Consider the following 67,170-nt stretch of genomic DNA (forward strand, 5'->3'; position numbering starts at 1 on the left):
GGCAGGGGCTTTGCTTCTTGCGAACACCGTAGTCCCGCCCATTCCGACAGACGGACAGCTTCTTCAGCCTCCTATAGGTCTCCTTGTAGCCCATGACACACCCGTTGGTCTCTGGATCCCCACCGGGAGTAGAGTGAGACAACCATTCCTCATAGTCCCTGCTGTTACCTAGACAATTAAATGTGGACCAATGAGAAAACGCTTCAGAAACAATAAAAACAATAAAAACACAACCACAATAACGACAAAACAGATAAATTCAAACTGTTTGCAAACTATGTCCATAAAAAAAAGCTACGCTTGTACTGATCATATTCTTTTCAATAGGTCAAGAGACTGGTTATGTTGCAATTTGAGGTGAGTCAAACTATACACAGCTTGCAGTTAGTTAGTTGCGTAATTGCGTGATTGTGTGATATAAAGAAATACAAATCCTCTTATATTAACAATTAATGCAAGCTTCCATTTAACTGTTAACATCAACTGGTGTGCATGTCTGGATCTACCCGTGTTTACTTTAGCATGTTCACCTTAGTTAGTCAAAAATGAGGTGCCAAGCGATAGCATGGTGTCCTACACTGTCAGCTAATCAGTCAGTCAACATTAGTAAGCTAGCGCTGGCCACCCATTTCACCTACAGTAAGCTAACATTAGTTAGCAAGTGTTAGCATCACAACCTACACTGTCTGTTGAGAATGCCCTTGGGAGTCGATGGTGACGGCCACACAAGTTAACTTTAGTGAGCTAACATTAGCTCCATTAGCATCAGGACCTACACTGTCGGCTGAGGATGCCGGTGGAGTCGATGGTGACGGCCACACTTAGCTCAGTATGCTAAGCTAACATTAGCTCCATTAGCATCAGGACCTACACTGTCGGCTGAGGATGCTGGTGAAGTCGATGGTGACAGCGACCCACATGGGCTGCCCGTCGTCCTCGGGCCGGTAGCCCCACACGCTGATGTTCATGGCCTTGGTGCCCGGCTCCGACGTCAGGCCGGCGAAGAACAGCGGGTGGTCTGTGAAGTTGTACGCCTTCCAGCACTGCCCCTCGTCCGTGGAGAACCTGGAGAGCATAGGGCCTAATTCTGAAAAGAATCATAGCAATGTGGGAACATAGGGCTGTGGGATCATAGGCACGCTCCCAGGAGCATTTACAATAAGCACTTGTTTGATATTGTTGATATTGTTGTTTCATATTGTTTGAGCTGCGGGAATGCCTGGCGTGTTCCAAAACACTGGGCGTTTGTTCTGTGTGTTCATTTGCATTTGCTCAGGTACAATGAAGCAGTGTAATGTCTGAGTCAACAGGCGCAGACACGGCCCAACCCTCTTTAAGTGTCTAGTTGAGAGACAACTCATCACTTCCTTAACTGCACTGGTATTAAATATTACAATTAGTAATGCGATAATAGCAGCAGAAGCATTAGCATGAACGCTACAATATTTTCGGCACAAATAATATAATGATGAAACCGTTATAACGTTGGACTACAATAATAACAAATCCACTGAAGACCTCAATATGTCTCCTCGTTTTTTTTGCTGGCTGATATAGATTGATAGATAGACAGACAGACAGACAGACAGACGGAGAGAGAGAGAGAGAGAGAGAGAGAGAGAGAGATAGATAGATAGACACAGACAGACAGACGGAGAGAGAGAGAGAGAGATAGATAGATAGATACAACTTCATTGTTTGTGTTTGTCGCAGCAGCCCAGCAGCAGTGGAAAAACACAGGATAAAAATACAATACAATAAGAATAATAAATAAAGTACAGACAAGACAAGACAAACAGAACAAACAACAACAAACAAAACAGACTGTACAAACAATATCAATTATCAATTATAAAGTGAACAATTATAAATAGGACGCTGTACTTGATGGTCTTGACCTGGCCCTCACGCTGGGCCTCTACGGCCACCACCAGGCCCCCAGAGTCCAGGATGCTGTAGTGGTGCGGGCCCTCCAGGGCCCCCCGCCACCGGTACCCCCCGTCTGAGGAGATGAACACGTCAGCGGGCTGGGTGGACGAGAGAGAGTCCCCCACACCACCTGGGAGAGAGAGAGAGGGGGGGGGGGGAGAGAGAGAGCGAGAGAGAGAGAGACGGAGAGAGGGAGAGGGAGAGGGAGAGAGAGCGAGCGAGAGAGAGCGAGCGAGAGAGAGCGGGCGAGAGAGAGCGAGAGGGAGAGAGAGTGTGGGGAGATGGAGAGAGAGAGAGAGAGAGGGAATGAGAGAGAGGGAGAGAGAGAGAGGGGGAGAGGGAGAGAGAGAGAGGGAATGAGAGAGGGAGAGAGAGAGAGTCAGAGAGAAATGTATTAATACTGTCACATTATAAATAATGTCATAAATGCAATTTTAAATAAAATAGCACAATTAACTGTAGTTACTATGAATCGCACTACTATATTACTTCATTAAAGAATGTAAAAAGACATTGCGACTAGCCATTGCCATTTAAACAGAATCACACGTGAACTGCTCCAACTGCCATTACCGTGGGCGATGAGCAGACCAATGGCAGAGGGCTCTGACAGGGGCAGCATGGGAACTATATGATTGTAGCGGCTGTGTTCTCCATGGATGTGGAGGTTACACTGAAAAGAGCACACACAAACACACACACACGCACACACACACACACACACACACAGTTCACACACTGAGACATAGACAGCGATGATGATTCTATTGCCAATAATATGAACCTCAGCGGTAGGGATTAGCCGACACGTTACGTACATTTCGGACGTCTCCGCAGTCCACGTTCTCAGGCTTTCCCATTAGCCCCCACTGGCCTCCTCTGTTGAAGGAGATGACCGTTCTGATCCGGCCGTCTGTGGGCAACAGAGAGACTCAAAGGTTGAGGCAATAAAGCAGTGGACTGGATGGTGGGTGGGTGGATGGATGGATGAAGAAATGGATGGTTCTGATGGACGGATGGATGCATGGATGATCTAGATGTTAATAAATGGAGGGAGGGGTGAATCAATGATAGAAATAGATTGGTAAATGAATGGATGGATCTAAACAACGGGTGGATAGATGGTCGTATTGATAGATAGATGCGCGGGTGAATGATAGAGCTATAAATGGGTGGATTGATGGATGGACGATCAAATGGATGGAACGATGTCTGATGGAGGCATGACCTGATGGGTGGATGTGATGAATGGATGAGTAGTGAGCGGAGGGGTGAGCGTACCCTCCTCCAGTTTGTTGGTGAGGTACACCCCTCTGAGCGAGGTGATGTTGGTGAAGTCGCTCTTGCGCTGACCCCCAAACAGGTGGCGCTCCAGGGACCGCGAGTACAGGGTACCGCGGTCGTCCGACGTGTACATGGTCCCGAAGTTAGTGTCTGGGGAGCAACAGAGACAAGGTGTGGCGCAAACATTAAAGGTGACATATTCTACCACCAGGTGGGCGTGTCCACCTATATGCATGGCGGACAGATGACCAACGTCTGCTACGGTCCACTGGGCAAGCTGGTAGACTGATCTATCCGTCGTACATCTAGGTGGACACGCCGACTTGTGATGTCAGAAGAGGCAGATTTTCAAAACGGCTTGTAACGGCTAATCGCACTCACACCTGGTGGTATAATATGTCCCCTTTAACCGAAATACAAGCTCTGTGCGCTTTGGTTTTAGAGTTACGGAATGAAGAAGAGAGTCGTGAAAACCATCCACTGGGAACAAGGTCAATGCCTGCACCACGCACTGATATCCATAATACTGAGCACGAGAGAGAAGGCGGGGTTATGTTGGCATCGGGGCCTCTCAGTGTCAGCAGAAAGGGGCAGGTCCTCATCAATCATTTGTCTGTGTTGCGCTCATGCAAGTTTTGCATTTCCTAGAAAAAATTGCTTTGCTCAGGTTGTGATTAACATGATAAGTAAACAGAGTGGTGTGTGTGTGTGTGTGTGTGTGTGTGTGTGTGTGTGTGTGTTTGTGTGTTTGTGTGTTTTTGTGTGTGTGTGTGTGTGTGTGTGTGTGTGCGCTACGTCTACCCTGATCCTGAGTTCTGTTTTGCGTTTCAGCTTTTGCTGTTAATCTATGTGGTGGTCCGTCCAGTCGGCACAGATAAGGACCGCTCATCCCACATGGCCTCTATTATGTCTTGGGGAGAGGCCCCCAGAGCCAGGGGCCAATATAAATGGCTGACTGCAAAGAGGAAAATATGCATCCATGTGTGACTGTCTGAACTGGAATCTGAATGCAGGGTGAATGAAAAGTGGATTAAAGAAACAGAGGGTTAATAGAGAAAATAAGAAATACAAAGAAAGAAAGAGGAGCAAAAGATAAAGAACAAAGAAAAGAATGTGGAAAGAGAACGGTAGAGAGAGAGAGAGAGAGAGAGAGAGAGAGAGAGAGAGAGAGAGAGAGAGAGAGAGAGAGAGAGAGAGAGAGAGAACTGGTAACAGAAAAATAAACAAACACGCAGAGCCTAAACACACAAGGACACACAAGGAGTATGAAGGCATGATGCGTCAGCAACACAAAGAGCTTGTGAAACTTGTAGCTGAGCTTTTCCATTACAAACAGAAAGCTACAGAGAGGGGAAGTGTGTCTGCCAGGGTTGGTTAAAGTACTTGAGCTGTTTTCTCTAGAAGCTTTTATGACAACTAATGTTGTGAATTCTGTGAATTCAGGAAATAGTTTGAGAAAGAGATACAGAGACAGACATGACTGATTTACAAGGGGCGTGTGTGCATGAGTATGAGTATGTGTACGTGTGTGTGTGTGTGTGTGTGTGTGTGTGTGTGTGTGTGTGTGTGTGTGCGACACATTACCTCCTGGATTGTCCACATGAATGAAGATCATGACCTCGTCTCCGTCCAGAATAGAGTAGAACTGAACCAACACACACACACACACACACACACACACACACACACACACACACACGCACACAAGCACACATGCACACACACGCACGCACGCACACAAGCACACACACGCACGCACGCACGCACACACACACACACACACACACACACGCAGGTACAAAGTGTGTAATTATAGCACAAGCCAATGTGACAACTTCTGTATCATTAGCATCGACTAATCTCCGTGAGAGAGACTATCTTTTTGTTCAGTCAGCAGGATGGTATGTGTGTGTGTGTGTGTGTTTTTCTTGATGAACCAGATGTGTGTTGTGAGGTGGATGGCAAAACAGTGTTGACTGAGATAAGCCAAGAGCCCAACCACTTTTATGAGAACCTCATTTCACTGAGTGTGTGTGTGTGTGTGTGTGTGTTTGTGTGTGCATGTGATAAAATTGTAAATGTGTGTGTGTGTGTGTGTGTGTGTGTGTGTGTGTGTGTGTGTGTGTGTGTGCACACGTCTAGTACTAACACCATAAAAGGATAACTTGCAAACATTTGCAACAACACTGATGAAGAAGTGCAAACACTGACGCACAACACACAATATTAATGGACAAAAAGGCTGCCTTTGACCTTTGACGATAACCAAGGCTATTAAAGTTTCCATAAACTTCCTGGTGTAAACACAATATGTCAGATCTTTCTTCTTTCTTCATTCCTTTGTATTTTTTCCTCTGTCCTTTCTCTCTCGCTTCCTTCCTATGTATTATTTCCTTTTTTCCACCTCTCACCATTCCTTCTCTCTCTCTTTCTCTTTCTCTCTCTCTCCCGCTCCCTCTCAGTCTCCCTGTGTGTGTGTGTGTGTGTGTGTGTGTGTGTGTGTGTGTGTGTGTCTCACCTGCTCGGTAGAGGCGGAGGGCAGCTGTGCGCGGTTGAAGCTGCTGCCCTGGTCTGAGGAGACGTAGATGACTCGGGGCAACCACTAGAGGGCCAAACACCTTTCAACCTTCAACTTTCACCTTACATCATAATAGTTGTGTACAAATGTGATTTATTTATTGTAATACAAACGCAATACATGTTAATATATTCGGTTAGGACCTAAGGACTGAAGCCTGCTGATGTCATAAGGACTGAAGCCTGCTGATGCCTGCTGCAGCCATTCCAGCCCCCCCTCCAGGATGTGCCCATATATGGCTTGTTTCAGTCGCTGGTGGCAACGATTTTAACAAAATGGTGACGCTCTGTGAAAGGCTTATATTCACCCTCGGGGGACATCACATACTATGTCAAACAGTCTATGCTTGAATGCTCCAATTTCAGAATAGTGTTTCCATGTGTGCTGACATGGCAGAAAACAACAAAATCTAAATAGCTCTAAATGGTGGTAATTATAATGTTACCACTATTTATTCTGACGTCTGTTCCAGAGGAAAACAAACATAGAACTGGATGCATGGTGGTAGGAGTGGCGGCGATGGGGGACGACTATAGGAGGGTTTCACATGTCCTCACTCGCACTCCAATATAATAATAAGCATAACAACAAGACGTTGCATTGGTCGATTATTCTAGAACTGTGGGCCATAAAGTACCACGATGGAGGAACAGGGCCTTTGGAACCTCAGACCACATGACTAAAGGCTCACTTATGGTTCCATGTTGACGCAACGACCACTCAGACGCTTCGACGCAGTCGTGAACCTGTTTTGGTTCTGCGTCGGGTTTACGTCAGCGGACCAATCACAGCCCTTGCTGCTGCGTCGCCTCAACGCAAGGTAACGCTTTTTGGGAGGCGCACGTCAGGCCCCTTGCGGTGGACGCAAGGAGGGTCCGCGAGGACGTAAGGGGTCCGTAACCGCCTTGCGTTGCGTCGCCGTGGAACCATAACTGAGCCTTGAGAGCGTCCTATCCCAGTGGGGCGTGTCTCTCACCAGCTCGTCCATCACCGAGGTGATGAGGAAGCCCCCGATGTAGCCGAAGGAGAAGATCTCCTCAGCGATGGTGGTGAAGGTCATCCCAAGGTCCTCCGTCCGCTTGAGGAGCAGCTCACCCCGTCTGTCCGCCTCCACTAGAGACACACACACACACACACACACAAAGAAAAACACACACACACACACACACACACACACACATACAGACACACACATACACACACACACACACACACACACACACACACACACGCACACACACACACACACACACACACACACACACACACACACACACACACACACACACAAACAATGAAACACACACACACACACACACGCACACACACACATACATTCAGACAGGGTTAGGTGGTAAGAGAGTGACTGAGTTCTTCTAAGGTGAGAGAATACAATGTTTGAATAGTTAACGTGTCAAACTGACAGTAGAAACTACATTGCAGAGGCTGACATTCACAAAGTGAAACAGATGGTTGGTAAACAGAGACTGAGGCAAACGTCATAACAAAGCCTGACAAACACATTGCTATAGCCCTTTACTCTTTTCATAGATAGATAAACTAGTAAAATACCCATGGATGTTAACCTCATGACCTTCCCTTCCTTACCGGTGATTGGTGGTTAATGAAGATTTCTACCATTTTGTAACCGTGGCCACATTGAGGATTCTTTCAGAGTGGTGTCCAGGTGTATGGCTGTACATACCTGTCCCTATGGGGCTGTAGCTGAAGAACAGAGTGACGCCAGCACCCCTACATGAAGAGAGAAAGGAGGGTTTCACCACAACAACATTTTGTACAAATTCACAAATGCTTTCCTCACATTCTCTTTTTTTCTACACACCACAACGAAGCAAAAATCCTCATATTATATGATATTATAGACTGGTATACTGTGGAACCAATTTGGTAGCAGGCATCCTTTGATCATAAATCAGGACTCCTTTAGTTTTTTTACAGTGGTATGCGTGAGAGACATTATGGTTAGCATGTTAGTGAGCCTGCTTCATGCACGGCTTGGGGTTAGGTCTGTGCCTTGTTTATCTGTTCTGGTTGGTGTTCGCCCTCACCACATGAAGAAGTAAGCTCCATCGTGAACCTTTCTCCAGTTCGCCCCAAAGTCCACAGAGAGCCAGAGCCCGCCCTGTTGTGAAGAGAGCCACACACACAGGGAAAGAAAGAAAAGGTTTACCCTTTTGAACAGTAATGTCAAGTGTGTGTGTGTGTGTGTGTGCACGTGTGTGTGTGTGTGTGTGTGTGTGTGTGTGTGTGTGTGTGTGTAGAAGTATTACAAATGATTGTAATACAAATTCAAGTTCATGTGACAATGGGAGAAAATTAGGGGAAAGAGAAAGAGAAAGGACATCACAACACGACAAATACTTTCTAAAAGACAGGCTTGTATCAGTGTGCGTGTGCCGTTGTTAAAGCCTGCACTGTGCTGCCATTGTTAAAGTCTGTAACGTTATACATGCGGCCGGGTGAGGTGTGTTTGTATAACCCTACGCTCTCCCAGAAAGGGCGAGGGGCGAAGCTCACGTCGATGCTGATCACCACCAGGTAGTCGGGGTTGAGGAAGTGGAAGGTGATTGGCTGAGCCAGGTGGAAGGGCAGCCGGACGGAGCGGAAGGTGACGCCGGCGTCTGAGGAGGTGAAGATGATCCCCCCCGAGGTATCCACCATGGGCGTGTCCGCGGTCAGGATCACCTGGGGGAAGGTCAGTCCAGGGCCAATCAGAGGAGAGTATGTGGGGTTAGGGTGGCAGGCAGGTAGGGACTTCATTCAATCCCGATGGGAAATTAAGGCTTTGCAACCGCCCACATCGAAAACACAACAGTAATAATACACAATAAAGTAAGTGACAATCTAATCAAATAAACATCTGTCTCCAAAATGCACATACATTCAAATACTAGTTAGTATAGACTGATTCTGACCTTTTTTTTAATATTTTGTTCATACCTAAAACATTTCACAAAGAATGAAATGTAATCTTGTTTCTCTGTTTCCCTGGGTTTGGCAGACACACCCACAACATAAATCTGAAACGTCACTTTCTCTACCAAACATGTTGGTTTCATGCGTAAGTGATTTGGTTGGAAAGTCTGACAAGCATGCAGGCAAGGTGAACTTGACTTGCTTTGCTGTCCTTGAAAACAGCCCACACTAGAAAACACTAGAGAACAAGAAATACATCAATCAAACCCAACCTCTGAACACTGGACATTAGTAATGTGAACTCACTTGAATTTCTCTGCTCTGATTATGAGGCCGACAAGAAAACTCTCTTAACATTTGTGAACTTGTCTGTTTGTGATGGCACAGGGTCCCATGGAAAGCACACACACACACACACACACACACACACGAACACACACACACACACACACACACACACACACACACACACACACACACACACACACACACACACACACACACACACACACACACACACACACACAAATGCCAGATGCTTACATGAAAAGAATTGCCCGGTCCAGTAGCAACACCAAACTCCTTCCTGATGAACGTGTTGCCGATCCGGTGGGAGATGTCACGGAATGACTTGCCATAGTCCATACTGACAGACAAGAACATGTCTTATCTTCTATGTCTCTCACACAGACACACACGTATGCACGACACACACACGCGGTTAGGGGGTAAGAGACTGAGGTTTATGGAATTCTATTAACAGGCTGCCCCACACTACACGATTTTTTTATCTTATGCGATTTTTGAGTCGGAGTACACCCCACACTTAACGAGAATCGCAGCCGATTTTTGCTCTCCGATCCGACATAAGATTAGAACACAAGACGGAACACCCCACACTACAGGATAATCTTATCCGATTCTCGGCCGTGTAGGCTACGTCATCCAGCACGAGACAAGAGATCGAGAGACAAGAGATGGTAGATCTAGAGCAGCGGTTCCCAAACTTTTTTTCCTGCGCACCCCCTTTACGTCCCAACCGGGTTGGCGCACCCCCGATCCCCACTTCAAAAAGAAGGAAAAAAAACGCAACAAAGCTTTGTTTTATCGCCATATAAAGACTCATGTTTAATCATGCGCAAATAACCAGAACACGCATGACAATAACAACATCAACAAATATTATATAGTTTATGAGATTCTATCTTAGAACACTACGGCAGACAGGATAATCTTGGCCGATTTTCGTCCCGATTCGGCTGCCATGGGAACGCCACCCCGATTCTCGTAAGGGGCAAATCGGCCCCGATATCGGGACATTTATCTTGTAGTGTGGGGTCAGCATTATGCTGACCCCACACTACAAGATAAATGTCAAAGACAATGCAATGACAAGGCAAAAGACAAGGCAAGACAAGGCAATGTTAGAACGATTAATCTCAGAAGTTATTTGTAGAAAGGAAACGTGGAAACGTGGGATTTATTCACACACACGCACACGCACACACAAACACACACACACACAGGCGATATAATAACACTACTAGTGTAACATTAATCAGGTCACCTGCGGTAGAGACGGGAGGAGCCCCCCTCCAGGAAGGAGTCAATGGGAGCACTGATGGTGGACAATACCAGGATGACCTGGGTGGAATTCAACAACAGACTCAGCATTCCGTTCACATACCAATGAGCAGGTTAAGAACCGGGTATCCAGAGCCCACAGGACTATAGAATCCTTGTTAACTCCAACGTTTATCATAGAATCAAAGATCATTTTACAGTTTAAATTTTTACTTTTGACCTAAATGTATAAAGTTGTTCAATGAGTGAAGCTCGAGGGTACTTTCTAGAAGACTGCTCCCTCAGCTAAAATGCTTGCGCAGAGGGGTAGTTCTTTTTGGCTGCAAACTCTGCTCAAGAGAGTGTAACGTGGGTTTTTGACAATGTTTTGACACTTCTATAACTGCTCACATCACATGATGAAACTCAGACATAGACAGAAGTTCTCCTGCTAAAACAGGGGTTTACTTAGCCTTTAATATAATATAAGGAGATGTTGTTTCTTTACTCTTACTTATTTTACTCTTACTCGTTACTCACACTGATATGAACGGTGGGAATGTACCAATATAACTTTAAGGTGTGACTGACGCCAACATTCTGTGCCTTCTGTGTAAAGTTAGAGTAAACTGTAATTAAAGCTGCAGTAGGTAAGATTTGAGCGTCGTAAACAGAGAAAGCAGAAAAGAGGCAAGATGCAAGATTTGAAAATACATATCCGAAACAATGTCCCATGCCTCTCTGCTCCCTCCATTCCTATGTAATATGTATAACATTGACAGTGTTTAATCGTAAAATGACCTTATGCCATCAAAGATTAAGAAAACACGGTGAAAGATGGAGGCAGCTTACAGCTTACATCATAGTCTGCCTTCAAGCAGAAACTTAACAATGTTTTAGTAGACCCCTCCTACTGCTGTTGATTCCCCAGTTTCTCACTTGCACACACCCTTCACACACAATATAACATTGTCACATCTTAATTAATTTTTTCCACCCAGACACACTCATCTGCTCGCACACGCACACGCACACACACACGAACATGCATGCACACACACACAAATCCCTTCATTTTTGTATTTGTTATTTGTTATTTGTACCTGTACTCCTGTTGGGGCCTCTTGGACCAGATCAACATTGAAAATAAGAAACTGTTCTTAATTGTTTTTATCTGGAAAAATAAAACAGCCAAGAAGGATTTCAAAACGGATGCCACATGAGCTGGTTTGTAATTTGGATACAATAAATAAACAACAACGGTATACATTAGCTGATCAACTTACAGTGTAGGACTCCTCATTGCATGAAATTGTTGAAAATATAAAAATTGTGCTTGGCTCGTTTGCGCTCGTGTTCGTTCGTGCTCGTGTTCGTTCGCGCTCGTGTTCGTTCAGTGTCCTCAACCTCGCAATGAGCGTGAATTTTAAGTATATGGGCGGAGACATCTCTCGCATAAATTGGGAATTTGGGCTGCAATACTAATTCAAAACGCTTGGTGTCCATGTTACATTATAGCACCTTTAAATCTGAAATGAGCTCATACAAAGACAAGTCAAAGTCAACTCGAAAAGGATATTCTAACGAGGTATATCCTTCTCTCAATTCATTGCTCTTGAATCTTAAATGTTATTATCGTTATGAATTTTTATGTAATGGCAAATTAAAAAAAAGTGCTGATGATTGCATTAATCATGATGAGGAGATAACATTTGAGACAATTTCAATCCATTTCAGGCCTACTCACCCCTGTTCCATCACCCACCCAGGTCAAAATAAAACTGGAACCATCATCGCCATTGAAACCGGTCTAAGAGAGAGAAAGTTTTGGTTGTCTGAAGCAATACATTGCTATACATAGGTTTCACAGATGACATTGCATACATTTATGTAGCCTATATATTTGGGCTACTATGGAATAATTTCATTCAAAAACTCACCTCATGCGTATTGTCATCCAAAATCTCATGTTCGGTTCGGGACAGTGCGAGTCGACAGGACGTGAAGGTGGGACCTTGAGAGCCCTTGGAGGAGGTGGTGGTGGTGGAGGCAGTGGTGTTGTGGTCGGTGCCCGCGGTGTCCCTCCTGGGACGGGAGCGCACCTGGCGCAGCTCGCTTTCATCCTGCTGACTTCGGTGGAAAGTCACCGTCCTGCGGTCCCTGTGATCTCTGCACCAAATTCCCGAGCATAGAAAAATTACCGATATAACGACACTGATGACAGATCTCCAAGCCATGACCTTTTTTCCCGGGTGGTTAATTGGGGGGTACCGGGTAGGAGCGCTTCAGGTTCTGTTCTTGGACTTTGCCAACCTGCTCTAGTGCGTTGGTTAAGTGGGATTGAAGTTGAAAGGCAGTGGGCGGGACGGCTTTAACGCTTCATTACCATAGAAAGTGCTGTCTAAAGTAACCTCGTTCGCAGGCGTTCTCATCTTGCCTGTAACGGATGCTCCAAATGAGCGATAGTGGTGAGGGGCGGGACTTTACGTTAAATGGGTTTAGCGGCGAGAGAGGGAGGGACTTCCGATAGAGATATATCTGCTTCGGATATGTTTCGTCAAATCTTTCGTCACAACTCCATATTTTTGCTCCTTGTTGTTGTTGATATTCGTATCTTGTTCTAATTAATATCGCTCCGGGGACTGGTAACAGGCGTACACAGCTCACAAGGAGCTGTGAGACCGGAGCTTACGTTGAAGTAAACCGGAAAAACTCTTCAACTAAGGATCCTCGCTCTGTCTTATCTCAAAGCGGACAGGTGGTTCTGTCCGCATCCAGGGAACCAGAACTTGTTATAACAAAACTTTCCCTACCATAGAGCATACATTTTCAATAAATCAGTGAAATATGAAATTATAACACACATGTAGGTTGTTATACAACTTTTATATGTTAAATATCAACAATAAGGAACAATGTTGGGTATAGAAAACAGATTATTTGATAGGGTTGCAAAAACATCTTGAAAGTCAAAACAGTGTTTCACACATTTAACATCAATTATAGGACTAAACACACATAATTTACAGCACCAACATTGCACTTGGTCATTCTGATCCATACAATAAGAAAGAAATTAAGGTAAAAATACCAATATACAAGTAATAACAGATTCAGTGCAGGTAACAATGTGTTTCTCTAGTGACAGTAGTGTGATACAAATGCGCCATCTGACACCTGCTCTTCATCCACTGCATACAATCCGCTCCATGTGGAACGGATCGTTAAGTGTCAACGTCTTTCGCTCCTCTCGGTCCTGCTGTCCTGTGGCTGGTGGCGGTGAGTGGTCTCTGGGGGGCCTGGGGGTCCTGGGCCCACGCCCTCAGGTCATCCTGGGCGTACATGAGTCCCCCGAAGGAGTCCATCAGGGAGAGGAAGACCGCGAAGGCGCTCAATGCCGATCCGATCAGATACAACTTCACGAAGGACGACATGGCTTCCAGCTGAGATGAGATTCATGCAATTCTGTTGTAGACGCACAAAAACATTGTGTTTTATTTCAAATTAAGAATTATTTGGATAAAAGGCACGCATAGGTGTATAGCATTGGACTGGTCACAGTGGTCACCCATCAAACGACCGCGCATGGGAACCAATAACAAAGCGGGGGCTTACCCAATGCTTACCCAGGCAGTGCTTTCGAATCCACAACAGCAATGTGGATGGCGACAATCTTTGCGGTATAGCGGTCTATGCGTGAAAGACCAAACTTATCAAGAGCTTCTCGCGTCTTCTGTGTGTTTCTCAGAAAGTACGTGTGGACCGCTGTCTGCGGAGTGAAGATGTAGCTACAACCCTCCTAAATGCTCAGCACCACGTGGCGCGGTGACGACACGGGAGGGGAAGTTCCCGTAGTGGAATTTCCGAAACAGCGCTGAATGCGACCAAATGCGAGGGCAGCCATCATAGGCCTAATAATAATAATAACTTGGATTTTTATAGTGCCTTTCAAGATACCCAAGGTCACTTAACAGAATAAGGGCGAGGGGAAGGGGTCAAAAGGACTTAGTGAAGAGGAATGTTTTGAGGTGTTTTTAAATCATGGGCAGGGATGGGGCAGAGTGGATGAGTGGTCATTAGATGAATCATAAGTCTAGACACTTTTAGTAAGATCGAGTAATGCGCCACGGCATAATGTTTGGTTTATTTCAGATCCTCGGTCGAGCCATAACATTTTTTGCGCTGTAGTTACAGCAACAATACTTGGAAGTAAATCGTGGACTCCAGATGGCGCCTTCGTCAACTGGCCTGCTGAACGTAACCCTTCATTTAGGAGGGACAATAGTTGAACGTTCACACAAGCCAAAGATCCTCATCCTCATCGTCATCCAGGGTCGGGTCGCGGGGGCAGCAGCTCAAGCAGGGGGCCCCAGACTTCCCTTTCCCACATTGACCAGCTCTGACGGGAGGATCCCGAGGCGTTCCCAGGCCAGTGTTGAGATATAATCTCTCCACCTAGTCCTGGGTCTTCCCCGGGGTCTCCTCCCCACTGGTCGTGCCTGGAACACCTCCCAAGGGAGGCGTCCAGTGGGCATCCTCACCAGATGCCCAAACCTCAACTGACTCCTTTCTAAGCAGAGGAGCAGCGGCTCTAATCCGAGTTCCTCTCGGATGACTGAACTTCTCACTCTATCCCTAAGAGAGAAGCCAGCCACCCTCCTGAGAAAACTCGGCCGCTTGTATCCGAGATCTCGTCCTTTCGGTCATTACCCATCCCTCATGACCATAGGTGAGGATAGGAATAGGATAGGAGGATAGGAACTGCTCTCCAAACTTAAATCATCATGGAATTGATCAAATGGTCTCTCAACGCTATTGACACCGTCTTTTCGACGAAACACCCGGGTTCGGGGGAACCTGATTGTCCTGCCGGAACGTTCGCAGCTGGATACACGAGGGATGCCTGGGGGGGGTGGCAGCTTGTGTGCCTGGCGCCTCTTTCCGTGGAGGACGTGGAAGACATCTACATATTTGGAATCGTATTCTTGGGTCTTTTGCTGATTGGAATAGGCATGGCCTGGATGCATCGGGTGAATAAAGGTACGCGGTCAGCTGTTCAAAGCCCCTTAGGGCTGCCCGTCATGATTGATACGGTGGGCAGAGCCGTCGGCACTCTGAATATGACTATGAAAAGCAATACGGATAACATCTCGATCATGATGGAGAAGCTCACGGCTTTGCAAAGGCAAGGGGATCGTTCTGGAGACCGGCATGGACTTGGAGTGTAGTCGCGCAAATTGGAATGCGGCTACTCGCCCTAAAACCAAACAACCCTAATCTTATCTTTTGGCCCCCCCCGACCAGCACCGGCCTCGGCCAAGGCCACTGCTGGAACAACATCTCCCGGATGAGCACTGCTGCGAGACGCTCTCTTCGTGCCTCCCTCCCCCCCACCCCACCGACACCTGCTGATTGACTCTGTCTGGGACATGATCAAGGCTGTCTCCATGGCAACTTGCTGTGTTATCGCGATGACATCCTGTGGCTGAGACACCATGGTTGTGACGCCAGGCGAAGCGACTCTTCAGGCCTACGCATACACAAACTCTTACACGGATACAGATACGCAATCACCCCCCTCTACCCCATCCCACGCCTTCGCCGCTTCGGTTTTCCCCCCAGTGTGACAAGACATGCCTGTGTCCAGCGCCTTGATGGCTGCAGGACCGATGGCTGCTTGCCTGCACTGGTGTCCCCCCCCCCCCCCCCCCCTCCCCTGTTGCAGGTCTTGTGTTTTTCATGTTGTAGGTTTATGTGCTTATGTGTGCTGAGGTGTTTTTTTTCCGGTCCCCACACTGTACTCCCCACAGGAGCATAGTCTGGGGGTTGCCTTTTTTTCCCCCTCCCCTCTCCTCATGTTGTTATGCTGTTTTTTATTTTTTCCCTCAAGTTGGCGCCATCCATGGCTGCCACGACGCACTCGAACGTCAAGACAAATTCCTACTATGTTCTGCATAATTGGTCAATAAAACTATTCTGATTCTGATTCTGATTCTGAATGAAGGTCGACCGGTAGATCAGAGAGCTTTGCCTTGCGGCTCAGCTCTCTTTTCGTCACAACGGTGCGGTAAAGCGAACGCAATACCACCCCCACTGCTCCGATTCTCCAGCCAATCTCACGCTCCATCGTACCCTCACTCGCGAACAAGACCCCGAGGTACTTGAACTCCTTCACTTGGGATAAGGACTCATTTCCTACCCGGAGAAGGCAATCCACCGGTTTCCTACTAAGAGTCATGGCCTCAGATTTAGTGGTGCTGATCCTCATCCCAGCCGCTTCACACTCGGCTGCCAGCCAATCCAGTGAGTGCTGAAGGTCACAGGCCGATGATGCCAAACCAAAGCCAAAGAACCCATTGAGCCCTAACCCTAAGTAAGTTAAGTTATCCATTATTGTCCCTTTTTGGGGGAAATTCTTTCTCTGCTTTTGACCCATCCGGGAGCCAGTGAACACAGGGGGGACACTGGCACACCCGGAGCAGTGGGCAGCCGCAGTGCAGCGCCCGGGGAGCAGAACAAATTCTGTATCAATGCTGTGTGTGTGGTGACAGGGGAATCACCAGAGATATATGAGGGCTAAGCCTTGGGGGTCTGCCTGTATACTAGGAGAGAAAGGTAGTTAAAGCCCTTATCTGTCGGGCAATGTATGACTTCCATTGACATTGTTTACAGTGCTAGTTTGCAGTGGTCTAATTTCTCAACGCAGAAACAAATGCTAAATTCCTGTGATAATATTTATATTTATTGATAGCCCGTATTGGACACCCGATCGAACCGGACTCCAAACCCTTCAAAATGTAAAAAAAAAAAAAAAGTGTTTAAAAAAAAGGGACGTTGTGAAAGTGAAATAAAAAGTGCAGTAAAACAATTGATCCACCAGATGGCAGTGTCTGATATTGAAAAGGAGTTTTAGCACTATAAATCCCGGTGATTTATTGTTTAAAATCACAACTCACATGATAATTGTCATTCCAAATTAATATTCAGAAAGCAATAAGAGTTGTTAATCAAGCATACATTTGATCTCTTCCAAAAGCAAACACACACACACACACACACACACACACACACACACACACACACACACACACACACACACACACACACACACACACACAGTCAAGTGGGGGTTAGTGACAGAGAAAAGATGCTTAGATTTAGGCACATATTCCTACAGATATGCCTGATACCTGATAATTTGGCGTTTATGTCCCATGCCCTGATGACGGCATTATGGTCTCCCTGACGATATCTCCTGCCTGCCCATGGATACCAGAACCAGACAATAAACCTCAAATAACCACAGAAAATGATTACAACTTCAACAGGAAAATCAGCACCGGTTCTCTTGGTAATTATGTACAAGGAGACAATACAATAACCTCAAAATACTAGTAACATTTTTAATAAATAAACTTCTAAACACCAGGACATCTATTACCCCCTTGTGGTGAAGTTGTACAGAATTGCAGAGACCTTTTTCTTTCTTTTGTTTTAGTGAGAAGCAACATTTTAGCCCCCTTTTTAGTCATTCAATGTGAGGGGAATTAGAAAGTAAATTCTAGATTCAGGTCAACTGATAGTTGTCTGGAGCAACCATCAATTTAACCTTGCACACACACACACACACACACACACACCACAGAGGAATGTTCTGTTATGGGTGGGTGCCCTTAGTTTGAATCTCATGACTCATGTTTAACTCAGTCAATGAGTTTCCATGCTGTGCGCATTAGATGCATTAGGCGTATACGAACTGAGTGAGAGAGGATGGACTGTGTGATTATTTTTTCACATGTGGATACACTCACAATTCCTGTGCAATGATATGGGGGTATAACCCCTCCCATACCCCCCACCCCCCACCCCAAACTGATATACTTAAAGGTGTAGTTTGTGGGATTTAGTGGCATCTAGCGGTGAGGTTGCTTCGAACTGATTCGGTCGCAAACGACCCATCAATAACGGTGGCCTGTACTCGCCTGTAAGATGCCAGCAGCCACTAGAGCATTAAGTGGCCAAGGGTCAAGTGATGAGTTTCCTTCAATGATTAAAAATATTGTTTTTAGTTAATTAGTCTGTAAAACTATCACATAGCACATAACATACGTAATAATAAGTAAGATAGCGATGATGATCAATAATTTAGAACATCACTAGAGCAGTTTGTCCTTGGCTACTGTAGAAACATGTCGGTTCAGCATAGCAGGCTCCGTGGAAGAGGACTCCTAGGGGATCCCTACCGGACGTACCCTCCCTCGAGGGATTGGCACACGGGGGCTCCAGGTCCCCGGCTATCCTCCGGTAGTCCTCCTGGTAGGTCTCCTTCTCGCCGCCCGGCCCAAGGAGCTCGTACCCGTGGCCTTCCATGCTTGGTGTGGTTGTGATGCTGATCGTAGCACTTTATATTAGATATAAAGTGCTCATTTTAAGTCTATTAAAAAACGTGGGGGAGACCCACCAATGTTTACACCAAAAAATACATGAATGCCTTAATTTTGAAGATTCCACACTGACATGAATTCAGGTTGGTCAGGAATCTGTGTGTTAGCTACATGTGGCCCAGCATGTGAAGGCTGAGTGTATTTCCAAAGTGGGGGACTTCTTCCATCCTAAAAAAAGGATAAGAGGATTTTCCATCTTAAGGTCTTTGCAACATGTCACCAACAGGCATCCACCTGGAGGTGAATCCACGGAGGGGGGGCTGGAGTGGTGGTGGTGGTGGTGGTGGTGGTGGTGGTGGGGTTGCTTAGAGGGGAATTCCTCCTGGAGCCATGTTTCATGTAAACAAAGAGTGCCCATGTCACTCAATTCATTATTGAGTGACACGCCCACATTCCATACGTGAAGCCCATGGAAGATGAAACAAGACACGCACTCATTGGTGTTCTTGACCTCAATCTGGAGGGCTTTGAACTCTTCCACTACATTGAAAGCAATGCATTACTAATTACAATGGAAATGTCACTGAATGCGGACCGTTGTACTGAATATTCCTTTAGCTTTATGAACGTGGTCACAAGGCCATAATGTTGTTTAAATATACAGAAAGGGATTCAAAATCAGAATGAGTCATAACCATCGCACGGCCACTCTCCACCACATTTTACAAGAGTAATGTGAGGTCCTTTAGGTCTAGTTGTAGGGCTCAGTGTTTAGTTGTGTGTATTGCAATGCAAAAACACGAAAACCACGGCATATCCTCCTCTAATGGCTGGTTTTGAATAACCTTTGCATGTCCATCTGCCCGGCGCACCACACTCTGCTCTTATGCTGCTTCCTCAGTAAACACGCAGCTTTTCTACACCACAGCCTTCGTTCCCATTCTAATTCTTAAATCCTCTTTGTGAAAATCAAGCACCGCCAATGATGACCAGCAGCCGGATTAAAGCCCAGTATACTTAGAGAGAGAGAAGAGGAAGATGAGAGAGAGAGAAGGAGAGAGAGAGAGAGAGAGAGAGAGAGAGAGAGAGAGAGAGAGAGAGAGAGAGAGAGAGAGAGAGCAGAAGAGAAAGAGATGAGTGAGATGGGTCAAAAAAGTGTGAGTGCTTCATCGAATACCCACTAGGACAAAAGCTCACACTCCATTAACTTCCAGAGGAGCTCCCCCTCCCCTGGGCACTGACTCTTTCCTATAAAAAGAACCCATCTATACAACAACATATTCCATTCCATGATTGTATGGAGGCTTTCTCCTCCCCAACCCCCCCCCCCCCCCCCCACCACTATACGTCTATGACCGCAGAGCCCCAAGTGAATGACAAGAGACTTCAGATGCTTGTTGGAAGAACCCACTATAGGACAGCAGAGCATCATCTCCCGGCAACCTCTCCACCGCTCTCCACCCCGACAACAAGGCAGCGCTCCTGGCATCATTCCACCCGGCAGCCTCTCAGCGGGTGAGTCTCCTTGGCGACGCCCTGCCACGCCACGCCTCACAGGGGGCCTGTTGCCGGAGTCCTTATCTTTGTTTGGCGCAGGTGCTCACCTGCTCGCGACCGAGACACTCTGTTCTGCGTCTTCTCCCCGAGGGTCTGTGGGAGAGAGTCCTTCTGAGGGCAACGCTGGTGCATCAGGGCTTGATGAACCTGGTCTGGGGAGCCAACAGGGATCTGCACCTGCGGTAGAGACCTGCAAACAAGGAGGAAGAGAGAAGACGGGGAGGGGGGGAGAGGGGATTCAGATAAGGATTGTTTTAAGAGACACAAGAGGATTGCCTGTGACGCGTCGCCAGCCCGCTGCTCTGCTGCTTTGCAAACCAAGTCTGCTTAGTTTGTTTGAGCTCCACCGCGGGGGCATCATTCAGGAGAGCCAGCGGGTGAATGGAGGAGTCATTCCATCGGCATCTTCTGTCTTTTCTTTTGGGCGGGGGGGGGGGGTGGGGGGGGGGGGTGAGACTTCCTTGTGAAACCAAAACAAACTTCACCATTGCGTGGTGGTGGTGGTGAAGGGGTGGGCCAAAGGTGGTGGAGAGGAGTGCAGCCTGCGAGGCGACGACCGGCACCACAACAACAACAACACGCATGGAAGGCCACGGGTACGAGCACTTTGGGCCGGCCGGCGAGGAGGAGACCTACCAGGTGGACTACCGGAGGATTGTGGGGGACCTGGAGCCCTCCCGGGCCAACCCCTCGCCCCAGGTAGGGGAGGGGTACGTCCGGCAGGGCTCCACCAGTCATGGCCACGAGACGGCCGCGCAGAGATACAGCGCCACGAGAATCCAGGTTGGATTGGGACCTGTGAGGTGAGGTTATAGGTTATAAGGACAAAAGTGACCATTTGTAGACTAGAATCCCATAGACTCTGTTCTGATGTTGCCAACGAGTAGTTTGGTACGGAAACAAACAACACATGAATTAAATGGAAACCTGAATATTACAATGTCATTGGAGAGTATAAATATAATATCACCTGCTCATCTATTTCACGAATTGCAATGTAACTTTATGCTTGTGCCTTCTCTAACCACCACATCACTTCCTTTACATGGGAAAATACGCTGTGAGAACAACGTGGCAGAAGACCTTGAGGTCAGATTTATATCTCGGAAGGAATCAGTGAACAAGGTGGCTGACAGCCAGATGAGAATACAACAGAGATGGCTTAACGTGTCACTTGCTATGTTAAGATAGCTAAAGGCATTCTCTTCACACAAACACACACACACACCCACACACACACACACACACACACACACACACACGCATGCATGCACGCATGCACTCACACAGACACACACACACACACACACCAGATATACACACACACACACACACAAACAAGTTTGGCTGGTAATGGTCTATCAAGGCAAGTGGGTAGCATTGCTATGGGGCAAGCAGAGGACACGTTTTACCAAGAACTCAAAATAGCACGGAGGAACCACCATATTTGCAATGACCCACTTTTGATTTCAAAGGGAATACAGTAGAGCTGCCAGGATACTACTTTGGGGAAAAGGAAAGGGACCTAAACACAAAACAAGTGAAACCCTAACTGATATTAGTCTGAACATCATATGCCTAGTCAGCATAGCAACACAGGAAAGATTAAAATGTAGAAAGGTTTGCTCTCAAAGATTTTATGTAGATGTGATGTAGATATGATATATCCCAGGCATTCACAACCTCTTAAAAGATACAATATACATCACATGTACTCCCCTAAATTAATGTATTAATCAATAAATTAAATAAAAATACAAATAGATAATAAAATAAATACCTAAAGGAAATAAATATAGATTTTTGTCAAAGTTAAAATAGAAAACTAAAATTACAAAAAGCAACACAAATATGTAGAAAATGTAGGCCTGTAATCAATATCGACAAATATACAGTGGCTCAAGAAACTTATTTTGTGTAATCATTTTATATCCTGCTGTTTGCTGAAGAAACAGTACTATACTACTCCATATCACTTTCTGTTTAGTCTTGTCACAGTAATTGTGTCAGTTGATCAGGATGTTTGCTGTGCCAAAGGTTAATGTGTAGCATCATGTCTTAGCAATCCTACAGTCTGTGTCAATTTGCTGGACATTAGACTAGTAGACCACATTAGTGAAAGACAAAACGAATCAATATACAAAATAGATGCATAGATGGAAAGATTTAGATAAATGCTAACTTTGAATGTCACTTTCAATAAAACAAATAATGAGCTGGTTGATTCATTTATTTGTTCGGTTGGGCTACCCTAATCAGCTATAATATGATACTTTACTAAACTTTATACTCCTTTTTTCCAAAGGTAAAATACTAAAACAAATACAAAATAAAATAAATAGGCAAAGGAAATAAATATTTTTTATCTAAGTCAAATTTTAAAACATGAAAGTACAGCAAAGCAATACAAATACATAGAAAATGTAGGCCTATAACAGATGTCGACAATAAAAAATACAAAGGCGTACCTCAATGGCATACCTCTTGTGTAATCCTTTAGTCTCCTGCGGTCTTGCTGAAGAAACAGTAGTAGGCTACTGTATCAATACACTTTCTCTTTATAGCCTTCGGAATGCCACAGGTATTGTGTCAGTTTATCTGGATGTTTGCTGTTCCAAATGTAAACATCTAACATCATGTCTTAGCAAACCTAGCGTGTGTCAAGTTCCTGGAAATGAATAGTCCACATTAGTGAAAGACAGAAGTAATAAATAAACTAAATAGATGAGTAAATTGATAGATGGGCGGCTGTAGAGAAATGCGAACTTTGAATGTTTGTACACTTTGGTTAAAAGTCCTAATTGTTTAGATAATTTTTTGCAAACACCTTACAGGATGACTCCAAGCTTCGTAATTCGCTATGCAGCTAGATTTCAATTTTTGAGTTTGTGGTCTGGGAAGAAGGAACACTTTATATTGAAATAGACCATGAAGGGCGTAGCAGCCATTATACGTGGAGGGGACGTGTCCCCTGCACATTTCAACATCTAGGTTTGGTCCCCCACACCTTTTCTAATCTCATATTATATTATATTTCACATTGCATGCCTGTCTCCGCCAGTAGAGCTCTATCGTAAACACGGTCTGGTCAGGGGAGCCTGATCCACTGGTGTAGCCTTGACATCAGCCAAGCATGTGTCGCTGCAAGGTAGAAAGGGACAAATCCTGGAGTGGATTTTCAAAGAGGTGGCTACTCTCGCTCAATGGAAGTGGAATGGATTAATTTGGCGACTCGTGAGGGGATGTAAAACCTGGTATGGATTTCTATTCTTCACAAGAAAAGAGGATTTGACGAGTAGTTTTTAGATTTACTTTAAGGAACATTAACACAAAACAAGTGGAACCATAACTGATGTTCTGCATAGTCTGAAATTGTATGCCTAAACTTAAAGTCATAATTCTGAAGTTAGCTCTAACAGACTTTCTAGACTTAACTTCGTTAATTATAGAATGTAGATAGGCCTATATCCCAGGCATTCAAAACCTATTTAAAAGCATATACATGACATTCACATCACATTTTCTCCCATACAAAATAATATAATCTAAAATTAAATTAAATAAATAGGTAAAGGAAATACATATAGATTTTTAGTCAGTCAAAATAGAAAAAAATAAAAGTGTGAATAGGCAGGTAGACCTATACAATGGCTGGGGAAACAGGGAATATTTTGTGTAATCATTTTGTCCCCTGCAAACATACACTTTCTCTGATAGCCTTCGGAATGCCAAAGTAATTGTGTCAGTTGATCTGGATGTTGGCTGTGCCAAAGATTAACATGATACATCATGTCTTAGAAAACCTACGGTGTGTCAATTGGCTGGACATGACTAGGAAAATACATTAGTGAAAGACAAAAGTAATGAATATATGGTGCATAGATGGATAGATAGGCAGCTGTAGAATAATGCTAACTTTTAATGTTTACACACTTTGAATAAAACAAATAATGTGGTGGTTGATTAATGTATTTGTTGGTCGGGCTACCCTATTAATATGACAGGGACCCTTAAGACGTTTTGTAATTCACATTTCATCTCTATTACTATATTATATTACTCTATTACTATATTACTACTATCTCTATTACTATGGCATGATTGACAGTGCAGTCCAGTTTATGGTCTGTGAGAAAGGAACTATATTATAACAGACCAATAAACAACGTCAGAATAGCAGCAAATTAACTGAAAAGTTAAATCCCCCAATGAAATGAAATAATTCAAAAAATTCATTATTTTTATCCTTCATAAGAAAAAGTGGTTTGACGAGTAGTTCTAATTCAATCGAGGCCTGATCTGTGATTGGCCACAGAGGGAGAGAGGGGATGTGACGCTGCTGCCAGTACAAAACACACATACACACACTGCTGCAACACATCAACACACACACACACACACACACACACACCCGGTGGAACAGGCGACAGGCAATCAACTCTGCTACCTAGTACCATCCAGCATCACTTTGACATCTGGGGAGCAACTCACCACCATTCATTTTGGATTTTTCTTTAAAGGTAAAGCCACTAGCAGACCTAAGAACGGGTCTCTGATCCGACTCGTCGGTCGCTCAGTTCTGCTCCACGTCTTCGCTAACGCTGCTATGCTAACTAGCGCCATGTGTGCTCATGTGTCAGCCCGGAGCAGGGAGCCATCCAGTGCATGTGGGGCTCATCTACCATATATGTGGCAGTCTTTGCTTCGAATCGTGGGGATAGATGTTTCTGTGTAAATATAGGGGGATAGACATTTGAATATTGCAATTATCCTGTTATTATTTGATATAGATCCAAACTTCTCTTGATGGCTGGGCACAATGCACGGCTCTAAATGTGTCTCAGATCGTCTTTTCTCATTGTGTTGGAGGACCAGGGGTGGCTGACGATGCTTTTAGCCCAGTGTCTCCTCATGGAGCTGCTCCACCTGAGCTGCTCCTCATGGAGCTGCTCCTCCTGGGGCTTAGTGAATAGAAGTGCCACATGTACCATTAGCCACTAGCCTAGCCTATGGTCGTATCCAACACAAGCATGCCTCAAGGAAAACGACTCTAATCGATGACCACCAGACAGCTGATCTATGGTCCTCAGTGGTCTGGAAGCTATAGCCCCTGTAGTCTGTAGGATCTGGGTCAGCAGACCGGGGAGACTCACAGCCTGGCAAGTGCGTCATTTTGATATACGTGTGCTGTGCTGTTGTGCTCGTCTGTCTGCTCCTGTCGCTTGTCATGCGTTGGACAAATGTGCTTAGATGACGCGAAGGCAAGTCTTAACGTGGTGCTCTTGTACTATCAGACCGAATAGAGCAAAGCGAATTATATGGATCAGGTACCATTTTCGCCTGATGGTCAACCACAAATGCCCACAAATCTAAACAAATCTCCATCGCTTCACTGAGATGCCCAGCGATTCCATCTGGCAGCTACTGCGCAGGTGCATGGGCCTGGTGGATGCTGATGATGTTTCCATGGTTATGCCGTCTTAGGAGAAGGTTGTATTTGGCTTTGATGGGACTGTTTTGTTCTGTGCTTGGCAGTGTGTATACTGTATTGCATTCTGTAGTTCAATGATCTAGGTAACATTGTCATTTCGTGTACATCTTTTTGCAGCATGGCAGATTTCCTAATCAGCGGTGGCACAGGCTACGTTCCAGAGGATGGACTCTCGGCCCAGCAGCTCTTCTCCATAGGGGACGGACTCACCTACAAGTAAGTCCTCTCTCATCCTTACTTTTTCAATTTATTGTTATCTTTTATTTTCTGCTGCTAATTCTCACTCAACTCAACAACTCTAAATTTTAAAGTTGGATGTGGTGATGGTGAAAATGTTCCCGTCATGCAACAATGGGTCGTGTGTGTGTGTGTACGTGTGTACGTGTGTGTACGTGTCCGTGTGTGTGTGTGTGTGTGTACGTGTCCAGGTGTGTGTGTGTGTGTGTGTGTGTGTGTGTGTGTGTACCTGTCCAGGTGTGTACGTGTGAGTGTGTGTGTGTGTGTGTCTGTGCGCGTGCGTGCGCCCGCGTTTTGTAACGGCCAACACGTTTTGAATCGCAGATCTGACCAACAGTGTGTTGTCTCGGATGGTCAAACTGCTGAAGAGCTGTGCTCTAGAGGAGATGGGTTGACTTACAAGTGAGTAGAACGGCCTTCTAACAAACCTATGACACTCTAATACGAGAGAATGCGCTCCCCCCCACCCCCCACCTCCCCTCACCAGTGGCGCTCTCCCAACTAGGAACCAAACACCAAAATGGTCCTGCTCAACCGCAGCAGACTTAAGACGAGAGACGAGACATCTTCTCTTCTTATTATGAGTAAAGACGATTTCCGTAATTGTGATCATGATTGGGTCGGACATTATTCTTGTGGTTGTCATCCAGCATTCATCATTAAACCAACGACTAACCGTCATTTGTGCATGGTGATCTGCTGGATCCATCGTTTTGAACACACAAGTCATCTATTTGAATTCACCATTGAGCTACCGTTTACCATGGCTATTAGTAGCATGCTACTATTTCTAATAGCTACTTTAAGCATGCTACTACTGATAATGGCTAAAATAAGCATGCAATTCTACTAATCGCTACTCACAGCATGTCCCTGCTAATGGCTAGTGTAAGATGGCTACTATCTGCTCGTAGCAGGCTCGTAGGATGCCCATACTGATATCACATGGAGCATGCCAATTCTCATGGTAGATAATCATCCAGAACATATTTTTGGCAAAGGCCAATAAAAAGCATGAGCAGGCCTTTTTAGTATTTTCTTTTAATTTCCTCATGTCATGGAGCAACGGGCTGGACTTCCTGAGACTGAATTCCTGAGACGCATCTCTGGTCTCCTGTAGACGTGGCCATCAGCTGGCAGTGTGCCCACAGAACCTGAGCCTTTAATGCCCCACACATAGTGGCTGGATTACCATTACCGCCGTTTATTTAAGGTTCCAAAGCTGCTCGCTGGATTAGCGTGGATCACTTGGATTTATTTTACATTTTACCACAATTATTATAAAAAAAACATTTGTCATGTCAGTCTTTCCTGATTCAGGAGGTTTTGATCAGAGTAACTCTAGATGTTGGACGAAAGACACCTGGCCCTAAAACTTCTGTGTAATGTCTCCCAATTCTGATCTTATTTAAAACGGACCACTTGACACAATCTGTCCTGTAGTGGGACATTTTGTACGACTGCCTGGTTGATTGAGTTTAGAAGGCACTGGAACAATCCGGCCCATTGATGAGCTGCAGGTCGCTGCGGCTGCTCTTTAAGTGGATTTGCGTGCGTTTGATTGGAGCAGCATCCTGGTGGCTGTGGCCCTTTAACGAGGAGCATGGCGTTGTGAAGATAGCTGCTGCACGTGACACGTCTAGAGGACGATCATGTGAGTTGACTACAGGAGGAAGGAAGAGTGGTTGTAGAAAGTTTAGGATTAAATCATTTGGTGAAAGTAATTACTGTAATTCCATAATGACATGTCAGGCAAAACGAGTCGGTCCTGTTGGGTGTAAACGTGTCATGCTAAATGACAAATATCAGAGACAGTCTCTGATATTATATTTGATATTTGTCATTTACGTTGACTTTGTATGGAGTCGCGCCGCCCTGTCGCTTTTGGTGTGAACGCGGCTTAAATTAGCTTGTGGGGGTCTGCCTGCTGATTGGCCAACTCACTCCTAAAACCATGCAGTAATGTCTGCAGGGGGGGCAGGTAAATATTGCTCCCTGATTGTGGTCTACTTAAGGCAGCTTGCGCCACCTACCTGTGCTTAACACATTTGTATCCATTTTACATTTAGATGATCATGCAAAGCATTAAAACATTTTCTATATCAGACATCAGTGCTCTCGTGTGAATCTTAAAGCACTCTAAATCCGACGCACAGATTTTAATTTTAAATATCCTAGTGCTCATCATGACATGTTTGTTTATGTTTCTAGCTGGCACACACACTGAGTTTGGTGTGCAGACTCGATGGGTGAAATGATACGTTGTGCCCCTGTATTTAAGTGACGAGGCTAAATGTGTGAGTGACTAAAGTAAACAGGCCTCGTCCGAAGCCCAGCTGTGGTCTGTGGCTTGGCAGTGAATGGGGACAGATGTGCTCTCGTCTCCTCCTGCCTAGCCCTGTCTGGATGTTTTGTTGGCTGTCTGGATGGTGAAATGTAGGAAACACACACGTGTAAAAACACACCCAGAAGTGCACACAAACACGAAGCGTACACACACACACACACACACACACACACACACACACACACACACACACACACACACACACACACACACACACACACACACACACACACACACACAAAGCGCTCACACTAACTAAACTACTTCCGTTGCCAGTGGTAAAAGTTCTTAGCCGTGTCTGCAAAGGTTGGCTGTGTCAGAGCCTGTCTACAGAGAGCCTTGGCACTCTCTATTGAGCCCCATTGTATCAAACTTGGTTGCAGTTCCATTAGAATTCCACTGGGGGTGATCGAATGAGTGCAGATTGAATGGGGGTCTATGGGGCTAGACGGCTAAATGTATCTCTTTCACCTGCTTGTCGTTGAAATATCGCATTGTATGGTAGATTCTGCAAGTTCAATATAGTTTATAGTTCAAAAGTCGAATGAATGAGTATGTCCTTTCGATTTCTTACAGGTTGGGCCGCTGTTGGTCGTTCACGCTAGCATTCTGCTAATGAATGTTGATTGGTCAGGGACGGACTTACGACTGATTACGACTAGAAACCCCTCTTGATGGCATCTGAAGCTGAAGCACAATCAGAAACATTATCTTAAGGAGGACTTTCTGTCGAAGTTATAGTTATTATTAAGTTATTATATGTATAAATATAATATATATTATGTATGCGGAAGTGCCAAAGTGACTCAGAACTTACCGTAAAGCAGGACCGCTGGCAGTGACGTCATCTTTTTGAACAGATTTTTAGAACAGTTAAGTGAACTTAATAAATGCAATATTCAGCTGAGTGTATTCTTTTAGCCCCCCCCTTTTGAATGTGACTCTCAAATTACTTGACAAAAAATAACACCCTGAGAAAAGTGGAATTTGAGGGTGAAACCCTGTCGACTCCCATTCATTCTGCACTCACTGGCGAGCGCCCTCACAACGGCAGAGATGTCAGTTCAGAAACCGGAAGTCACCAGAGAGTGCCAGTTCTCTTCATATTCTCTGGCTGTGTATTCTTGAATACATCCATCATATTTTGGAGACATTCGTGTTGGAGCTAGGATCCCTGTTCAATAACTAAAAGTCATTTTTCGGCTAAAGTTGGTATCCAAAACAAAAACAACAAAAAGTGATAATTATAGGTCTATAAATGTAATTTACCATGTGGATTCAATAAGAGGACTGTGTGAGAAACGTGATGCTGCATGTACATGTACAATGACCATGGTGAATATCTACAAAGATGCCTTATTGCGATTGGTTAAACTGATATATTTGCAGGCTAGAGATATCCAAAATCGACATTGAATAAAAGTAATATCACTTTTTCGCAAAACCGATATTGTGTATACAGTCCCATTCAGCTCCTGTATTTGTAATTATTTTATTGAAGTGGTAAGAAATCGCAACTGACAATCGTGTTTAATGTAAAGGACCTTTACCCTGTGCTGCTGCTACTACTATCGCAAAACCCGGCTTGCAATGTACGCAAGCTTAACTTTCATCATCTTCTCTGAATCCAAAACCCTTCCACTCCACAGAATGTGAACCTTGTGTCTGTACAGGTAGACTCTCGTTCTCAATACCATCAGTGGCTGGGTTTGTTCTGATCATTTGTCTTTATTTGTCCTTCCTTGCACAACTCTTCCCTCACACTGTCTGACTGTAATTCACCAGTGTCTCACTCCCTGTCTGGGTTTATTTCCCCTGGTTTTCTGCATCAAGTGGTGAAACACTGCGTTGCCAATTGTTAAGGGAGGAAGCAGGAGCGCTTGTTTTGATGCAGCTGATGTCCTTAATGAAAATGCAGCAGAACTGATGTTATTTAGAAATGAGATGCAGAGATGCAGTTATAGGCTGAGTGGCCAAAGGGGTCATGCACTTGTATTGTTACAATCAGTAAGCAGGCTGGTTTTATTAGGAGCATGGTTTTCCCAAAGATCTGAGAGCAAAACCATTGTGAGCTGTGTCTATTTTTATCATTTACTGTATCAATTATTTACGTTTGGATGCAGGTTGGGAACAGAGCTTCCATTTCTTGGTTCATGGTCAGTGCTGTGTTCAGAAGTTTCTGCGTATTTCCTTTTTCTTTTGTGTGCCATTGAAGACCTTTGATTGAACTCTTCAGAAACAGGAAATGCGATAATAGACTTGAATCTGGTAACCTTTTTCAAGTCCACCCTTGTCTAGTCAAATGCTGTTTGATTCAACTTCAGTTCAGATTAACTTTTATGTTAATCCGTAGAGAGTTGTCTGACCTCATGTAACAATAAGTCAGTGTGGCGACTGGGGGACATTTTTGTCATCTTCAAGCAGGGTTGTCTTGCTGATCGCACCGTGAAAGTCTCCTGAAACACGCTAAAGTGTCACTGCTCTGCTTCTGTGTTTCAGTGACTTCCTGATTCTCCCCGGCTTCATCGACTTCACCTCAGACGAAGTGGTGAGTGTGTGGCGATCCAAACCGACCGTTTCACAACGCCCACGGCATGGTGCACCGCCTGAATAATGCACTCACAGGATGAAGATAACAATGAATCGCATGTTGTATATAAATTGCTGTCAGGCGTTTCCACAACGGTAGACGATTGAGTATGCAGCGCTAGTCTGTTCCAGGTTGCTTCACCGACAGCCAACCCCTACCACCACATACTGTCCATCGAGGCCACCTGACGTCACCTAGAACCACCATCTCTGTCCATAGACATACTGAAGCCCTCTGTTCTCCCAGACCATAACTTTCCCAATTTCACTACTCCAAAAATAAATGTTCTTGAATTTTTTGGTCTTCCGATAAATCACCCGCATTATTTTATTCTCTTTGTTTTTTTCCTCTCTCTCTCTCTCGTGCGCGTCATGGCCGCCCACTGCCTTGTCTTACTGCCCGAGCCTTGTGCTTACATTAGTGGTCGGCTTGTTGCTCCCTCGCTGCTCAGGCACAGCCAAGGAGCCTGTCTGCGCATTCTCTGGGTTTACTCCCTTTTATGAAAAAATAAAAAAAAGGAGAAAAACATAAAAATAAAAAAAGTCCTGTTAGACGTTTTCTCACTGGATTTTTTTTCATTTAATTTTTTTTAGTTGCAAATAAGCTTGACAAGTTATTTTTATCCAGCCCTACTTTGTGGTTAGGCAGAAGCTAAGCCTTCTAGACGCTTGAAGGTTGTCTGAGTCCTGAAGCCGAGCTGTTCTGAATGAATCAGCGGGTGGGTGAGGGTGGGTGAGTTTGTGGTGGGTGGGTGGGGGTGGGGGAGAGACAGACCTGGGAGAAGTTTAACTTTGGAGGCCCATGGCTCAAACTCCACATCCTTGGGAAGAATGTTGCACGTCCATGTGTTTATCCTCCCAAGATGGAGAACTCGTTGGGAATGTTGTTTTCCCTCTGCCCCCCCCCCCCACAGTTGGACTATCCCTTAGGAACATGTACCTGTACAATCTTGTTATGTCGGCGTGAGATAACAAATTATCTCACTCTTATGAAGAACTCCTTCGCTGGGCTCCCATGAGCGGGGAATGCTGTCTTTTTCGTTTTCTCCCAGCAACTACACGGCCGCTTGTTATGGGAATAGAACTCCTCTCTGAGTGGCCCCCACGGGCACCTTGAGGGGGGGGGGGGGCACAAGAAAGAAAGTAGTGGTAGAGGCGTGTGACCGAGCTGTGCTGAGATTGACCCTTCCTCCGCCGTCGATACGGCCGCCCCGCTGACAGGGTCATTGGAAGGTGTGGTGCGGCGGGTGTTGTATACAAGCAACCGAGCCCCCTAGTGGCCGAGACCGGGTTTACATTAGAACCATGCTTTCTCTGGTTGTTTATACATGAGCCTTCATGTTATTCACCGTGGCTCCTCTTCCTCTCCAGGACCTCACGTCGGCCCTGACCAAAAAGATCACGCTGAAGACCCCCCTCATCTCCTCCCCCATGGACACGGTCACCGAGTCGGCCATGGCCATTGCGATGGCGGTACGTCTCCCTGCACTGAGTCAACACGGACCATGGCGTTGGAATAATTCAGCGGTTCAGTTGTTTAGCATAGAGATTTCAGTTGATCTTCAGGAAACGTATAATCAGGAAAATGTTGACCGTGTATATTTAGTCTCAATTATCAGGTCTGTCTTGACAAATATTTGCTAATCATGGGTTTACAAAGGCAGGTATTTGCCTTGCTTTCTCTCCAGGTCGTTAAACATTTAATACTGTATTTTTCTGATTGCTCGTCAGTCAAAGCAGCCTAATGCCCTTTGGTCTCCAAACTTGGGATGGGCATTTCACCCAGTTCATGACATTCCATGGAGTAAATAATGCAGCTATAGACACTGAAAAAGGTTTATTGTCAGTAAGTTAGTTTAATTTCACCCATAGTGTTCCAAGTTACCTGCATGGTTTTAAAGTGATTCTTCTCTCCTAGCTGATGGGAGGGATCGGGATTGTCCACCACAACTGCACACCAGAGTTCCAGGCCAACGAGGTCCGGAAGGCGAAGGTAAGGCCCCCTGTGCTTCACTCGTTCCTGGACCGCTACGTATCGGCTGGATACCGTCTTTCGAGGCGCAAAGTGTATCCCGATTATCAGGATCGCTGCAGCTTCTATTCCAGAGCAGCTTCGAGGTAGATTCACTGAAAAAAGACTCCACTGAAAGAAATCTCTGCCGTTTTCAGGGATTTGCGCTGAGTGATGAAACTCTCATGAAGCTCTCACAATGTAAAGCCCATTGACATTAGAGGTTTGTGTGTCTAAATTAATTGCTTGCAAAATAAAGGATGCCTTAAATGACTCATGGACGCTTACTCACCCATCAGTTGACCGGCAAAGCGGCCATGTCACGGCCCCAGAGATTATCGCTGCTATTAAACCGCTTCTTTACAGTTTCATGCCAGCATTGGGAGTACGTCTGGCCATTCTGCGATCGGATCGTATATTGCCAAATGAAGGGATGTTGGACAATTCGTTTTTCCTACACCGATATTAAGGCAATTTTAACTAACTTACTAACTTACTTTAACTCTTTTTTTAATAATTAAAATAAAATGTTCAGTCTTTCATAAATGTTTATCTACGTGACTAACTGTATTGCTTGCAGTTGTCTTTACTCCCACCACCCCTCCTCCGAACGCCCTCTGGCGATGGTATAATTTATTGGCAGTCTAGAATAACCCTGATCGGACACAATGAACAAAGAAACCACCGCCCATCTCTAGTGCAGGCAAGTATCTGGGTTGTGTGCAAAGATAAGCCTAACAAGATGCAGCTTACACTATGGAGTGGCTCCGCCGTCGAGCGCCCATCGACCCTGACCCTGTCGTAGGGTGTTCATACAGAGCGCAGCGGCACATATGGGGCCCATGTGGGGCCCATGTGGACTCTCTGTTCGGGTCTTGCCGATTGATGATACTTGGGCTGGCTGTGATCGCCGTCAGGAATCGTGATGGTCATCTCATGGACGGTGATCTAGCGGGGGAACCAGATGAATCAGCGAGCTTGTGTTTTGGTTTTGACCACCCCTCCCGTTCAGTCCGGTTCAGACCAGCACTACGGCACACTGTCGTTGCTCTTATTGGTTGTAGGTCTGTCCATTTGTGTCCAGAGGCACTTTGGGCTGTGCCCGTTGATAACAGCCCTTGGAAAATCGATAAATGAACAGAGAGGTTGGTCTGGCAATGGCCTGCTAGTGATCTCAAGAGCCCATTGGTTTGTCGTTATTTTATGTTTTATGTTTTATTTTAAGTTCTTCTCTTTGGCATGGTTGGTTTTCTTTTATTTCTGATATGTGCAGAGAACAGAAAATGCTGAAAATCGGAGCGAACGGCAGCTCACTTTCCGTCAATAATCGGTTGCGGATGAAAACGATGAATCTAGAAAATGAAAGTGCCTTTGTTGTTATTGTTTATAAGTTTCGCGTTTTATTTTCGATGCTTCCAAAGCTGGACCACTCCTAACGCTTCTGGCTGCCATTCCTAACCGCCCGGCTCCTCCCATAACGCCGTGGTCCTGTGTCCGCAGCGCTTCGAGCAGGGCTTCATCACGGACCCCCTGGTCATGAGCCCCAAGAACACGGTGGGCGACGTCTTCGAGGCCAAGGTGCGGCACGGCTTCTCGGGGATCCCCGTCACGGAGACCGGCAAGATGGGCGGGAAGCTGGTGGGCATCGTCACCTCCAGAGACATCGACTTCCTCACGGAGAAGGACCACGGCAGACCCCTGGGCGAGGTGTGTGTGTGTGTGTGTGTGTGTGTGTGTGTGTGTGTGTGTGTGTGTGTGTGTGTGTGTGTGTGTGTGTGTGTGTGTGTGTGTGTGTGTGTCAATTTCCTAGTTTAGGGATAGTATGTGCTCTCAATGTCCTCGTTTAGGGGACAGGGTAGTGTGTTTGTGTGTACACGTGATTCGTTGCAGCAACTTGTCGTCCGCATATTGACGTGTATCTCCATGACGACAGGCCATGACCAAGAGGGAGGAGCTAGTGGTGGCGCCGGCGGCCGTCACGCTGAAGGAGGCCAACGACATTCTGCAGCGTAGCAAAAAAGGTGAGCCGTCAGCCGCCATCTTGAAAGGAGAGCCACCTGAAGAAGCTCCTGTAAACACGGTTTACAGGAGCTTCAGTAACTGGAGGGCGGGTGTGTGGCCTCTTCAGAGGAGCTGCTGTTTAGTGCTGCTGTCACACCTGTCCCCTCAGCAGGGGACCTGGTAACCCCACAGGGAGCCACCAAGTGCAAACCAATCCACAAGGGGCGTTGAGGGATCTCCTAGATCAGTTGAATCCTTTAAAACATCCATTTTGTATCTACAGTGGTTTACGTTACATGTTAAAGCAATATCCAATATTATAAAACGGGTGGCTTAAATCAAGCGATCTGATTGGTTCCCAACTGAGGTATAATGAGCGTATACACACAGCTATGACGCCAATTCAGTTTGCAGAGTTCTGCATCACTCCGCACCTAACATGAACTGTTGTTTTATTTATATATAAAAGCAATAGCATAGTTCACTGAAGCCTAAAAATATGTTTATTGATGGAGAGGGTGGAAATGTTGTAAAGCAATAGGCGCACGGTGAGTGAACTCGATCGTAGGCTAAATTGCCCGGCGAACCAAGCTACCGTCTCTAGCCTAGCCTTCTCTATGAAGGACGCTACAGTGTGTTGCATAGCAACCGCCGCACACTTTGCAGGCAGCCAGGAGGGACTACTTTTTTGTATTCGTAAAAAAAAATGCTTTTCTGACTTTCTAGTTTTTTTCAAAATAACGCCCCTTAACTGTGGTATAATGAGAACATACCACAACCTGTCGTGATCTATTGCTTAATTATACCACCAGGTGTGGTGTGATTAGCCGTTACAAGCCGTTCTGAAAATCTGCCTCTTCTGACACCACAAGTGTGCGTGTCCACCTAGATGTGTGACAGATAGATGAGCAGCGTTTGCTACGGTCCACTGGGTAGGCTGGTAGACTGATCTATCCGGCACACATCTAGGTGATGTCAGAAGAGGCAGTTTTTCGGCTTTTAACGTAACCTTTTTAAAACATCCATTTTTTGTATAAAAAAGGCAAGCTGCCCATCGTGAACGACAGCGACGAGCTGGTGGCCATCATTGCGCGGACGGACCTGAAGAAGAACCGCGACTACCCGCTGGCCTCCAAGGACTCCCGCAAGCAGCTGCTGTGCGGCGCCGCCATCGGCACCCGGGAGGACGACAAGTACCGCCTGGACCTGCTGGTGCAGGCCGGCGTGGACATGGTGGTGCTGGTGGGTGGAGTTCGGTTCGCGTCCCCTCCTGGCGGGAAAGGAGTGTGAAACGGGGGGGGGGGGGGGGGGGGGGGGTGGGAGGTTTCAAGGAATGGTGGGTCCCGGTGGGTGGAGGACGGGTGGAGGCTTGTTCTGTTCGCTGGCCCCTCCTGGGGGGATAGGATGTTGTGAAACAGTGGTGGGGGGGGGGGGGGGGGTTTGAGGCCCAGACTCGCCCTGGCGGTTTTAATTGCGCGGATGTGATCATTTTAAGTGTGAGTTTTAATCAACGGCGTTATTCTTGGAAAGGGGTCGGCATTTGGGTTTTCCGCTTATTAATTTCGATCAAAGATGAAGCCACGTTCTTCCTCCACGGCCTCAGTTTGAAATGTATTAGTAACGAGTTGGTGAGGGTTTTTTTCGAGGATGCAGGATGCTGATATTAAATGCTGTAGCGCAGAGCAAAGAACAACCAATCTTCGCTGTGGATGCGCTGTTACTAATGGCTCCTTTTGTTTGCAGGATTCCTCGCAGGGCAACTCTGTGTACCAGATCAACATGATCCACTACATCAAACAGAAGTACCCAGAGCTCCAGGTGGTGGGGGGCAACGGTACGGTCGCTCTCTGCTCGCTGGTATCCGTGTCCCGCCGTTGATGCGTCTGCACTGTAGGCTGATGTCCCGTGTTCTGGTTCCCCTGCAGTGGTGACGGCGGCGCAGGCTAAGAACCTGATCGACGCCGGCGTGGACGCCCTCCGAGTGGGCATGGGCTGTGGCTCCATCTGCATCACACAAGAAGGTACCCCCACCTCGCCTCCTCCTCCTCCTCCTCCTCCACCCCTCCACCCTTCCTCCTCCACCCCTCCTCCCCCTCCCCCACCCCCCTCCTCCACCCTTCCTCCTCCCCCACCCCCCTCCTCCACCCTTCCTCCTCCACCTCCCCCATCTTTCCTCCTCCACCTCCCCACCCTTCCTCCTCCACCTCCCCCACCCCCCTCCTCCACCCTTCCTCCTCCACCTCCCCCATCTTTCCTCCTCCACCTCCCCACCCTTCCTCCTCCACCTCCCCCACCCCCCTCCTCCACCCTTCCTTCTCCACCTCCCCCACCTTTCCTCCTCCACCCCCCCCTCCTCACCCCTCCTCCTCCACCCCCCCCCTCCTCACCCTTCCTCCTCCACCCGTCTGCACCCCTCCACTTCTGAATAGGAAAGCGTCTTTCTGTCATGTCCCTGGTGGAGCATAGACTGGTCTGACTGTATGTGAAATGGACTCTTTTCACATAATCATCATCATCATCACTCATTATGGGTCTGTCCAGACTAGAGAAGAGGACATCCATTGACCATGTCCATACGTGCCGTGCCCTGGTCCACTTCAAAATTATATTAAATAAATGATATATTATATGAAATTATCGCAGACCCATAATTAGTATAATGCGCGGCCCCTGGGTGTGTAACCCCTCTGGTAAAGGGTCTATTGGGTGTGGTACTCCCACGTTACCACGGCAGCCGTCCTGTCAGCATCCCATTCCGCTCCATTGTTAGAGTATAGTGTGAGCATAGGTCACCACCCAGGAGCAGCAGGTCACTCTGGGGCTATTGTTAGCCCTTCCCAGCAGCCACCTCTCTCTTCATGCCAGTGGGGGGCGCCGGTTGCCACAAAAAATAAAAAAGGGCAACCGATACTCAGGCTCTACTCCTGGTTGTCATGGCAATCTGCAGAGGAAGGCCCCGTCCTCCGTTGCCACGGTGACGAGCCTTCCCCTGCTCTGTGCCGGGGTGGTGTTCTTCGACCACCGGGACCCCGGTGTCTGTCTATAGCCTTCAGAGTGTGTTCTAGAGGACGGCTGCTGGTCTGAGCAGCCTCCCCTGGCCCCCATCAGACTGACTGGACTCGATAAACAATAAATCAATTAATCGCACGATCAATTAAAATGAGACGATAATTTTGCCGTCCGCGATACATAAGCTTTTTTTTCCTTCTTTTTTCTCGTGTCTCTCTCTATCAAAGAGACTGGATGACAAGAGTTTTCACTCCGGAGCATCGGTCTCGACAGACCCCCTCTCACTTCCTTGGCGTAATGAGGAGTTAACCCTCGAGTCGTGTGTCACTGGTCAGCCGCATGGTCTCTGTGTGGGGAGGCCCTGGCGTTACAGAGTCAGAGCCCGGCTATATGCCCATCTTCCTAGACATTCTCTTGAGTGCAGCATGAGAGCCCCGTGAGGAGGAGCAAGCCAGAGAAAACGCTAGTTGAGATTTGGAGGAATGAAGAACAAAGATGGAATTGGTTTTGTGGGAGCACTTCGGGTTCAAACCGAATGACCGTGGTGAACCACTTAACCTGTGCGAGCCGGTATGTCACATTTGTTGTAAAACGGTAACAACTAAACGTGCCAATACAACAAACATGCATCTGCACCTAAAGCATAATCATCCGATGCAGTTTTCCCTGCTGCGGAAAAAAAATACAACATATCATGGGACGTCTCCGTCTTCCTGACAGTCCACAATCACTGGGGCGTTAAGTCGACAAACAAAGTATTAACATGACAGTTCAAATGGTGCGCACTCACAGACAGTTGTAGTTCGCTTCATGTAGTTTTTATTTATTGTTTTTGGCTGTTTTGTTTATTTGTTTTGGATATTTAGAATATCTTCCAGTTCCAGTGTTAAATATTCTTTAGAAATAACAGTTTATTGATCTTTGAAAGGTTGTACTTGCATTATTTTGCCATTATCATTATTATATTAGTTATATATTAGTTGAAAATGGTCTCAAAACGGCAATATTATCGCTTATCGCAATAATTTTTGGGACAATTTATCGCCCAGCAAAATTGTTATTGTGACAGGCCTAGCTGCACACCTGTTGTGTGTTGTCAGTGTGCACGCGTTAAACCAGACATCACTACACACCCTAGGGGAGATCTCTGGCCTCTGAGCCCCAACTGCTCTGTATAGATTTACCCAACCTCGGCAATATAGCGGTTCCAACAGCACCACCCTGTGTCCTTGTTTACAGCACCTAGCTGTAAAGCCAGCAAGGTGGCTTGTAAGCTCCCTAGTGGTCATTGCTACATAGCACCTGCACTTTTATTGACGCACGCACGCACGCGCGCACATCTGTCTGCTGTATCTCTCTTCATGTCTGCATAAAGAGCTATAACTTTACACCATGAGTATTTGTCTAGTATTGGTCTGTTTCCATGGTGACCGACGCTCTCCTCTCCTCCAGTGATGGCGTGCGGCCGGCCTCAGGGCACCTCCGTGTACAAGGTGGCGGAGTACGCGCGGCGCTTCGGCGTGCCGGTGATCGCCGACGGCGGGATCCAGACGGTCGGCCACGTGGTGAAGGCGCTGTCCCTGGGCGCGTCCACCGGTGAGCTCAGGACGCCGCAGGAGGAGGGAGGAGGGAGGGAGGAGCTCCTGGAGCTGTAGCAGCAGGAGGAGGGAGGGGCCGCAAGCTAGATCTATAGAATGTTGATGGAATATGGATATGGAAAAGGAGTTTGATATCATAAATATCATCTTTTTTTTTCTCTCAAAAACATACATTTTGAAAAAGAAATTCAATATATATATATATATATATATATATATATATATATATATTTTTTTTTTTTTTCCCAAGCATGAATTTTTAATTTAAACCATAGAAAGCCCTTTGACCTTTGACCTTTGCCCCCCCCACCCCGGTGCAGTGATGATGGGCTCCCTGCTGGCCGCTACCTCAGAGGCCCCGGGCGAGTACTTCTTCTCGGACGGCGTGCGGCTGAAGAAGTACCGCGGGATGGGCTCGCTGGACGCCATGGAGAAGAGCACCAGCAGCCAGAAGAGATACTTCAGGTAGCGCCGCGCGGCCGGCCTACGTCTGCCGTCCTCTAGGGGGGGCGGGCGGGCAGTCCTCCTATTTGGAACTGCGTGATTAGCAGTGATGGACAGATGGTTCATCCAATCACCTTCCAAGTATTTATTTTTTAAAGTGCCCGCCCCTATCCAAACAGGACCTAGTTCCAGATGGTTGTGTGTTGTGTGCGATGACCAGGGCTGAACCATTTGGGGACATGATCTAATTGCGATTATTTCAACCAATTGCGATTTAGTATGAGATTTTTCTTCTTGACGTTCCTTATGTTCTGTATTATTCACTAAACAAGCAATAAATCATTCTATCGTCTGACCAACACAACATTGGAAGCAGTCAACATATAAACTGCTCTTTCTATTAGGCCAGGCCTGTGATTAGATGAATTGATGCATGAATTAATATAATAACATCTTTATTTACCTATTTTTGTTAAAATAAATACGAATCTTACTGATCTCCAGTCAGTAACGGTAACATCTTTTATTTATTTGTTCTATTACATCACGCTGTCGGTTTGAATTAGATGACTTGTTCAGCCCTACCGTCTCAGAGCCGCCCCCTCATTGGTTGTTCTCCCCGTGTGTCCCTCAGCGAGGGGGACAAGGTGAAGGTGGCCCAGGGCGTGTCGGGCTCCGTCCAGGACAAGGGGTCCATCCACAAGTTCGTCCCCTACCTGATCGCCGGGATCCAACATGGCTGCCAGGACATCGGCGCCAAGAGCCTGTCAGTCCTCAGGTGAGCAGTTTGAGATCAACAGATACAAGTCAACACGCCTGTTACTAACTTGATTTGAATTCAGGTCTCCCAAGTTATTCTTTGTGTCTTTTTAGTTCTTGAGTGGGTTGTGATTCGTGGGGTTGTGTGTCTCTGTGTGTGGTTGTCAACCTGTGGTCTCCCCGGTCCAGGTCCATGATGTACTCTGGGGAGCTCAAGTTTGAGAAGAGGACGATGTCCGCACAAGTGGAGGGAGGAGTCCATGGGATGCACTCGTAAGACACAGACACACACACGCGCACACTCGCACACGCATGTATGGAAGGCCAGAAGGGTCAAAATGACACCTAATTTTAGGTGAGCAGTGATGTAAATCAATGGTTCGACCCTTCATACATTGGTTTGTTTTGCGTTTAAGATCGTATAAGATCACTACTACAGAGTGAATGTGGACCTTCTACTTAAAGTATTTTGATGACATCTAGTATAATGAATCGGCAGTCAAGGAGTAACATCAAGAAGAGATGTAGGCCTACATATCAGACATTAAATGCACATGGAACACAGTCATAGTAGGCTCAAATATATATATATACTTAAGACTCATATACTTTATTGTAGTTTTAAGAAAAATCAGTGTGAAAATGACAGCAGAAACGCAGTATTTTTGGCCTGCCTTTTTGGCCTGCCATACACATGGATACACAGACCGACGCACAATAAGCAAATGGCCTCATTTGGCTATCAAAGAGGCTAGGTTTATGCTGTGTTTACATTGCAGAGTTTTAGTGCCAGGAAATCGCTATGCCTGAGAGATTAGTCTCAGCTGACGTTAACATTGCTCTCCAGTGACCTCTAGTGGTCGTAGCGGGTCACTGGTCAGCCTACTGGAGGATTAAATTGCTGGCTTTAGTTTTTCTTGGCTGCTCGTCAGATAAAACAAGCAAATTAAGACCTCATTTTGCACTATGATAATTTGTGACGGGCATTGACAATTTATGAAGAAATTAAGTAGACTAAATTAATCATTGATTTCATACTCATGATTCATTGATTTATTAATCAGAAATATAGAATTAAATACTTAAAACAAGATATCATGAGATGCAGCCCTAATCTGTGTGTGTTTCTCACACCTTTTTTAGGTAGTTGAATTGAGTCCGAAACGGCTTTTAATGTATTTCAGCCAAAGTGAGGATTCGGTAGAGGTGTCTGAACGTCGGATACATTAAGCAATGGTCCGGTGCGTCTGACCAGGGTCTTGTGCCGTCTGACCGTGTCTCTGACCAGGGCCTTGTGCCGTCTGACCAGGGCCTTGTGCCGTCTGACCGTGTCTCTGACCAGGGCCTTGTGCCGTCTGACCGTGTGTCTGACCAGGGCCTTGTGCCGTCTGACCGTGTGTCTGACCAGGGCCTTGTGCCGTCTGACAGTGTGTCTGACCAGGGCCTTGTTCTGTCTTGACTCTGTGTGTTTTGCCCCGGCCAGCACACAGAATGACATCGCTCCCAAAGCCCGAGTCCTAATGTTTTCCCGTCTCTCCCACAGGTACGAGAAGAGGCTGTACTGATGGACTTGCCCGGACCAACCCATTCCCGCAGTGACCAAATGTAACCCCACCCCCCCCACCCCAACCTCCTCACAAACACACCGTCGCACCACCCAGCAAACTTGGTGTGGCTCGCCCTCACTTGTTATCATAAGAGTGCGCTCGCTCTCTTGCTCTCTGACGCTACAAGCCAATATGTCGTGGAGGAGGGAGGGAGGGAGGGAGAAGAGCTTGGCGATGGGGGAGTGGTTAGTAGGGGAGGCAGAACAGAACATTGAATTGTGTGACACCCGTTGCTTAGACCAGCACCTAAAGATTTGGTGCATCAAGGGGATCTGACATTGCATGCCCCGAAGTGTGTGTGTGTGTGTGTGTGTGTGTGTGTGTGTGTGTGTGTGTGTGTGTGTGTGTGTGTGTGTGTGTGTGTGTGTGTGTGTGTGTGTGTGTGTGTGTGTGTGTGTGTGTGTGTGGACCCTCCTGTTTGTATTCTGGCTTGCGCTCAAATAATTAAATAAATCCCTAAATTTAAGGAATCAACAAAAATCATGTATCCTGCATTATCCGGCCCCTTATAACCAAATGTTTTTATGTTGATTATAGAAGTGACCAAAAAGAGTGCGCTATAGCTGAGTTCAGGGACGGGTAGACACGATGTATGTGTTAGAAAGTACACACAGTCAATCATTGATGAGCGATGACGACCCATGCCTTTCCCGGGTCTTAAAGGCCCAGATTTCCTCTTAGTTTAACGTTAAGTTGTATAGAGTGAACCGGTGAAGGGGGGGGTGGGCTGGGGCTACAATTTAGCATGACTAGGGGTTAGTCGTCTTTTTATTTTTATATGCATGCTTGGTTCCTCCTAAGCCGCCCGCGACGGGGCCGAGTGGAGACGGATTCTGCTTGTTTTCTTAGGTTTTGTTTCGCTCTTTGTTTTTCTATTGACACACGTACTGCCAAGTGACCCGCCGCCACCGCCTCCGACACACACCGGTTATTTTTGTAAATCCGAAAGAAACCAAAACTGAATCCACGCAGGTCAGCTGCTACCACTACACCCTGCCCCCCCCCCCCCACACACACCCTCTACTCCCCCCACACCCCCCCCCCTCCCCCGTCGTCCCCACACACCCCCTGCCCCCCCCCCCCCGAGCTCCTAACCCCGACCTCCTCCTCCTCTTCCTTGCGATACGCCGCTGAAAGATGGTCACAGATTTCATTTCTCCTTAATATTATTATTGTACAACCAGAGATATGCCTTGAAGCCGCGATGAATAAGGGTTCTGCTCTGAAAGTCTTCTGCGCGTTGAAGTGAAAGCATGATTCTGTTACAAACCACCCCAACGCACACGGCCGGTCCTCACCCCACTCCCCCACAGCCTGTCCTCACCCACAGCCTGTTCTCACCCACAGACGGTCCTCACCGCACTCCCCCACATCCACCACTGGCTCTAATCAGTCGGCTCAGAACGAGTCGGCTTCTCTTTCCAAGGTGGATGGGCTGTTACTTTAGTTTCCTTATTTGTTCCTCCTCTGTTTGTTTGTGCTCATGTCCCCTGAACTGATGGATGAAGTTCTTGCAGTTGACCCGATTTGGTAAAGAAAAAATGTACATGATGTATGGATATATATGTATATGTTTATGTATATATATTCCTATATTTTGTTGGGAAAGATTTCCACATCCATGTGAAGATTTTTAAGGTTGACGATTTATTGTGCATTTCTGCATTTATTTTTTTGTTTGTCCATCCAAAGCAAAAATCCCCTCACTGGATTCTGGAAATGCTGGTGTTTGCTCGAGCTGCTTCTGACTAGAGACTTTTTATTTTAGCTTCACACTTGCGACTGTAGTTAACCAGTAAATGCTAGAAGCGCCTCTTCCCAATTTCACTAACAATTGCTGTTTTAGATGGACGGAAGATACTCCAGTGTAGTATTTCAGATACGTACAGGACCTTGTTTACAATAGGATATTCAACTGTGTGTTATCTTGAAACAAAATAAATAAAGGTCAAGCTGTGTTTGAATTTGTGGTCGAACTTTGTGTAATTACAACAGTGTAATTATTAATTACACAAGTTGAGTATGGCAGTATATATAGTGACCCCCCCCAAGAATAGAATCGGATGATTGTATATAAAAAGCTTTATTAAAAGCATGTGTTGACAAAGGCAATGTTATGACAAACCATACATCGACAAGCTGCACAAGTTGCTTTCTGAGGACTCACAGTACAGCTATCGGCATTTACTCCAGAGGAACACTGGCTGCGTTCTACCAGTAGAGGGCACTGCTACACCACTGTTATAAGACACATATGCTCGTCTAGATAGATATAGTGAATAGTTTCTTTATCTGACATAAATTAAATGTTTCTCTTGATATAAAGAATGAATATCTGTTAACATTTTTTGAAATTGTAAGGATAAATATGTAATATCAGTAGTCTCCTTCAATAAGTGCTTTAATCCACATGAAAAACATTTGTACAAATTATTTAAAGGTTCTTCGTCTCCCTCAGTAAAATGTTTCTCTTCAGCGTATTCACATTCGCTATTAAACATGAAAAAGTCGCTTACAAATGACCGTTTGGCGTTCGACGTTGGTGGCACTTGGACCCTCATTTGTATAAACACATTTTCATCCTTCAAGAGCTTATCGACTTATCTTTACATTTCCAGTCTTGTCCATATAAAACCTGGTGTTAACAGAACGTGTATGTACACAATCCAATAGGCTCTATACTATTTTGCGGTTATCTTATCCCTCCACTCGGAGATTAATACAGCAGCTTATATATATATATATATCGGTTTCTCGTTCTCCGACGGGATAATCCTTCCTTATAAATCAATCGTCTCGCTGCAGACGCTCGACGCGTCCATCTGTCTGCAGACGCTGATGAACTCATCCTGCAGGGACCGGTCCGCCTCGGACGACAGGTCCATGGCGAGGCTCTCCTGGGACGCCGAGCCCAGCGTCTGGTAGCGTCTCTGCGGGTCTCCGCCGCCCTGCGGGTGGCCGGCGCTGTGCTGCGCCTGGCGATCCGCGGCGTCCTCGTCTTGAGCGATCGCGCGTCCGTCGAGGCTAGGGCAGAGCACCAGCGAGGAGCCGCCGAACGACGGCCGGTAGGAGGCGCAAGAGGACGAGCTGCCCCGCCAGCGCTCGGGGGAGGAGCAGGTGGAGGAGGTGGACAGCGACGGAGACGGCGGGGCAGCCGGCGCCGTGGTCGCCGTGACCCCGCGGGACCGCGACGTGGGCTCGGCGGGCACCTCCGTGCACGACGACGTCCGGTACAGACCGGCGTCCGCCGTGAGCGGGTCGCGCCCGAAGAGGGAGTGGCCTCCGTTGGGCAGCGGGCCGAGGATGGCGAGGGACAGGTCGCTGCAGCACAGCGGCGTGTTGGGGCTGAAGAGGCTCATGGGGAACAGCGACTCGCCGAACAGCGCCTCGTCGATGCTGCGGCGCAGGTCGATGGGCGAGGGGGGCCGCAGGTCGGCCGTGGAGTCGCTGGTCACCGACGACCGGCCCGACGCGGCGCCTCCCGCTCCGCTGCCGCCGCCGCCGTCTGGCTTCTCGGAGCCCGTGAGGTCGAGGTCGCGGTAGGCCAGGGCGCGGTTGCTGTGGTAGAGGAGGTCCAGGCCGTTCAGGCTGCTGCCCAGCCGCTCGTCCACCAGGGTGTAGAGGGGCAGGCTCTCCGTCTCGCCCAGCCCCAGCCCCGTCTCCGCCATGGCCAGCTTCTCCTGCTGGCTGAGGGTCCAGTGGTACGTCCCGGGCAGCAGGGGCGACTTGGCGGCCAGCAGCTCGGCCCAGCAGCTCCCGGCGCCGGCCAGGCCGCCGGAGCAGTAGACGGGCTGGGCCACCACCAGCGCCAGCGTGACGCACACCCCCAGCTCGCACACCCGGCAGCTGAACTGGAAGGTCCACCAGGGCCAGGCGCGGAACAGCTCCTCCCCGCCGGCCACGCCCATGGCGCTGAGCATGGCGTACAGCTGCAGGCCGGCGCAGCCCAGGCAGAAGAGGGCGGCGAGGCACACGGTGACGGCGGCGCGGTCCCAGTCGCGGCTCTCGGCGAAGGGGCAGCGGTTGTAGCGCTCGGCGGGCGTGGGCGAGGTGTTGTTCAGGTGGTAGATGTGCTTGGAGTCGGCGCGCACGTACACGTAGAACACGAAGTAGGCGCACGACAGGAAGGCGGCGAGCGCCACGAAGGCGCCGCGCGAGAGCAGGCAGAGGAAGAGGCGGGCGGGCGCGCTGCCGCGGTACAGGTGGAGCAGCGCCACGGGGCCGAAGGCCGCCGCGAAGTGCAGCGCCACCAGGCACGCCAGGAAGAAGGGCCGCTGGAACGCCGAGTAGGAGAGCTGCATGCGCGAGCGCATGGACAGCAGCAGGAAGACGAGGCCGAAGGCGGCCGTCAGGCAGGGGAACAGCGCCTCCTGCAGCAGCGCGCCGGCCTCGCCGGCGGGCAGGCCGCCCTGGTGGCCGTAGGCGTCGTACAGCAGGGAGAAGGAGCGGGTGGCGCCGGCGGCCAGGAGGAACACGCTGACCAGCGCGAAGTAGCCGCAGCCCGACGGGCAGCGCAGCGGCAGGCAGAGCAGGTTGAGCGCGGAGGCCAGGGCGACGGCGGCGAAGAACAGCCCGGCGCTGTAGACGTGGGCGTGCCAGGCCGGGCCCCAGGTGGCCATGGCGCTGTTCCAGTCCGTGTAGAGCGGCACCAGCATGGCCGGGTTCAGCGGGAGGAAGGGCTCGTGGGATTGGTTGGTGGAGGCGGCGGTGGGGGTGGCGGCGGCGGCGGCGGTGGCGGTGGAGGCGGGCTGGGGGGCGTCGGCCAAGGCCCTGGACTCCCAGGTGTAGGGGAAGTTGCAGACTCCGGAGCTGTCCTCGCTGGCGTTGCAGTCGGGGAGGAGTGTGGCGGTGGGGTCGGCGTGGGGCGGCGTGGGGTCGGCGGTGGGCGGGGGAATGTGCTCTGCACTGGCTGGGATGGAGAAAAGAACACAGAAATGGACTTTCAATTCCTCTTCCTTCCATTCGTGTCGTTTGATACGAAATGCGCATGCGTCTAAAATACGCTTGAAGGATAAATATGCAAAGACATCGGAAATCGGAAACAAAGGAAGGTGACGCACACTGTTAATGCGAGTTCGATGTGTGTGTGTGTGTGTGGAGGGGGGGGGGGGGTGTGAGTGTGTGTGTGTGCGCGTGCACACGTCTCACGTGGAGGAGAACATGTGCGGGGTGTAGGCCTACACACACACACCAGCGGATGAACCTAAAGCCATTTTAATCATTTGCTCATGAGAATTCACAACAAGCATTTACAAAGCCGTACAAACTGGCGGTGAGCCAGGACTGTGAAAGCCTTCTAATGTGTTAATCCTGAATAAAAGCCAAGCGCTCGTAAGAAAGCCAACTTCAAAAAAGGGTTCGGCCGCCGGAAAAGTAGGCATTTGTGTGTGTGTCTGAGTGTGAGTGTGTGTGTGTGTGTGTGCGTGTGTCTGAGTGTGAGTGTGTGCGTGTGCATGGGTGAAAGGAGTCCACTTGAAACCACAGGGCACTTCTTTGCCTTTGTGTTACATAAGACATCTGGTGTTTCAATGCGAGCTCGGCTAACTCTGATTGTGTTCGATGCGTTGACGACGGATGCTGAACCAGTGAGGTTTTCTAAGTGCCTCGTTTCGTAAGGAGCGGGGAGGAAAAAACAAGGCGACTATTTTGATCCTTACATGTGTTTTCATGATACGCCTGTGAAGCTCATCTGCGCCGTATGTGCAGCCCTCAAGTTTATGTACACAATTTATGGCAGAGGATTTAAAATAGAACTTGAGTCATCGTCTATAGTTAGTATAGTACAGATGCTCACCAAAAACCTCTCCAGCGTTCACTCACTCACCAAGATGAGAGGTTACATCTTAAATGTATTTCTCCCTGATTAATAACGACGTCCATGTCAGCTACTTTGTGATTAAACAATGACCTAATGTCGACCGTCGTCAAAGACAACCCAGAAACTCTCCTATCTCTCCTCTTGGAAAAAACAGCCATCAGTCACCCACAGACCCAACGCTGCAATAAATTGAATTGTGTCTCCCCCAGACCAACATATCAAAAGGCTCATCAGCCACTCCGCCTCCGGCCCTGAGCAGAGATAATCAGCACTCCACAGAGACAGACAGGCTCTGTAATGGAGCACAGAGACCAGGCATGATAAATGAACGAAGATAACACAGGGAAAAAGGGGTGACATCACGCACCATCGTGAGGTTGTGGTTTTTTGTCGTGAGGCGTGAATAGTTCCTCTGCACTAATGGATGCGGTTGTGCGTGTGCGTAGTGAAGGTTATGTTTTTTTTTCATTTTGAAACACTCAGGATGTGGCGGCGATGCAGCCAATAGCCACGCACGGTGGTTGCTCTTGACAACAGATGGTAAAATGAGTGCGCTGTTCATCTCTGGTAAAGCCATGAGAAACACATCATGTAGCCGGAGAGTGCTGCCTGCCAGCTTAAAACGGTGTTTGCAGACGTCTCCCACCGCAGGAGCCCTCCAAGTCGTGTGTTAAAGACGTAGTGGAGACGTCAGGAGGTTGGAGGTTGTTGAAGTGTGTTTTCTCGGTTGTTTCTCCTGCGTCTGTGTCCCTGCTCATGGTGTGTTATTTGGGAGGTGTTAGATAGTGTGTGTGTGTGTGTGTGTGTGTGTGTGTGTGTGTGGGTGTGTGTGTGTGTGTGTGTGTGTGTGGGTGGGTGGGTGGGTGGGTGGTGATCCTGCACTGATGACCGAATAGTGTCGCTCCCTGAGGTGGAGTTAGTTATTCTTTTATTTCCAACCTGGAACGTTTGTCCGCTTCAAAGGTTTGGCTTTTGTTCCACTCCATTTTCCACCTGTCTCGTCTTTCGTTTATCTCGATCCCTTCCTGTCCTGTAGTCTGTATTCTTTCGCTCTGTTATCTACATTTTTCCAGCGTTTATCTCTAGGTGTGCTTGCGTGTGCGTGAGTGTGCTTGCGTGCGTGTCAAATGTCGCTCCCAACTCGTTGTCTGTATACCAACACTCATGAACCTACTGAAACTCTCCGAGCATGTGACACATCGCATATCATTCATTTGCTTCTTTCACGTCAAGTGCTGTCAGAGACAGCGGGGCTGGCCGCTGTTGACAACTTCTCTGCGCCATCGTCCCCAGATCTCCTGAGTCACCCGGCAGCAGCAGCCGCGTCGGTGAAAAACGTCAAGCTCGAGGAAGCATGAACGGCCACGACTGCCTTTTTGTTGGCGTCACGCGCATCGCCCCCATACGGCTGACAGACAGACATATGAAACGACACCGTGCGGAATGAATAATTTATCAGCAGAAACGGGATATCGCAGCGGTTTCTCCCGTGCTGCGTTGTCACGCTGCTCTCCGACGCGCCATCCGACGGTCCCCGTGTGCGGCTCTGTGCCGGTTTAGGGGATACAACCCCAACAGATGGGCGCATGCTATTTTGGGACTTGGAAAGGGGAAAGAGGCTTTGCGCGCTCCGTTGGTTTGTTTTGACAGCTGGACAGGTAGTCCCGCCGTTCCGATGGAGGAAACTGGTTTCCTGCTCAAGCGGTTTTGCTCATCAATTGAAAACGCACGCTGCGAACGGGCCTGTGATGAGCATCTTTATCTGACCTATTTTTTTTAGCGATGGGGGAAATAATTAAAGTAGACCCACTTGTGCAACCATTAAGAGGCAGGAGACGCTCCCATGAGTAAAACAAACGCACCTATTAACAGAATTAGAGGTTATTATTCCACGCCACACTTTGTGTCACATGACCCAGACGTGTTGCAGATACAGGGATGTCAGGCTACACTGTAAGAACAATACTGCATGTAATATAGCTTTGATGACAGGGGTGGGGTTGTACTGCTTTGAATCTACCAGCACGCAGCCTTAAAGGAGAACATGTTTTCCTGAGGGTCTCCCCACGTTGAGGGAAGCTAAAAACCCGACGAAAATTGATTCGACCAAGAGATCTGCACTGGCTGCCAGCGCTACGGAATAGCTATAATGCTAACCTATGGGGGCAAGCTCTTTATCTGCTTTTGGGGCGTCTAAACACATTCAGAAAACCATTCCAAGACATGTAACTGAGTTCTCCTTTAATGAGGCCTGTTTCAATCAACCAATGGGCCGGATGTGAAACTGTTTAACTGTTAGGTAAACATAGAGCACACCAGGGGTGCCAAGCTATGCTGTACTGCACCCTACACTGCCTCTGCCGTTTAGCAACATTCTCGATGTGGGATTGGGGTTGCATGGTCCAATTCCAGGAGAAGCCCATTGATGATAAACCGCCCATAGACCTTGTTCACTGAGCAGCCATAGGCAGGTGAGCCTTCTGGAATCTTTGGAAACCATGACAACTAGTTATTTTTATTTCTGCTTTTCCATTTCCTCTCCCAGGTAGCACTTAAAAGAGTTGTCATGGTTTCGCCAAAGATCCGAAAAGCTTTATCCATCCAGCGTACCTTCATGGTCACTTGCTGCGTACCTTCATGGCTACTAGCTGAATCTAACGTCTATTGTCTGTTGCCTCGCTGCTGCACTCAATAAGTGTCTCATGCAACAGCGATCCGGTGATCCAAGCCAGCATGGATTGGTGGAGGATCCGATTGCCCTGACACAGGCTGTCGGGTCGGGCGGGGCCATTGTGCGATGTCCAGTGAAACTGACACATGCCTGCGAGGGGGGCATACCCCTGTGGGGGTCACGGTGAGGGTGAGAGGTCAGTGAGACCATGTGGAAACAATTACAAAGAGAGCACTATAAACAGCAGGTTTTTGTCTTCTTAAAACCCTGCTGGTTTGGGCGGGGTTGTACAGTTGTACAAGTCATATGCATACTCGACGATCATCATTTTGGTAAGTATGACCTAAGCAGCAGTATAGGACTTCTACAGGCCCAATGGGGTGGGCCCTAACACTAAACCGATGATCAAACCATCCAGGCCTGATCCGTCCTGCCCTCATATTAGTTTTAACGGTTAAGGGTTGCGACTTTTCAAATTGTCTTTAGGGAAGTTCCACACATTCTTCCACCACCACCACCATCATCCACCACCACCACCACCATCATCCACCACCACCACCATCACCACCAGCATCCACCACCCCCACTCCATCACTCCAATACAATCTCTCAGGCAGATTGGATCATTAATAAAATCACCAGCCTCCATTAGACTCCTTAATCCTTTAATTTTTCCCACCTCGTCAAAGAAGGCGTTCCGCTGGGAACGCTTTGGGAGGTCTGATAACGCAGACTGCCACAGAGAACCAATCTCAGAAATATCTAATCCAATTACGGAGCACCGCTCCGCTGCCCAGGAGATAAGCTGCGATGGAGCGGAGAAGCCAGGGGCTGGAGTGGTCGGTGGGCCGGAGAACCCAGGGGCGGGAGTACCAGAGAACCCAGGGGCTGGAGAGGTGCGTCTGTGGCTCGTCTGAAACGGGCCTGCCCCGTCGAGACGCCCTATACCATCCTATACCTCCCTCTGTGTCCTCCTCTCCCGTTGCTGTTGAACTATACTGACCCAGCCCCTCTCGCTACGTGATACCTTTGATATTTACAGACGTGTCTCGCATCAGAGCCTCCAACAACCACACAAGAATCACACAAAGACATGCTGCAATGCTGCATGCACAAGATGCCGCGGTCCTCGGCCCACATTGCACATGCCATTCTTACATATGCCACTCGTGTGTCACGCGTGTGATACTGTGACGATGATTGTTCTACGCCTGAGACCGCTTCACCCTATTTAAAACAAGTGTCATTTTGCAAGAGCAGCCTGTGACATCTTTTCTTCCCTGACACCTCAAGACACGGTTCACACCCGTGCCGAGAATATTAAAGGAGTTGAGTACGTCTCTCATTAACCCTCTCTGCTCTTTGACACGAAACCCCGTCAGGCCCCCCCCCCCCCCCCCTCCTCACTTCTAAAATGTCACTCCGTCATTCGCACGTAGCTTATTTAACACGTCTATTTTTACAAAAACCAGTTGACAAGTTCGCTATTCTCAGCGATGTAATGTAGGTTACAGCTGCTGCCGGAGAGAAGTGGGTTGCAAGCGGACCTTATCGTGTCTTCCCAGCGAATCTCTCCTTTATTTCGGTGATGCCACAGACTAGTTAGTCTCTCACCATGCCGACAGTTATGGACCCACAGAGGAGCAGCGGTGTTGTGCTGCTCACACGGACGTCCTTATCTCGCCCACTCTCTCTTAAACGGCCTGTTTGCTACTTCCTCCCTTTCGAAGCAATTAGGTCGCTCCAGGCAAAGGTTGAGGAGAAATTGCTCCGCCAGTCTTCCTCTCTCTCCTGCTCTGTATCTGCCTCCTCTTCCTTTCAACCACTGACGGATTTCACGGTTCTCAAACACTAACAAGGCAAGCCTCGGTCTTTAGAAGGAAAATATGAAGACAGCATCTCTCGGTTGTTTTCTTGCAACGTCGGGGAAATGGCCACGAACGGCTGACTCTGCCATTATGCAGCTTTAATGTTAAGACCCTGGATGACCGCGTTCCAGGTGCATCCCCCCCCCCACCCCCCCCCGCCTCCCCCCTCCCCCCTCCTACCCGTCGTGGGTCTCCCGGGCGTCGTCGGCAGTGTGAACGCGGCCGTGGAAACGTCTGCCGCCGAGCTCCTGCTCTTCGTCCGGTTCCCTGCTACAACAGACTCCTCGTCATCTTCCTCACCGTTCGTTTCCTCGCTGCCGGGATTCTCTGGGGTTCAAAAACAACAAAGAATCAACAAAAACGCTCCCCCAGGTGGAATCACATTTTTACAGCAGAGACTGTTCAAAATCAATGTAATCCAGATATTGTATGGGAGTGGATTACGGTATGGTTAATCCCCGGAGTGTTGGCGGAGGTTGTTGTTCCTGAACGGCTCCCAGTGAGACTCGTCCCACTGCGCACTGCCACAGAACACATCTCCCCAACCCAGTTCTGTCAGATGAATTGGCCTAGCATCCACTTAACTTTAGTCATCCATCCATAGTGCAGGAGTTTGTGACCGTGCACTGTGATGCATGGTCGTGCATTGACTCTTATTATTGGTTATCGCTCTCTTCCCTGTGTGTGTCTGGATGTGTGTGTGAGTGTGTGTGTGTGTGTGTGTGTGTGATGTGTGTATTGTGTGGATTTGTATTACTCCAAAATAAAAGCCAATGTGATATCTTTCCCTCAGACTAATGGAACAATGCTCTCTCTGAAAAAAGGTCCAATTCCAAACCCAGACGGCAGAGAGAGATACCAGGAGGAGAGAAGGGAGGGGAGGAGACTGACGATGCAACAAGAGTCACGTTGTTGTGGTGGATCACTGGAAGGTGTGAATGGCTCTATGATACTGAATCACTTTGGGGTCAAAAATGGCTGTGTTGTGAACTTATGTAGGAAGATGACTTTGTGACACATCTTGGAGAGTGAACCTGTGAAGTCAGCGGTGACAATGAGATGATTGATTGAGGTCAACAGGGTTACTTTGAATATAGATTTGTGTACTGGTAACACTTTACAATAAGCTTACATCAATAAACCATTAATTATCATTAGTCAATGCAGTATTGAGCATTATTTTAGCTTTAGCATGGGGTGAAAGTACAGCCTAACCCAAACCCTGACCCTAATAGTAAATAATGTATATATTAATGTTTACATTAATACCATAGTTACCATGAACACCATAAATAAACGATGACCATTGGTTAAATCAACATACGTTAGCTGTTAATTAACTGCTAGTTAAGTGTTCGATTTGGCTTATTACTGCATTGAATCCTGTTTATAAATGGTTTACTAATGTACCCTTGTGGCATTGTGTTACCTTCGGTTCAAGTGAAACAAAGCCAAGGTCTGGCTGAGTCTTTGAGCACAGATGGAGTTCACCATCGCGCTCAAGTTTCAAGTTTAGTGTCATTGAGTCAGCAAACTCTCCCCGGTCACGGTGCCTGTCACCGCGTCATCATCTATGCCGGCGCACGTACACGCTCAGAAGGGAAAGTCAACCGTGGGCGTAGCAGACAGCGTTCCTGAGAAGAACGCTGTCACTTTAAAGCAGGGTTGACCTCCACACAGCAGGGGGCCCCGCGCAGCGAGAGGGCAGAAGAAGAATAATGAGCCGTACTGCAGGCGAACATGCGCACACGCGCACTCACACTGCAGGGTACACTGTGCTAGAAACGCATGTGCAAAGTTGTGTCGCACTCAACTCTAAATACACACACACACAGACACACAAATACACAAGCACACATCCATGTGTATGGAGCGAAATACCCTGCATTGCTATGTTCCTTTGGTAGCTTCAACAAAAGCGTACCTGCCTACAGTGATGCAACGCGTTCTATGACAGCATGTGCAGCTGCCTCGTGTTTAAGAGAAGCAGTCACCTTCATTAAGTGGATCGGGGTCGGAGCGTCTAGGTAGTGGAACCCTGAGGCTGGTAGGTTTGACAGGAGGGGAAAAAGTGAACTGTACACACACACACACACACACACACACACACACACACACACACACACACACACACACACACACACACACACACACACACACACACACAGAGCTTAATCCAGGGACAGCTACGCACTCAAAGCGTGTGTGTGTGTGTGAAAGAGAGTGTGTGTTTGAGTCTGCAGGAGAGCGAGAGAGAGACATGAGAGAAAGAGACTATGGGTGTGTCTGCCTTTGGTGCCTGCTTTAATTAGCAAGCTCTGCACCAAACGAGACGGGGACAGTACTGGGGAAGGAAATAGTCTCACACACACACGCACACACACACACACACACACACACACACACACACACACACATACAGCGGTAAAATTCCCCTCGAGGAAAGTAGATATATTTGCCAGGTTGTGGAAAAACATTCTGCTGTGGTCATTGTTGGCCATATAGTAATGACCACCGCCTGCCAACAATATCCCATGCTCCCTGCCAACCATTTAATCTCTGTTTCTATCTGCTGTGCGGCTCTCCAAATGTAATGTAGCCACATAGGAGAAGGGAACGCCGTTGCTGGGGTAGGAGGTCTGGCAGTGTGTGTAAGTGGCTATAACAGGGAATATGTTCAAATGACATACACACATTTATTTTTTTATGCACATTACTCATGGCTGTAAACGATTTGCCAAATGTTGGACGGACAAATGGGGCCGGCTGTTGTTATTTCATTTATTTATGGAGGAACAGTGACATTAATAAAGTGTGCCATGCCTTACATCAACAGCAGCCTCCGCCCAGAAGAATATGTAAAGCAAGTAATAAGCAAGGATCCATATCGTGTAACCATGAAGACCGAGGCAAGGTCAGCGTTAATATGTGCTGGTTCTAAGGGTAATGTAAATATCCTCTCCACGTTTAAAGGTTGCTACGCTCGCTGGGCTGTGTGTCCGTGGCAGCGCCACAGAAGTAATGTTGTCTTGTTCTCAGGGCGAAAGGGATTTGATTTGGTTATATTGATGTTTTTTTCGTCACACACTAGACGCAGATACACAAACACAGACACAGCCAGACATAGAAACACACACACACACGCACACACACACACACACACACGCACGCATGCACGCACGCACACACACACACACACACACACACACACACACACACACACACACACACACACTGTAGGAGTGTGAGAAAGCTCCCTGTGGAGGGAGGAATGTTTCAGATAGGGTAGAAGCGACTTCAGTGATAAAGATTCAGAAGGTGCCAATAGTGTATTTTATAACCCAAATGTTTTGTACTTGTATTTATTGAGTCTGTGTGTGTGAGTGTGTTCGTGTGTGTTTGTGTGTCTGTGTGTATGTTAGTGTGTGTGTGTGTGTGGGTAGCTGTATAGAGTATAGAGAGTGGGCTACATCAGATTCATCAGGGCTGATCATTGTAATTACAAAGCTGAAAATCCTTCCTTGCACAAAATTGCATCAGGTCAGAGACGTCTTATTTCTTCTTCATTATGAACAGAGTTGCACGGTCTAATTACTGCTTCAAAATGGTTCCATTGGGTGTTGGTTCTAATCTCACGTCTTGTTTTGATATGCTCCCGAGCCAGACCACCCCCCCCCCCGCCCCGCCTAAATCCGCTCCCGACTTTATTATGGTAACCATGGAAACCAAAGACCAGGATGTTATGTGACGGTATCTCTGTTCTGTGCTCAACCCCTGAAAATTGAAATTCCAATCTTTAGAACAAACATCCCTTATTGTGTGATCTAACCTCTGGCCTCTGGTTTTACAATCAGCTACGACGACCTCTGCCCTGGGGTGTGAGAAATAGAAATGAATACCTATTTTCACTAGGATGTGAATTTTCCCAGCTACAAAGACCTCATTTCACTAGTCTGTGAATCAACAAAGCCACGAAGCGATCTTAAGAATCAGGACCTCCTGAAGCTAGTCTGAGAATTAGCAGTGAATACGTCGTTACGCAAAATCTGAGAATCGACTGCAAAGACCTCAGCCGGTGTTTCTCCACCGAGAGAAATCCACATTATACTACGCTGTGAGATATGATCTTCACGCTGCGCTGGGTTTTTAATTTAGATTGCTCCTCGGTTACAGAGGGACATCAGGTGACCATGGCCCATGCTGAATGGGCGAATTCACGTTGCTAATCAATGAATCCGTCCAGAATGCATTGACCCCACCGCTGGCTGCCTCTGCAGGTATGGTGAATAACACAGATTTAAAGGCAATACAGCATGCTGTGGAGCAACAAGGCACTACAGATGGAGAAAGTGGGGGGAAGGCTGGTTGAAAACAAGCCTCGTTTTTCACCCGCCAAACATGAGCAGCTCCAGACCGACACACCCACCCCAGAGTCGCCAGCGCTTTCCCAATCAACTCCCCTGCTTGTGTGTTTTGGCTCTTTTACTCATAACTGACCTAGCTGTTGGCATTAGCGCTCAGCGGTAACCAATACAAAGGCATTCTACAACAAGTGTGTGGGAAAATGGGCTCTATCTTGGTTCCACCTTGGTTCTAAACGCTAGCTGGGTGGGGGAACTCAATGTTGAAATCCTTGCTCAGTTCCTCCAGCCGTCCAGCGTTTAGAACCAAGGTGGCGGCTCGGCGACTAAGGCCCATTGCTCGTCGCTCTGTGGTCCACCAGCCCACTGAAGGGCATTTTAACAACACCAATAGCGTCGTCATTTCCTCATCCTCGTGTCCATTCAACCCCATTGACGCGGTCAAATTTAACGGATGACTTTAAAGGCAAACGCAACACAGACTTATCCCTAACGACGTGATCATGTTTATTAACGCAGAGCTATTCCTGGTACTTCCTTTTCGCCTGGAAACCGATTACCGGCCCCCGTCTGGGGCCGTCCATCGCTCACGCCGCCGCACGGTCTCGTCTTGAAACTCTCACACAGCGAGGTCATCTTTAAAGGAGCGGAGGGGGAACGGCACATTCAGGGTTTTTTTTCTTCCCGACACGCTTTTAATTTGTGGTCGACCACAAATTAAAAGCGTGTCGGGAAGAAACGCCGACCCAGTGTCGGTTCAACCCCTGGACCAACCAGAGAGGGAACTCTCTTTTGTCCGCGGGGAGACAACACATCATCAGGGTTATTGCAGGGGAGCATCCGGAGAGGATGGGGAAGGGGGGATGGAGTCCAGGAGGGAGAGGGAGAAGATAATAGGAAGGGGGAGAAGAGAGAGAGAGGGAGAAGATAGGAAGGGGGGAGAAGAGAGAGAGAGAGAGAGAGAGAGAGGGGAGAAGATAAAGGAAAGGGGGAAGAAGAGAATGAGAGGGGGAGGGAGAGTGAGGGAGGGAGGGAGGGAGGGAGGGAGGGACTAAAGGTCGAGGAGCATGTTCGCCCCTCCCCCCCCCCCCCCCCCAGACCGCGACGGTCTCCAGAGGGGGACGGCGGAGGACGGTTCCACTGAGGCGGCGCTCTGCATACTGATTCAGGATTCTAGCCCCTCCTGTACACCAGGCAGGCCTGTGGTTCTGCACAACGCAGCCTGGGAGCCCCATAGACACACACACACACACACACATACACACCCCCCCCCACACACACCCCAACAGACAGAATACGATGGCATGTGGGAACGTCCCGGTACACACAGACGAGGTAACGCCACTGGGATCACTGGTTACCTGCAGTGACGCACTGGTTACGCGCAGTGACGCACTGGTTACGCGCAGTGACACACTGGTTACGTGCAGTGACACACTGGTTACGCGCAGTGACACACTGGGATTTGACTTTGCGATGGCAGAGTTTGACATCTGTGAAGTAATTTGATCGAAACTCCAGGCAGTGAGGTGAGGTAGTTTGTAGAAATGAATAAGGTAAGGTTTACATTCAGGACGAATAGAGCGCCGTACTTAATGTTAGTGTTGTTGTATGGTGAAATATTTGTCCTCAAACGTAAAATAAACATGAATCCGTAATGTAACGTGAATTAAAATAATGGAAGCCCAGTGAAGTGTTCTGCATGTATTGATATTCCCCGTCTACTGGTGCTCTACGATCGTTGGCGCGTTCCCCCCCCCCCAAAAAAAGCCTTGTTGGCAATCATAGACCTCCTTATTGTGAGTTTGGACCTTTGACCTTTCCCTGATGGATGGGTCTGTAATGTAAGGGGGAGGGGCTTTAGCATACTGATGCCAGACGCCAGCAGCACCTCGGTGTGGGTCGTTGGGGAGGGGGATGGGCGGGGGGGGGGGGGGGGGGGACGGAAGGTATTCCCTCACTGTCAGACGAGAGCGACTTTAAGAAGCCGACCAGCTGTGAGCAGCTGCTGCTGATTATCGCCCCTCTCCTTCCTGTCGGCTGGAGTCCGCCATGTTGTCTGCTTTGAAATAAGGAACCTTATTTATAATTGATTAAAGTGTTACAGTGATGAATGTGTTAACAATGTGTTAAACATAAAACAAGATGTGCTACGTGGTTGGTTACTGCCAGTGACTTTGATAATTCACATCTTTTTGTGACTGTGGTGATGTTTGACTCCTAATAAGAAATGATCACTACAGGGTCGAACAGATAATGATTTACAACAACATGGATTTGCTATGACTCATCATCATGGGGTGTGGACAGTCTCCATCGATCATGCTGATCTAAACACAGCCTTTTGGATGTGGTGTATTGATGGGGCTCAGGACCCGCCTGCATTCCGGAACAGTCTTTGTTTACATCCCAGTTTGTGACACAGGGAGGTTATAGAGAAAAGGAGGTATAGAAAAATGATGGAGAGAATAAACAAATGAGCAAAAGGAGGCATAGTAAAGAGGATGGAGAGAATAAACCAAGGAGAAAAAGGGAAAGAAAAGGAGGCATAGACACATGCTGGAGAGGTGTGGTCGACTGCATCCATGCAGTCATGGATTCCAGCCCAGACGTCGGCCTACCTCCTGGTGACGGGGCGCTCCCCCCCCGGGGCCGACCGGTGGGTACAGATCCCGGCGTTGATCTCTGCTCCGTGGCAGCGCTGGAGCCGCCGCCCCCCTGGTCCGCCCCAGACGGACTGACGCCCCCTCCTCCCCCCGCCGCCGCCGCCGCCGCCCCGTCCGACCCTCCGCTCGGCGTCTTTGATGTCGTGAGCAGCGTGGCCCCCGGGGCCGTGGGCGGGGCCACGGACCCCTGCGGCCGTCCTCCCAGCGGGGTGCCCCCCGGTCCGGTGTTTATGGTGTCGCTGTCGGTGGTGGGGGTCACAGGCGGGCCCCGCCCCGCGCTCGGGTCCGTCTCTAGGGCGACGGCGGACGAGGCCGTCGACGGCTCCTCTGGGCGTCCCCGGGCCCCCGCCGCGTCCGCGCGCTCCCCCGGGGGCCCGGGTTCTGCGGGGGCCCCGGCGTGTTCGGCCGTCGTGGCCGGGGGGTCTTCGGGCCGGCGGGGGTCATGCGCGGTCGCGTGCCCCGTGGTGGCGGGGGGGGCGCCCGTCCGGCCGGGACCGGCGGAGAACGGCGTGCTCTCGGCCGAGCCGCCGCCGGACGCGTCGGAGGCGGAGGCGGAGAGGACGGCGGCGGCGGCGGCGGCGGCGGCGGCGGTGGCGGCGCTGACGTTCCTCGCTGTGACCCGGCGCTGCGTGGACACCGAGGGCCCCCCGGGGCCCGGGGCCGTGGGGGTCACGGGGGTCGATGTGGGGGGCCCCTGAGTCGACGTGGGGGGCCCCTGAGTCGACGTGGGGGGCCCCTGAGTCGTGGGGGGCCCCTGAGTCGTGGGGGGCCCCTGAGTCGTGGGGGGTTGCTGAGTCGCGGCGGCCGGATCGTCCTTAGCTTTCGAACTCCCGCCCAACGGGTTGAGGAACGAGAAGGACGGAATACGAGGTTGGAGGTTGGGGAGGGAGGGGAGGTCGGGGAGGGAGGGCAGGTTGGGGAGGGAGGGGAGGTCGGGGAGGGAGGGCAGGTCGGGGAGGGAGGGGAGGTTGGGGAGGGAGGGCAGGGACCACCAGGAGGAGAGCGGTTTCTCGGCGGGCTTCTTCTCCGTCACCGGCGTGCCCCAGACGGCCTCCTCGTCAGCCGCCGCCCGCCGCTGCAGCGCGACCAGGAGACACCACGGGAGGTACAACGCCAGGGTCCGCTGGATCAGAAGCATGCTGCCGTCAGGTGGGAGCCGGGGGGGGGGGGGGAAGTGGCGGAGCGCTCTGATCACATGGTGCGCCTCATTCCCCTGGACCCTGCGGCCCGCTTGGCAAGGCTTCCTGGGGAGGGTGACCTAGAAGAGAGGAGCACAGGACACCGGGGGTGACACACTTCTCTCTCTCGCTCTGCAGGACCACACAGCGCTGACGTGATGGAGGAGACAGGCCCCGCTGAAAACACGTCTTCATCAACATTTCATGTTCCAAGTTTTACTAGGATGCTGGGTTACAAACGAGGCTGAATCTGAACAATCTGTTTAGATCTCCAACCACATTTTGTTGTCTCTGTACTTGTACTCTGCACAGTGACAATGAGGTTGAATCTGAATCTGAATCTGAATCTGAACCGTCAAAGCATCAGAACTCGGTCAGTCTTCAGAACAACATCATGATGATCAGAACAACATCAGAACGACAAAGTGCGGCAGGACCGTGTTGCCCATCTCAACGCACAGGTAGCCGTAGAAGTGTTGGATTGTTTGTGTGTGGGATTTGTCGTTCTCCCTTCAATGACAATCCAATAGAAACCAGAGCAGTAGTACGTGGGGATCACAGCTTCCTTGGGCGTGTGTTTCTGAACTCCTTTCCAGCTGTTGTGCAAAAATCATTCCACTCACATTAAAAACACAGCGGGCGTTAATAAAACTGGACGGGCTGAGGTAAGCACGGCCAGAAATATGCCGTCGTCCACCGCAGAAATCATAACAACAACATCAGCGCTACGGACGCCCGCAATTAGTGGTTTCCTGTTGGATGCCGTGGTCAGTGTTTATGTCATGGAGTCAGTCACATGACAGCTACGGGCCAATCCCAGTGCCCGACCAATTAGAGAGAGAGAGAGAGGAGAGAGAGAGAGAGAGAGAGAGAGAGACTGAGAAAGACGGAAACCCCCTCACTTTGAAATATCTTCCATTTAGGAGCCATTGACCGGGAAATAATGTGTGTATGTGGGCACAAAAGTGTGTGAGTCGCAGCATAGTGCAGTGGGTGGGGCCGGCTGGAGTGGAGGAATTGGATGGGGGGGGGGGGGTGGGTGAAGGGGGCGCTTAGCAAAGGGGGCCCTCCGTTGAATTATCGGGCCCCCCCTTTCTGTGGGGAGGTACTGGGAGGTTCAAAGTAACTGGACGGGGTTGCCTCAGTGAAAAGGCCCGAGCAGCACTGGAATTTGGCCCCTGTGAGAACAACAACCTGCAGGCTACAGCTTCACTTACAGGCCACTACCCCCCACCCACCCCTCCGCCCCACCGCCCCACACAACACCACCCGCCCCACCTCCCGTTTCTGGCCCCAGATCCTGGTTTACGTGTACGTTACAGCCGGCAGTGAGAGATACAGAGGGACAGAGGGACAGAGGGACTGAGACAGATATACCTGTTTGCCTGGCAGTGGCGTATTACCCGGTGACAAAGCAAAAACGTCATGAGAGCTCATTCCCGGTGATTCATGAAGCAGAGCCCTTCCAGCACTCTCTCTCTTGTCCTTCCGCGTTCCCCGTTTCTGTATTCCTCCTGCCCTTCGCCTGTCAGCTTCTGTTTCTGTCTCCCGGACGACGTTAATGCATAAATATTCATACCTGATGCATGTCAGATCACCCGTTTCCTCTCTCTCTTTCCCTCCCACACGCATGCAACCACCCACCTGCATCTACCAATGGATGGCCCCCCACACACGCACACACACACACACACACACACACGCACACACACACACACACACACACACACACACACACATTCATAGACACACACACACACATACACACACACACACAGAGGTTCTATATTTATGGTTCACACAATCGTGTTTAAATCTCATCAGCTGCCCTCCGAGGCAGAAGGACCAAGGGTCTGTCTTCAACTCTCTGTTTAGAGAGAGGGAAAGTAGGGACCGGAATCAATAGTTGTAGGAGAAGGAGCATGGATTCAGATCATGGACTGATATGGGGGGGGGGGGGGGGGGGGGTCACACGTTGGCGTTGCCCACACGGTGTTGAGTGAACACCGTGAAATCAATTTCCTCCGAGGATTGGTAGTTTATATGCACACAGATCTTTGCACTGGGCCGCCCACACACACACACACACACACACCGAACACATGTGTACACGCGTGCACACATATGAACACACACGAGCATGTAGATACAGATCAAATGCACACACACACATAGACACACACACAGACAATGCATTCACCCACATACACACACACACACACACATACACACACACACACACACACACACACACACACACACACACACACAATGCATTCACCCACACACACACACACACAGACACACACACGCACACACACACACACACACACACACACACACAGACACAGACACACACATACATTGTGTCTCAAAGTATGCAAGCACACTCAGATTCTCACTCGCCCACACTTACTGTTCAGCCACCACACACACACACACACACACACACACACACACACACACACACACACGCACACACACACACACACACACACACACACCTCCATGCACTCAATCCCAGTGCCTACAGCCATTGTATTGTCCAACGGTTATTGAAGTATGAAGCTCAAACACTGCTCTCAGCGAGCGCTAGCAGAGAGCTCATTTGTTGTGAAATTTGCAACATCTTTTTTCATACTAAAACCTTGCAATTAGCTAAAAGCTTACTGCAAATTAACTCGCTACCGCAATTGGCTTTTTAGTAGAACAGACACAATGCAAATCAATTATTAAGTGTGGGGGAGTATTTCATTTATCCTGGCTTGCAACAATTCTCAAATGACCTTTTCACACAGTAGCCTATCCCTTGGGAATCGCTGGCTGTGCCGGTATGGAAAATGAATCAGTTGTGTGAGTAGAACTCCCAACACAATCTTTCCATACTGCATCTCTCATCTGAAAGGTGCCACCGGCTTTTCATACAGAGTAGAAACAAATGATTGTTTGACTTTGAATTCATCTGTATATTAATAATATTGGTTTCATTATTTAGTTAGTGGCTAAAATGTCCTAAATTATGGCAACTGCCACCACCCTACAAGTTGCCAGTGACTTTTAAACCCCTGCACATCGTTTCTCTCTCTGTTGCTGCCAGACAGAGGGGGTGAGGAGGAGAGAGGAGGGGGGGGGAGGGGAGAGGGGAGAGGGGAGGAGGGGGGAGGGGGTCATTGTCTATTCTGACAGGCAGCAGAGCGGGCGGAAAGCAACTGTTGAAAAAAGGAAGAATTAAAAAGTGCCCGTAGGGGTAAATTTACGAGGCCCTTGTTCCCTTGATTCTGGCGTTTTGTCTCAGCGGTGCCCTACGACAAAAGCTGGACCGGGGGCCGCTGTAGTAGTGAGCTGAATGGAGCAGAGAACTGAAAGGAGAAGGGGGGGGGGGAAACGCAGGAGGGAAGAGTGGAAAGCTCAAAAGACCAAAAAGGAGTAGAGAGCCAAAGAGAGAGAGAGAAGCAAAGAGAAAGAGACGGAGAGGGAGACTTATTGACGTACTGTTGCGGCATTCTTCGTCTGGGGAGAGTAAACTCACTAATGCTCATCTCAGTTTGTTGCCAACGCTCCTTTATGAACTACCGTCAACACACCCCCTTTCCTTCATTTACTCGGTTTGCTTTCTCTCCTCGTGGGTTTGAGCGTGCCGCGCTCGTCCATTCCTTACTTGCTCCATTTTCCTTTTGGGCCTACTATCTGTCTACTCCTGTTCTGTGGTCGGTTCATCTCCACACGTCTACAGGCTGATCATGACGGCTCTGTGTCTGATGACAGCTATGAGGCGTTGCATGGCCCCCCTGCTATCCTCTGCGGTTGCGGACGTTCTCATCTTGTGCGATGGCCAATAGGGAGAGATAAAGCAGAGAAGGGGAGCGGTATAGAGATGAACAAGGAGAATAATTCAAATCATAAATCAATAAGAAATATGTGTGCACGTGTTTTTTTCGGAACTATGTGAACGAACTCACCCCCCCCCCCTCGGTGATTGAAATGGGCCCCAGGATCCTGGGGGGGGAGTCGCGAATAGAGATGGATTGACTCTGGGCAAAGTCATTATTATTTAACCAGCCTGCCAGAGCCACACCAAGAGACCGAAGATCAATGTCACATACCGGCTAATGGATTGATTTACCTCCCAGTGAGTGGCTAATGTTTTAAATTGGAGTCCTTTTCACCTCTCTCTCTATGTTTCTATGCATATCTTAATTGCGATGATGTGTATATTAAATATGTCTACCTGCAAGGGTGGAATAAAGGGACATTTTGCACGAATATGTAGTTTCTGCATTTCTGTGTGCAGAAAGAGTGCAATATTTCCTCTTTTATGTGCACGTATCGAAGTGCATATTCTCATGCTGTTTCATGGATGTGATTAGTCAGGCTTGAGAGAGCATTGCACATCTCTACCACCATGCAGTCTTTAACACACCCTGTTTCCCAAGGTCCTAACAGCACCTAGGGGGAAGGGAAATGGAGCACACTTTATCCTACACCATTTGACCTTTGCTGACCTTGACTCTGATATTGAGCTTTCCCGTCGGCCCATCTGCCTGTTGCCACCCTAAACGCCCTCTGATTTATCCCCTCCACAGCAGAAACGTAGGTATGATATAGGGCTTCAATAAAGGGTTGAGCTTAGCCAGCGTGTGTTTAATCAATTAATGTCTCCATCAAGCTAATGCTGTAAACTGTAAATCAAGATAACGCTCAGAATAAAGTGTATTTTTTTCTCACATCGTAAAACCTTAATTGATACGTTATGATGAATTATGGTTAGTAGTTCGAGCTACCAGCAACACATATCTTGGAGCAGAAAATATATATCAAATATTCCCCGTGGCTGTTGTGTTGCAGCTCTTTTTGTTTTAGGTAAACAAACGTCAATGATTACTTTTCCACTCCAGCGCTCGCAGTAATTACGCGTCCAGACCGGCACATGCCCGTCATTGTTTATTTTCCGCCACGGTTGAATGGAACATGTCAGATGCTCACATGCTCATTCGAAATCATATTGCAAAATGTATTTTTTTAAACAGGTAATGGTTCACACACACACACACACACACACACACACACACACAGAGTTTTTGATTTAAAAAAAATTCCCCACTGTTGATTCAACCTCTTTGTGATAATCATCAAATCAACCGACGGCTCATTGGTCAGCGTAAATGATCAGAATGAAGCAGTGGACCAATCAGACAAAGGCAGATAGAAAACAGTGTAGCTTGCCAAAGTCAATAGTCCCTGGTCATTATCGACCAAAACGAGGACCTCTCCCATGTTGATGACAGCAGGGAGCAGTCATCCACCAACACGTTATATACACACTACTAGTTATATCCAGACGACTACTTCTATACACACTACTAGTTATATACAGACAACTAGTTATATACACACTACTAGTTATATACACACTATTAGTTAGCTCTCAGTTTTCTTCCTGCTCTTTAACCAACCACATCCAAGCTCACTGCTTCTATCATGTAACGGCTTTCACTTTTTCATCATGACTTCCACATCTTTCGTGATGTTTTCCTTTGATTCTAATGCAGGCACTATTAATAGAACTAACAACAATAACTGCTCTCGTTTGACCAACGGACCACCTGTTGATTCAACAACAAGACAACCAAAATAAACCAACAATGTCACTGTCATTTATGTAACAAAGGATCTAAAAGCCTGTCAGAGGCTAATTCATCCTTTCTATTATCCTATAAATCGTTATATCATATATATATATATACAAATATTAAAAAGATACACAAGAACATGAAGAATTCATTTATATACATAAATATATACAAATGAAGAATATAATTGCATTCTTCATGTTGTTCCATGTGTCAGTCTCTGATGAAGACAGCCTTATAACTGTTGTCGGGATGCAGTCAGACACATGCGTTCCGCTGGCTGCCTCGCCATGGCGACGGATGATGCTCGAGATCTCTCCCTAATCCCGGGGATTCGAGACCTTCTCCATTCTGCCGTTTGCCATCCGGGCCACATTCACACAGTCTGGGGTACAGTTTACCCATGGCCCAAAATACTAACACACACAGACACACACCCATGCAAGTGTGAATCCAGATATAGACACAAAATACATTTTTAAATGTCTATGTCACCCCCCCACCCCCCACCAAACACACATACACACCATGTACACACACCCACACACCCATGCATTCTGTACATTGTGGTCAAACACAATATTGAATGTACAGTACACGGTGAGCTATAAATAAATGAAAACACCCACAACCAATTCCTATGGCGACACGCA

General features: G+C 48.1%; 3 protein-coding genes across 6 annotated transcripts in view; 1 reads left to right on the forward strand and 2 right to left on the reverse strand.

Annotated features, from left to right (window-relative positions):
- LOC311363505 (sortilin) overlaps positions 1-12,572 on the reverse strand; it is a gene marked incomplete at its 3' end in the record, with an annotated part of 14,303 nt that extends 1,731 nt beyond the window's left edge. The window contains exons 1-16 of the mRNA XM_084483452.1: positions 12,232-12,572; positions 12,039-12,101; positions 10,296-10,372; positions 9,272-9,374; positions 8,330-8,497; positions 7,861-7,934; positions 7,497-7,543; positions 6,768-6,904; positions 5,732-5,815; positions 4,798-4,858; positions 3,211-3,363; positions 2,748-2,842; positions 2,503-2,602; positions 1,885-2,059; positions 872-1,065; positions 1-168 (exon numbers count right to left, since the gene is read on the reverse strand). The exon at positions 1-168 is cut by the window's left edge and continues 25 nt beyond it. Of these exons, the coding sequence (XP_084339578.1) occupies positions 1-168; positions 872-1,065; positions 1,885-2,059; positions 2,503-2,602; positions 2,748-2,842; positions 3,211-3,363; positions 4,798-4,858; positions 5,732-5,815; positions 6,768-6,904; positions 7,497-7,543; positions 7,861-7,934; positions 8,330-8,497; positions 9,272-9,374; positions 10,296-10,372; positions 12,039-12,101; positions 12,232-12,528 (1,996 nt within the window). The 5' untranslated portion in view covers positions 12,529-12,572. The remainder of the gene's footprint in view (positions 169-871; positions 1,066-1,884; positions 2,060-2,502; positions 2,603-2,747; positions 2,843-3,210; positions 3,364-4,797; positions 4,859-5,731; positions 5,816-6,767; positions 6,905-7,496; positions 7,544-7,860; positions 7,935-8,329; positions 8,498-9,271; positions 9,375-10,295; positions 10,373-12,038; positions 12,102-12,231) is intronic.
- Positions 12,573-24,613: 12,041 nt separating this feature from the next.
- On the forward strand, positions 24,614-44,283 carry impdh1b (IMP (inosine 5'-monophosphate) dehydrogenase 1b). 4 transcript variants are annotated; one of them, XM_084483139.1, is made up of 17 exons: positions 24,614-24,752; positions 25,841-25,939; positions 26,285-26,362; positions 30,807-30,855; positions 32,268-32,369; positions 32,815-32,889; positions 33,488-33,610; positions 34,408-34,614; positions 34,841-34,928; positions 35,951-36,150; positions 36,652-36,742; positions 36,834-36,929; positions 39,370-39,513; positions 39,836-39,980; positions 40,594-40,737; positions 40,908-40,991; positions 42,262-44,283. In XM_084483139.1, exons 2-17 carry the CDS (start codon positions 25,842-25,844, stop codon positions 42,281-42,283), a joined length of 1,746 nt encoding a protein of 581 aa, XP_084339265.1. In that variant the 5' UTR covers positions 24,614-24,752; position 25,841; the 3' UTR covers positions 42,284-44,283. The 4 variants fall into 4 exon arrangements, with proteins under 4 accessions (XP_084339265.1, XP_084339267.1, XP_084339266.1 ...); XM_084483141.1 differs by lacking the exon at positions 33,488-33,610; XM_084483140.1 differs by lacking the exon at positions 26,285-26,362.
- Positions 44,284-44,439: 156 nt separating this feature from the next.
- On the reverse strand, positions 44,440-60,697 carry prrt4b (proline rich transmembrane protein 4b; the record flags this gene model as incomplete). Its single annotated transcript, XM_084483293.1, has 3 exons — positions 44,440-47,234; positions 52,863-53,009; positions 59,665-60,697. Coding segments are annotated over 3 exons (3,309 nt in total), but the record flags the coding sequence as incomplete, so codon positions are not given.
- Positions 60,698-67,170: the final 6,473 nt, after the last annotated feature.

Source organism: Micromesistius poutassou, assembly GCF_964030765.1.
Source record: "Micromesistius poutassou genome assembly, chromosome: 18".
In the NCBI taxonomy this organism is placed as follows: Eukaryota; Metazoa; Chordata; class Actinopteri; order Gadiformes; family Gadidae; genus Micromesistius; species Micromesistius poutassou.

Excerpts from the sequence above, each read along its gene's own strand:
- impdh1b (XM_084483139.1), top strand. The coding sequence starts at position 25,842 with ATGGCAGATTTCCTAATCAGCGGTGGCACAGGCTACGTTCCAGAGGAT. Across the intron at positions 34,615-34,840 it reads ACGGCAGACCCCTGGGCGAG|GCCATGACCAAGAGGGAGGA; the intron begins GTGTGTGTGTGT and ends CCATGACGACAG. Across the intron at positions 39,981-40,593 it reads AGCCAGAAGAGATACTTCAG|CGAGGGGGACAAGGTGAAGG; the intron begins GTAGCGCCGCGC and ends TGTGTCCCTCAG.